The following is a 60,948-nucleotide window of genomic DNA, read 5'->3' as shown; positions in this document are numbered from 1 at the left end:
CAGTCAGTACTCCTCTGGTGGCAACTGAAAAATTGTGCAAAGATGATGGAAGTGATCCTGCAGATGAGAGTGAGTACAGACAGATTGTGGGCAGTCTATTGTATTTGACAGCTACAAGACCAGACATAATGTTTGCAGCTAGCCTATTAGCTAGATTCATGCATTGTCCAACAAAGAAACACTATGGAACGGCCAAGAGAGTGCTGAGGTATATTCAAGGCACCATTGATTTTGGTATTGAATATCAGAAAGGAAAAGAAGCCATCCTAATTGGATATTGTGATAGTGATTGGGGAGGAAGCCAAGATGACATGAGAAGCACCTCTGGCTATGCTTTCTCTTTTGGCAGTGGAGTATTTTCTTGGGCATCAGTCAAGCAACATAGTGTTGCTCTCTCCACAGCTGAGGCTAAGTATGTCAGTGCAAGTGAAGCTACTACACAAGCAATATGGTTGAGGTTTGTTCTAGAGGATTTTGGAGAATTGCAAACTGATGCAACTCCATTAATGGTGGACAACACTTCTGCCATTGCAATGACAAGAAATCCTGTTTTTCATCAGAAAACAAAACACATCAACCGCAGGTATCATTTCATCCGAGATGCTTTACAAGATGGAGTGGTGGACTTGAGATACTGCAGGTCTAAAGAACAAGTGGCTGACATTTTCACTAAAGCTCTGTCTAAAGATCGGTTTAACTATCTTAGAGGATTGCTTGGTGTTAAACCAGTTAACAATTTAGAAGGGAATGTTGAAATGTAAATTCTGTTACTGGTTTAAGTTTGTTAGTTGACAGGTGTAAGGCTTAGATTTGTTTCTAGAGTGTAGGTCTCATAGGTCCTAGCTCATGCCAAGTGTGCAGCTCATATTGCTGACACTAAATTGTATGGCTGAGATCATATTCTCTGTTGTACAAAAGGAATGTTCTGTTAGAAATGAATTCAGTGTGTGCATGATTACATTCTTTTTGCCTAACAGATTCTCTCCCTCTCCTTTCTCCCTAAAACCTTTTCTCATACACTTTCTGTACATGAACCTCTACTATCCTATAGAAACTTCAACACCCAGTCTTGACAAATTACTCGAACCCATAGACGATATTTTCTCGCCCCTAAACACAAAAAAGCTCTCATGCGGCAACAGCCCGATCTCGTCTTTATCCTATTCAATCCGAGAGACGACGACAGAATGGGAGAACAGTAAAACTTTAACACAATTAACAGCTTAAGTTCCAACCTGAAGAAACATAGTCAAGTAAAGGAAGTTCTATCTTTGAAAAGCTTTCTTTTGCATATTGCTCTTTGAGGTTGTAGATCTGTAACATCCCCATTTGAGAAAGAATGTTATCATCATTGTTAAAACTAGGCTCCATCTGCTTTGTTAAGCAACGCAATTCCTTACAGGCATCTAATTCCTCAAATATAGCCCGAGGGGGATTGGTTACTTACACGCTAAACTTATGTATATTATAACAAAAACCCAGAAATCTATGCATCACGTGGAGTAGTAGATAGATGGGTGTTGAAATTTATGAAGCATGAGATGAAGAAGCAGAAGTAAAATTTAAAAAAAATAAGGCAGTACGCTCGCGAGAGCAAACAAAAAGTTAAAACTAACCCTTAAAGACATTAAGGTTAGTGTTTACATCAGTTTTGAAAATAAAAGTAAATAAAAAAACTTAACTTAAAAGTTTGATGACATTTCGTGTGTTAAGTAGTTAGATTGTTTGAGTGGTTTAGATTTACTCAAATGCAAGTAAATGCACGGAACCTAAATGTGGAGGCTCGAGATCCGTGTATACGGTACTACCTCTTTAATAGTGGAGTCCACCTCTGTTAGAGAGAGAGTACACAAGGAGGTATGTAAATATTATATGGTTAGCATTTTTTGGCAAGATAATAATACATTCATCACACAGACATTTCACAATGGTTGGCTAACTTGGGTTATAGTTCAGGTTAGCCGAAAGAAAAGAAAAGAAAAGAAGGAATTCTTGAGTAAATTTTGCTGCGTAAAAATTTCAACCCACCCCAATAATAATCCTTCCTATGGTGAAAGAGCATTGATTCACTTCAGTTTCAGCTGGCGAAGCTCCTAACAAAAACCACATGAAATGATTCTTGTAATATTATATATCTTCACATAATGGTACACATTAAAATCACTCATAGGAGTCCATAGTTTTATAATTAAAAAAATGTACATTTTTTTTTATTGCCTTTCCAAATGGTTCATATTACTTTATGATTGATACATATGTTAACCCACCATCAAACAGTGTTTTAGGTCCTACTTCAAGATTGTTGCAGTAATTATAGAGAGAAAGTTGTCAAATTTATGGAGAGAAGTTTTCTTATATATGGGAATCTAATAAATTTTCGTTTCCATTGTGAATATAAAAGCAATTGTGCACATGGAAGTAGACAAATAGAATCTCTAGCATAATCAAAATGCGAAGAAAATAGCAAGAAAGCAGAACCAAGCAACAAGCAAAGAAAGAATAAAAACAAGATAAACAATAGCAACCTGAAGAAAAAGCACAAACAAAGTTTATTTCAGAAGATAAGAATAAAGTGATGATTAGAAAGAACACCGAATAATTTTATTTGAGTGATCTTACCACCCAAGAATTTCTCTCGGATGAGAAAGAACTGTGGAACACAACTTGCATTGATTCGAGTTTCTTATCTTTTCTGGAAAAGAAAAGAAAGATACGAAAATGACAAAGTGGTTTTGGCCAACTATTTATCGTTTGGTTTAGTTTATTGGCCACATTTCATACATATAGACGAAAGTTGAGAGAAGATTTCATCGATCAATCTGCAAACTAAATCTGAAGGTTTAGTTGTTGTTTTCGTTTTAACGAAACAGAGAGTAAGCAGTAGAGAGAATGGCTGAGGCAGTTGTTTCCCTTGTGCTCGAAAGTGTCAGAGAATTCACCATTCAGGAAGCCAAGTTCTTGTCTGGAGTCAGCCATCAAGTTGAGGTTGCACAAAATGAGCTGCAATTGATGCAGGGCTTCCTCAAAGATGCAGATGCAAGACAAGGACAAGATGAAACAGTCCGTATTTGGGTTGCCAAGATTAGAGATGCTGCTTATGATTTGGAGGATGTCATCCAAACTTACGGCTTGAAAGTGGTTTCCAAGAAGAAAAGAGGCCTCAAGAATGTTCTCAAAAGATTTGCCTGCATCTTCAAAGAAGGGGTTCATCTTCACCAGATTGGGGCAGAAATTGAGAATATCACTACCAAAATTTCGGCGTTGAGATCGAGTTTGCAGAGTTATAACATAAAGGAAATAAGGGACAGTAGTGGTGGTGAATCTTCCTTGCAATTGCATGAGAGGCTAAGGAGAAGTTATTCTCATGTTGTTGAACGTGATGTTGTTGGGTTAGAGTCCAATGTTGAAGATTTGGTTATGCATTTACTGAAAGATGAAAATCGTCATCCAGTAGTATCTATTTGGGGTATGGGCGGTTTAGGGAAGACCACCCTTGCAAGAAAGTTTTATCATCACAAAAAAGTAAGGCAGCATTTTCATAGTTTTGCTTGGGTCTGTGTATCTCAACGTTTTCAAGTAAGAAATGTTTGGGAGGGAATTTTAATTGAACTCATTTCCCCTACCAAGGAAAAAAGACAAGAAGTTAAGGACATGACAGATGTTGAAATAGCAAAGGAGCTTTTCCGTGTCTTGCAAAAAATGAAATGTTTGGTGATCCTTGATGACATATGGAGAATCGAGACATGGAATCTTTTGAAGGCTGCATTTCCAGATGTGGAAACAGAGAGCACAATATTGCTTACCACACGCAATCAAGCAGTAGCTTCGCTGGCAAAGAGAAATGCTTATCCACTCCAGCCACTCAATGAGATGGAGAGTTGGGAACTATTTGAGAAGAAAGCAATACATGCAAGGGCTGAAATCGGTATTTTCTCACCCTTCATCTTTTCTTTTCCAGTTCCTTAGTTATATAGCAAGCCACATAGAACTTATGTAGGGTTGGGATTACCCTTTACAATTTTTGAATATTGTCCAACTGTAGCAATTTTAAAGAACATGTAGCGATTTTATTGACTGCCTTACTTGGTTACACATTTGTTTTTTTTTTTTTTTTTGGGTCTTTCATTTGTTAGGTAGCAAGATGGATGGTAATTTATCTTATGCAATTGCAAATAATAATCAGGACAATTTTAGCTAATTCAAAATTTTCTCCCAGCCTTCTCTTCAATCCAACAATATCCCATACGTTTTCTGTGTTGGTGCAGATTTAATTTTTAAATGTTTTGCATTTGGCATGTATTATAAAATCCAAACTTATAATAAGATAAAGGATATTAGTAAATTTCGGAATTTCACAATTTTATTTTTAAATCATTCGAGCAAGGAATATCCACTACAACTGCTCACACTACAAGTCCGTATTTGAATTTTTTTTTTCTTCCTATTTTTCAGACTTGGGAATGTACGAAATATTAGGAAGGAATATGCTTCAACATTGTAAAGGTTTACCATTAGCCATCATTGTGCTTGCCGGAGTTTTAGCCAGAAAAAACTCCATTAGAGAATGGGAGAGAGTGTCTAAGAATGTTCATGAATACATAAGCAGAGGCATCAAACATGAAGAAGAATATGAAGGTGTATCAAGAGTGTTGGCATTGAGTTATGATGACCTACCGTATTACTTAAAACCATGTTTTTTATATTTAGGTCATTATCCTGAAGACTCTGAGTTTTTGGTGAGCGAATTGACTAAGTTATGGGTGGCAGAAGGTCTTATCTCCTTGGGACAACAAAGACATGGTTCAAGGGAAACAATTGAGGATATAGCACGTGATTACTTAAGTGAGTTGGTGGAAAGGTGTTTGGTTCAAGAGGGAAGAAGTGGTTCAACTAGGACAATTAAAAGTTGTCGAATCCATGATCTTGTACGAGACATGTGTTTGTTAAAGGCAAAAGATGAAAGCTTTCTCCAGATGAACTATTCTTTGCAAGAAAATACTTCTTCTATGGCAGCCGAGGCAACACAATTGGGGAAAATTCGAAGACTTGCAATTTACTTGGATAAGAACGCAAATATGTTGGTTTCTTCAAGAAATGAAACAAATAGTCACGTAAGGTCTCTATTATTCTTTGGCCTAATAGAATGGATTCCAAAAAGTGAAAAAGGATTACTATCTCCGTTGAAGGATTTCAAAGTGCTTAGAGTTTTGAAGGTTGAAGATCTTTGGACAAGAAGAGTAGAGTTGCCAAGTGAAATTGGAAATATGGTACACTTAAGGTTTCTAAGTGTGAGGAGGAGCAAAATAAAAACGTTTCCGCCATCCCTAGGTAGTTTAGTATGCTTGCAAACTCTTGATTTTCGTGTTCCAGCTTATATCAACATTGTCATCCCAAATGTGATAATGAAGATGAAACAATTAAGACATTTATATTTACCTCGGAATTACCGAGCAAAGGGTAAGTTGAAGCTGTCTACTCTTGGCCATCTACAGACCTTACATAACCTTTCAAGTGAGTATTGTGATTTGAAAGATGTTGGTAGATTAACCAATCTTAGAAAACTGAAAATAAGAGTGTTAGGCTCTTTGCAAAATCTGGAGGAAATCTTAAAATCAACAGGCAGCACGCTTAACCGTATCCGGTCTCTAATTGTGAAAAATGACACGAATAGCGGTGAAGAGCAAGCTATGCAAATAGTATCAAGCTATCGGGGTATATACAAATTGAAGTTGGATGGGCCAATCACAGAATTACCGAAAGAGCTCCACAACTATCCAAACCTCACCAAGTTAGTATTGTGGAGTTGTGGTCTCAAGGAGGACCAAATGGGAATACTAGAGAAGCTGCCAAACCTAACAACTCTGCGCCTTGGATATAAAACGTTCCGTAAGAATACAAAGATACTGGTTTTCTCCAAAGGAGGCTTTCCTTCTCTTGAATTTCTTCATGTTTATGGTATGTCCCAAATAACAGAGTGGAGAGTAGAGGAAGGAGCCATGCCTCGTCTCTGTCGATTGAACATCACGTATTGCTCGGGATTGACTACACTCCCAGATGGGCTGAGATATCTTACTAATCTCAGGAAATTAACCATCAGAGGGATGCGTAGAGAACTCCACCGTCGGATTGAGGAAGATGGAGAGGATTTCTATAAAATTCAACATGTACCTTCCCTTGTAATTGGAGAACCAGACGACTTCTAACCACCACCGATGCAATGATGGCAAGGTAATTTTTTATTTTTAAAAAAAAGGGTGCATTTTAAAGTGAAATGGGTGGTTTGGTTTGTGTTTATTAGTTAAAAAATGAAGCAGCGAGAGAATATTAAAGTAGAAAAGCCAACAGAATATGGGCTCCCTTGTTTAGCTATGTTTTCTTTCTCCATTTTTATTGCTTTTTGCTTCTGCTTGTGACTTGTGTTGTGAGTGATAATTCTATCGCATTCCAAATTCCAAATATCTTATAATAATATATGATTTGTTTTCTTTGTCCATTTTTATTATTTTTGCTTGTGAGTCCTGACTCCCGAGCCTTATCATTTCCCAATTTCCAAATATTTTTGCTTTTTTTTATTATAGTTTTTTTTGCACCATTACCTGTTTTCCTAGTTAAAATTAGTGTTTTTCCTTTCATACAATTTTACTACTATGTTCATATTGGAATGCAATTTTCACAAGTAAACTACTGAATTTGTGTAATGGTAGCTGCATGTAGACATTGAGAAAGTATCTCGAAGCTTTGAATTTGTGTTATGGTAACTGCATGTGCGAAGCTGAACTTAACAGGGAGAAGAAAGAAATGCTCTGTAAAAATCATTAGGAGCAAAGATGTGGTCAACTAGTTTAAAGTTCGATACAAGCTTTTGGGTCTAGTGGTTATCCAACGGTACATTTATATTATTATATTATATTCCTCTTTCGTGTCTGTTTTCAATTATGAATATTTGAGCCTGTGGGCATCATGCGTTTGTTCCCAACTTGATCCCATGTGACATATGATATGATTTTATCTTTGTGAGACCAAAGATTAAAATATCGGTCGATATTTCAATCCTTGTGTGAGACATATATTTATGAAATCGTCCTTGCTAGCTGCTGGGTAGAAGAGTTTAAAAGAATGGCTGGTGCTAGATACAATTCTTTTTTTTTTTTAATTTATTTATATATTGGGAGGAAAGAAATCCTTTGGGATTTTGAACCTGGGTGTAGAGTAGGGGGAAAGGGGGAGGCCACCCCTGTGGTTGTTGCACTCGACTATGGTGTGCGTTGCTTTAGCATGAAGCAAAACCCCTTGGCTCCGGTGTTGTTGAGAGTATTTATCCCACATTGAATTGTTAAGGGACCTAGCCTGGGTTTATAAGGAGTTGGGCTACACCTCCCATTGCCAATTGGTTTTGGGGTGGAACCTCACTTTCTTCGTGGTATTAGAGCAAGGCTTTAAGGGCTCGTTTGGTACGACGGACTGTTATGGACATGACTAAATCCTGGGACTATGTTGGATTAGCTCGGATTGGCCTAAGCTGGATTAAGTACTGACCTACGTTTGGTGCAGCGTCGGACTAAGAAGCTGGATTGTAAAAATAGTGAAGACTTATGTTTGGTACTCTGTCGGACTAAAAAATAAATATTTAATATTTAAATTTAATTAAATATTTTAACCTATAAATAAATAAATAAATAAAATTATAATATTTATTTTTTTGGTCAATTCATCATTTCATTAACCCGCGCTTGTTGTCATTTTCTGTATGTAAAGTGAGAGAGTGAAACGTTTTCTTCTTCTTTTCTCTATTCTTTATTTTTTTACTCTCTCTCCTCTCTCTCTTCTTTCTGATCTCATTTTCTTCTGTTCTTTTCTTCCTCTTTCTTTCCTTCTTTCTTCTCTTTGTTTCTGGTTTCTTTATTTTCAGCTTTTCTCTATTTGGAACTTCTACGAATTGGAACTGCTTTTCTCTTCTTTTTTTTGGGTTTCATTATTCTCTTTCTTTTCTCTTTTCTCTCCCTCTCTCTCTCTTCTTTCTGATCTCATTTTCTTCCTCTTTCTTTCCTTCTTTCTTCTCTCTGTTTCGAATTTCATTATTTTTAGCTTTTCTCTATTTGGAACTTCTACGAATTGGAACTGCTTTTCTCTTCTTTTTTTTGGGTTTCATTATTCTCTGTTTCTAGTTTCTTTATTTTCTGGTTCTTCTCTTTTATCAATTCCCTAAACCTTTTATGATTCGTGTTTTTCTCTTGTGTACAAACAGAGATGGCGAAGAGAGATGGTTCTGGGTTCTGCGGGTGGTTGGGGTGGCGAAGAGAGATGGGTCTGTGTGTGGCTTGCAGGTGGTGGTCATGAGGGAGAATAAATTCGGGGGAGAAGGGGAAGCGCTGGGCATTGGGTTTGGACAGAGTCTGTCGATTGGGTTTGTGTTTTGATTCAAGGCGTAAGGAAATCCATCCGGACTCATGTGTTCAAAATAGCGATGGTGCTATTTTGCGAACTGCATTTAGGGCTCACTGAATTAGACATGCGAGTCCGGTTGTTTTTTCACTGTTGGACTATGCAATCTCATTTAAGTTAATCCCATTCCTTGCCAAACATGGGTTTTAAGTGTTATTTAACACAATCCAATCCAGTGAGGCATAGTGAGGCCTACCAAACATGCCCTAAGTGTTGGGCCCAACGGCCACACGTGCTCCCACGTCACCCTATATATGTTGTCCACGTGTTAGGCTTGAAAGTTCGCCACACTTGCGGGGGCGTGTTGAGAGTATTTGTCCCACATTGAATTGTTAAGGAACCTAGCTTATATTTATAAGGAATTGGGCTACTCCCCCTATTGCCAATTGATTTTAGGGTAGAACCTCAACTTCCTTCAGGTGTGAGTGTAGATTTAGATGTCTATGACTGTTTCACATAAAACAAAAACCCTTTAATTTAAAACATTTAAAATCACTCGAGATATTCTCAAGAATTGATGCAGCAAATGATTTTAATAAAATATGTTTAAAAAATTTAAGAAACCCAAAATTAGAAGCATGTATGGTATTTAAATTTGTTTATGTATATGCGCGCTGTTTGAAGGCTTCCATCCTCTTGGTTTGAAGCAACACAAAGTTATCAAGAAACCATTCGAGGCCATGGACAAATTTTGCCATCAACGTAACAAACAGTGCAAACGTTGAAGGTCTTGTTTGGGACACTACATTGGCCATGCTCATGGCCATCAAAGCACTTGACACAAGTGAAATACGTTCCCTTTATAAAGCTTCCAGAGTGCCCATTGCAGAATGGTTTTCCACTGTAAATTATGTAGACGAGAATCACCACGTCCATGAAATCTAACCCTTCCTTTTCTTCCTTCTTGAGCTCATTGAAGAAGCTGCAAGTACTCAGATGCTTGCAATCTTCATGCATCTCCATGTATGCCAAGAACTCTTGCCAGCTCACTCGGTCATTCCCATCCACGTCCATCTCTATGAAACACTCATCCACGGACCGCTTTATGTGTTGTGGAGCATCCTTGTAATAAGCAAGCACCGTCTGCCGCAGCTCCTCCATTTTCCATTATCCAAACTGCTATATACGTACGTTTTTTTGTTAATAATTTAATTAGGTCGGGTATGCATGGTTATATATGTAGCAAGTGGGGTGATTGAATATTTGTACATTTTGATTTGTTTTCTTTAAAATTTCTCTGGAAGGACTTGAAAGGATCAACAAGGACCTCAAAAGATTCTCTAGAAGAAGGATATGGTCCTTGCCGACCACGGCCTTGGAAAGCAGTACATTAGTGTTACTTTGATGCTTAACCGTTCCCAATTAGTCTAATAATGAAGATTAGGATGATTGTGGGAGTGGTTGGGTCAATATTATTATTTTAGGACGTCCAAAGTGTTCAGAAAAGGGAGAAAAATAGAAAAGCACTCTGCTCTCTTTTTCTTTAACATGTCATCTACGGATAATTCATCTTATCTAATCAATGAACCAAAATCAAAATTCAATCTAATTATCTAACATCCTATTTCATGAAGGAAAAAAAAAAGGATTTTCTTAAATTAGGAAGAAAGCACGGGGGGGTGATGAGGTGGGCTAGAAATTATTCTAAAATTCTGAACACATTTCACACATGGAGATTAAGGCCGGGTTTATATATTGCGTGCGTAATCTAATGTATGGTAAAGACAATATGAACACAAGAATTGTGTGTGGATAGATGAAGAGGCTTTTCATTAAATTTTCCATGACTTGAATGATATGCTTACAGATCTGCAGTTCGTCCTATCTACTTGCTAGAATACAAAATAGTGTGGAAATCCTAGTGTAGTGCGATACATGTTTACTTTAATTTTGATCGATCTTCTTGCCGAGCTAGTTAGCTAGCTGGATGATATTCCCCTTCAATAAGTTGCATTCCGTCTTTTATTTACAGTTAAAACGTGAAAGCAATACGTTTCTCTTATAGTTAGCAAAAGAAAACTTGATGTCATTAGGACTCATATACTTTATCTTCCCTCTTGCTAAATGGGTGGTTTCGGATTTGGGTTTCAAAAGAGTAGGCAGTGCCTCTAATTTGAGCAACTATGGATGGTGGGGAACATGATTCTACAATACTCTAGGGTATGAAGGTATTATGGGAATAATGAGGAGTGAATTTGATTAGCATATTTTAAAATTCAATAAAGGGTGGGAAAATAGGACAGGCCAAAACACTAAAGAATTTACGAAATTACAATATAATTTCAATAGATAATACACGCTCAAACAAATCCAACATGCTCAAGCAGAAATCCTCTCCGTCCATTGAAGTAGTACTTCGGTTGGCTAACTAGCTCGAACTACATCATAAAAATAAAAAGGAAAAGAAGAAAAAAGGGAAACTCGTGGATAAATTTTGTAGGACACTGCTTTGGCTCCATATAAGGCGTCATTCCTCCTTACATATACAAATCATAGTCTGACACATATATAAAAATAAATTATATAAATATTTCAAAAAGAAATTTTTTTTGCACACATGTCAGACTGTGATTTATCCTAAGAAAGAGATAAGTAGTTTCCAATTTTGTATCCCCACTCCAGCATTTCCCAGCTCTGCCGCTGTGATTGGACTCTTTCTCTCCATTTTAGTTGAGAGTTAAAGAGCCTTGTTCAGCTTCAGCAGGTGAAGACTACAAATTATTTCACGAGTTTGATGCAAGTGATTAATTGGAAACAAGAACCTTTGAAATTATATAAAATATATATATACACACACACATGATTGCTCTAGCTAGCGCGCCTCAGTCTTGATCACATAATGGTACACTGAGTGGAAGCAAAGATATTCCCCAGGGCGAGAAGCACTTCTATCGTTTTCAACGCTTTCCTCCCTGCCCTCTGAAAATTAACATATTCAGCCAAGCAAGCAAGGTCTCTGAATGAGCAGGAATCGTCGACGATGAAGTACTAATTAATTAAGGACAAATAAATAGAACAAATATGCTAGGGTTTGTCCACTAATTTATTAGTCAGAAAGAGAGAAGAGATGAGAATTACTTACATTTTTAGGCCTTGAGTTCACGGGAACCACTTCAGTGGATGCACCAGAACTGCTTGGCTCATTGGTGAGTCTACGGGAAGAAGAATTATTGCTCGTCTCTGATGTCCTACCAGACTCAGGTGACTTCGACTAGCATTACATAAAGTCGATGGTTTATAAAGTTAATTAATTGCATAATTGGCATAGGCCGCCAAGGCCAGCTGTTCTTCAACAATTTTATAAAGCTGCAAATAAATTAAAATTGGCACGACCTGCACTATCTTCATGCATTAGGAGCAAGTTGTTTTCAAAAAAATATATAAGTAATTCACAAAATATAATCAACAACGGGATGGTGTTTGGTTTAACTTTAACGTCAGCCCCATTCAAGATTCAACCAACGGACAAAGATGGGGAACCCTTAATTTATAATATGAAAATTGTTTAACTCTACTAATTAATGATCACTCAGCATAAATAATTATTATCTCCATGAAAAACAAAAGAGGGAATTTGTCCCTAAACAAAAGAGGAAATCGGTGCTGAAGGAGGAAAATTTGGATGCAAAGCACCGTGCCTCTGTATCGTCTATTTGAAACATAACATGTTATATAGAATGTACACTATAAATAAAACTTGTTACAAAATGTGTTATGTTCTAACCGGAAAGCGGCGACATGCTAATCAGATTGTCACATAACAAGTCCGGGAATTTCAACATACAGTATTGGATATGATTGGATTTCCCTTGCCAATGCCCTAATAAAATTACTTTTTTGTTGATCAGGAATTGAAAAAACAAATAAAGAAAAGAAAACAAGCAAGTATTCCTCGACTTACCTCATGAATGCTTGATGCTGGCAGCTGGTTCAAAGCTTCCATCCTCTTGGTTTGAAGCAGTAGGAAGTTATCAAGGAATTTCTTGTGGCCATGGACATACTTTCCATCGACATAACAAGCAGTACAAACATTGAATGTGTTGGCGGCATCACTGGCATGATCAAAGCATTTTACACAAGTAAAATAAACTCCCTTTACGAATTTTTTGCAATCCCCATTACAGAAGGGTTTTCCACTATAAACGATGTAGAAGAGAGTCACCACGTCCAAGAAATCAAGCTCTTCACTCCCTTCCTTCTTCAGCTCATCGAAGAATCTAGGGTTACTCAGATGCGTACAATCTTCATGCATCTCCATGTATGTCAAGAACTCATGCAAGCTCACTTGGTCGTCCTCATCATGATCCATTTCCAGGAAAAACTCATCCACCCACCGCCGGATTTGCTCCGGGGCGTCCTTGTAATATGCAAATGCTGTTTGGCGCAACTCCTCCATTTTAAAAAAATTTATGTGAACTTCTTGGATTTGATCGATTGGCACAAGCTAGGGAAGTCACAGGTATTTATTTATATGTATGTGTATTATCATATGGTTAATTTCAAGGAAATTTCCGAAGTGACTAAGGTCGGCACCATTAGTCAGTGGTGGGGGTTTACACTTGAAGCTTCCTAGCTAATAATGAGGAGCTTAACTACGTGTTACTTTTAGGTAATGATAAGTAATCTCTGATCTAATGTAACAAATTGTTAGTATAAAGTTTGGTTGCCTTCGGAGCCTTGCATGACACGTAGTCAACATGTTTACTTAGTCTTTTCTACTAGCTTTATATTATTTAATTAATTACCTAAGCTGTCTTAAGTTCAATAATCGAAAATCAAATACTAATGTCCCTCCTCGGAGAAGTGATTGTCCATAAAAGAGGTATATTAACTGCTAGATCTCTCTAAATAACACGAAGGCTTTTTAAAATAAAATATAAATTTGCATAATATAATTTGGAAGAGTGGCGTGGTAAGTTGAACATATATCGAAGATATTTGAGTCAATATAAGAAATGAAGCTGTCAAGTATATGATTCAGGGTCATAAGACGAAGATGTGAAAGATACAGTGAGTTTTTATGTATACCCTCAAATAATAAGTTTGTTTAACGATAATCATGTAAAAAGTCTGTGTTATTTATTGGGCTAACTAAGTCGCGAAGTTAAATTATAGTTGTTGAGGAGAGCATGCAAAAGCTACTTTTTATGAAGATCATCAGGACTTAGAATTAGAAAAGTGTCACGAAATTGTTTGTGGATGTAACAATCAAATACTTGGCCATTCTCACATAATTACGTTCTGTGTGCCGGAGGAGGCTTCCAGGAAAGAGAACCCTTCTAGGAGGTTTTCATGGGGTCAAGCACTCGATGAAAAATAAAAATAAAAAATAAAGAAAAACACAAAATTGACACCGAATAAAATATGAAACCACTTCAATTTGATTTAATTTAGAAACTACCAAGTACAAAAGACAAAGGAGGGTAATTAATTAATTTCATAGTTTAGTTTAGATATCTAAATCGATTAATTATGTAAATTTATCTGCAACTTCTGAGTGAGAAGATTCCATGGAGAAAAGGTATATACAAGAAATTTCTTGAATATGGGGTGAGAGTTTGTTATTTCGATTCAATTTTGGACTGAATAGCTTCCTTATTAGTTGATGATTTGTTAGAATCTCTCGTATCGTATCGTATCGTGTGTTTGGAATTCTTCCCCTTATTTTATTTATTTAAAAAAGTAAGGACAAAATGGTTTAGTCACATAGCTCATTCAGACAAGGAAAATATATACTAAAAACCAAAAACAATATCCACAAACAATCTTCCCATTTAACTTTCTAAAAACCAAAAATAGAAAGAAAAAAGTAAATAATAATAAAAGACTCCATCGGCGTGATATATAGTTGGCCCCACTCTCCATTCACAAGTTTGACTGCTTGACTCAAGTTTGTATTTGCTGGATCAGTCTTCATCACATAATGGTACACTGACTGGAAGTAACAAAGATATTTCCCACTGCGAGCAGAATCTCTATCGCTTTTAACGCTTTCCTCCCGGCACTTGTCTGAAAACATAATATTAAATATTCTCTTGAGAGATTATCCCAAAATACAATGAATTTTTCACAGGAATCTCGACGATATAAAGGAAAATTTATTGAAAATTAACAGAAACACATTGAGACGAACAAATAACATGACCTCCCGATCAATCTCGTAAATTCAATTTGTTACATGTATATTTTTCCTTTTAATAACTATGTACAGGTGATCATGTTTCATTTTGGTTAAATATGTAAGTCTGCTAATGAAATATGACTTAGTTCAGAGGACTAACATGCCATTTACTCTCAGAACACCCACAACACAACCCCCAAAAAAAAAAAACGTGCAATTTACTTTATACACAATCACAAAAGTTTTAGGCATATGTAATATATTAGCAATAACAATAATAAAATGAGAATTAATTATCAATGCTAGGACAGGGGGTCCTATTGGACTAGGTTGTGAGTCCCACATTACTTCACATAATAGAGTCCACACAATCCTCATCCATATGAATGACTGAGAGTCGTTAACAACTAAATAATCACAATTAATTAGAGAATAATTGTGATCCTAATGGGGATGGCAAAAGGTTTGCATATGCTTGAGCTTATAGTTTTAGTGATTAAAGAGCATTTAGTCTCCAACATATCTGAGATCCTAAGTTTGAATTTCCATAGATAAAATTCCTCGTTGGGACAGATCAACCTATCAGTTGGGGAGAAAGAGGAACTTACATCATTACGCCTTGGATTCACGGGAACCAGTGCATTGGATGTAGTAGTGGAACTGCTTGTCCTTGGTGTGAGTGTACCAGAAGAAGTAGAGTCGTTTGTTGACTCTGCTGTAGTAGCAGTAGTAGTAGAAGAAGAAAAAGATAATGATGATGAAGAAGAGGAAGAAGAACGTGAAGAATTCATTGTCTCTGCTGGTGTACTGCCAGTGCCAGACTCTGGTGCCTTTGCCTGCATTATATATATGGTGGAAAATTAATTAATGAGCTGAATATATAGGAATACGTACACCGGAAAATTTTATGCAATCACACCATCTGAAAACGCGTATTTTCTCCATGTTCCATAAAATAAAATAGAATGTGTATGTTTAGAGTTTAGACTGTGAAATTTCATATGAGATTAAGATTCATAATCTCACAACATAATTCTGATACGAAAACATTAAAATTAGCTTACATATATATAATCAGTAACAAAAGTAGGCCATAGGTAGCTCATTCCGGCACTTATTATATGTATGAACTTAATTTAAGGAGCATACCTTACTAGTTATGCTTGATGCTTCTCCATGCTGGTTCAAATTATCTCCCACTGCCCTCTTGGTTTTTAGCACTAGGAAGTCATCAAGGAAGTTTTTGTGGCGATGGACATACTTGCCGTCAAGGTAACAAACGGCGCAAAGATCGAAGGTTTTTGGGGAATGATAAAAGCATTGGACGCAAGTGAAATACCCTCCCTTTATGAAGTTTTTGCAGTGGCCACTGCAGAATGGCCTTCCAGTGGAAACAATGTAGAAGAGAGCCAGCAAGTCTATGAACTCTAACTCTTCCCTGCCTTCCTGCTTTAGCTCATCGAAGAAACTTGGGGTACAGAGATGCTTCGAATCTTCATGCATGCCCATGTATGCCAAGAACTCTTGCAGGCTCACTTTTTCGTTCCCATCCCTGTCGATTTCCGACAAGAACTCTTGCACCCACATCTTCACGTGCTCCGGTACATCCTTGTAATATGCAAATGCAATTTGACGCAACTCCTCCATTTCTCTGGTGATGATCTATTCTATATAAACAAAACTTTTTTCTGTGTGTTCTTCTTGAATTTTATTGGAAAATTGAAACTATGGAAGTTAATTACTAGAGGCCTGTTTATATACACATATTTACTTGATGAGGTAGGAACCTCTCAGGAAAGCTCTCTCTCTCTCTGTGTGACCTTCTTAAGGAAGGCTTATGATCAATTTCCACTATTCCTGCTCAACAGGTGGAGCCCTTTTTGGCAATAGGGCGGCAACTTACCCTTGGCTTGTAGGAGACGAAGACTTAAATGTGTAGGACATCTCCAAGGTCCCATCATTCTAATTTCTAAGGACAAAATGATGTGGTTTTCGCACTTCACCTTTCTCTACCTGCGCACTGTTGTTATTTTTGTATATCAATCAATCTGAAAGGGGATGAACACACAGTAAATAATAGATGAGGAAGTAGATGCCAAAGAACACTCGAGGATTATGGGTAGACCTGTCAATGGATCGGATTTTGATCCAAATCTGGTGTAATTAATAAAAGATGGATTGGACTTCTCAATATAATAATCCGATTACAATTCGAATCCGATAATTCGATTATATATGAATCCGGATATGCATTATAGTTGATCCAATCCAACTTAGTATGAAGTATAATTTAGTTTTTTTATACTTTATATTAATATTTTATATTTGTAAATGAGTAATTTTAGTTTTTTATGCACTAAGAATACACTTAAAACTAATTATTATGATAAAATATCAAAAAATTGATATAAAAAGTAAATAAATACAATAAAAGAATGAGGCTAATAATGAAAAATTAATTTTTTTTGTACATCACAAAATAAATCCGATCTGAATTCGATGTGTAACTGATATGAATTGATAGTGCAATCTGATAGTCTAAATACGATATGAATCCAACAAACCGATTATAAATGGATTTGGATTTGGATTGAGGTATATTCGATCTGAATCTTACCCGTTTATAAGTCTAATTATGGGGCTCAGATTACTCACACTACCAACTTTTTGCGTAGATAAATAGGAAATATTTTTGCTCACCACTTTAACCCAATGTGTAAGCTCACCACTCTTCTTAATACTCAAGGACGGACCCACAGTGGGGTCAATGGGGTCAAACGACCCCATGGAGTCCATGGAAGCAAGCTACAAGGTAGCTTTGAAATGGGGTATGACCCCATGAGAGAGGGGATCTGCAGACAAGAGGAAGAAGAAGATGAACAGGGGGCTGTGTTCTGTTTCAAAGGAGCTGGCCAAAACGGCGTCGTTTTGGCCCAGCTTCTATTTTTTTTTTTAAAACAGACTGGCCAAAACGGCGTCGTTTTGGACTAAAACGCGCTGGCCAAAACGGCGTCGTTTTGGACCAGACGCGCGAATTTTTTTTTAAAACTCGCTGGCCAAAACGGCGTCGTTTTGGACCAGCGAAATTTTTTTTTAAAAGACCTGGCCAAAACGACGTCGTTTTGGCCCAGGTGTTATAAAAAAAAAACACAGATCAGTTTCTCTTCTTCTTCCTCCCGAATTTTCTTCCCAAAACACCTATTTTCTAAACCCTCATACCTAAATCCCCAATCTCCACCCCCCACAACCTTTTACACTATGACCCCACGACACAAAATTCCTGGGTCCGTCCCTGTTAATACTTAACACGTGTCTATAGACATAACTATGATTAATATTTTACTTTAATTTATGTAACTATAGTTATACTTATGAGCACGTATCAAATATTGAGAATAATAGTACCTTAAATTAAAATAGTGAACAAAAATATTCCCAAAATGAATAATAATTTGAACAAAAAGCCAGGCTACAAGTTGCAGTCCCAAAAAGAAACATGCCCCCACTGTAGTGGACTGATAGGTTAGAAAGGCAACGAAGGAAAAATACAATCCAACAACCACATCGCAGGGTCAAGATCCACTGCTTTTTATTATTCGGCCTTTTGAGACTTGTTGTCTTCTTCTGTCTATCATCTAAGGGTTAGGAATTTTTCTTAAGGGTTAGGAATTTTTCTTTTCCTTTTTTGGTATATGATCGCATGGTTATGATTGAAGCTTGGTTAGTACACGTATCTGCTTGAATGAATGCCTGGATTCTTCCGAGTTTAAAGCGAGCCTTCTTCACGAAGGCTTACTTGTTTGGACTAAGTCAAACCATAGGATATTAACAAAGAAGTATTATAATGACTCTTCGCAACCAGAATTTTTCCAACATATGGGAGGCCTTCACTTCATTCTTGGCATTATTTTGAATATCCCTTTTTCTTCCCTTCTCTTTTTGACTCATCAGTTGGTGCCCTTTATGTCTCTCCACTTCCATTGGCCCTTCCCACTTCCCTAGGATCTTGAGCATGCAAATCCACCGTCCATTTCTTTTTGGTTTTTTCTACTTATCCTCTTCTACGTGTAAGAGTTTATATTCTATTGGAACACTTTCTAATCATTTGAGGTTTCCTAGTCTTGTGTTGATTAGTTTAGAACATCCACGCCCATACGGATAAACTATTCATACTAAGGGATTATATCCATTAATAAATTATGAAGAGTTTAACCATGGATAATCTCTTAACAAGTTGTGCCAAACTTTAATGCTCAAGTGGATACAATATCTAATTAGATTGGCTTAAGGAGAGCTCAAGAGTTCCTTGACAAGCAAGACTCTTGAGTGAAGTCTATAAAGGAGGTTCCTGTGCTACCGGCCAAAAACACACTCACATAAGTATTCTCACTCTATTTAGGCCTCGTTTGGTTTATGGGAAAGGAGGTTTGGGAATGAGAATTCAATTGCTTTCTCATATTTGGTAAGTCTAGGAATGGGAAACGGTTGCTTGGCACATGGGAAAGTAGGAGGGAAAGTGAAGCCCTCTTCTTAATTTGGGTTTTGTTTTCCCTATGAACAATTTATAATTACAACATATCATTAAATGCATTCTTTTTTTATTTAATTTACTATGGGTATAATTGAAAAATTATACAAACTTTGTTTTCCATCCCTACTCAAAACAAACATGGGAAAGGAAACAAAGTGAAATCTCCCGATTACTTTCCCGACATTACCAAACGTGGGAAAGGAATCTTTCATTCTCATTCTTTGGGAAATGACATGGAAAATGGTTTCCCCTCAAATCCATTCTGTGAACCAAACGGGGCCTTAGAGATAGAGAGATGGAGCGATATAATAGAGAAGACTTCCTTCTTGCGCAAGCAAGAGTTTTATTCTTACACAAGTCATGTCATATCAAGGTTGGTATTGACTGCATCATATAGCCTATTAGGTCCCGTTTGGTTTGCAGAAAAGATTTGATAGGTAATAATTTCCCAATGATGGGAAATGGAAGATTTATTTCCCATGTTTGGTAATGTTGGGCAAGTAACTAGGAAATATCATTTTATTTCGTTTCCCATGTTTAGTTTGAGTAGGAATGTAAAACAAAGTTTGTTTAATTTTTCAATTATATCATATGAAATCAAATTTAAAAACATGCATTTAATGCTATATTGTAATTCTAAATTGTTAATGAGAACAAAATGGTCAAATGTGTATTGGCTCATTTTCCCAAAGTTTCTCATGAGAAGGGAAAATGAAACCCAGGGGGGGTTACATTTTTTCCCCCTGTTTTCTCATGTATTAGGCAACCATTTCCCATATCTGGACTTACCAAACATGGAAAAACAATTGATTTATCACCCCAGCCTCATTTCATATCAACCAAACGCAGTGCTTATATATTTTGTTTCTACTCAAGGCTCTTATTAAGGCTGTGGTTTTCTTCCTATAAATAGGAAGGAACTATTCAGAATCAAAGGACACAAAAAGAAAGAAAAAAACCAACAATCAAAATCCAAAGTCACACAACGCCTTTATCTTTTCTTTTATGTAGGATTCCACATAAATATATCAACTAAGTATTTATTTATTTATTTATTTTTTCTTGGAGCACCATCTTGACAATCATAACTCTGGGAGAGCCTCCTAGCTTAATCGCCGAACTTCTTTGGTTGATTAACAAGGAGAAAGCCTCATGTCGTGAGGAAGAGGAACCTACAGCCAAGATTTGTTCTTTCCTAGCGGCAATCGTTTTGATCAGAATTCATAATAAATATATATATATCGTTCTTGTTATTCATGTGAGTCGAACCTAAAACCTCCTCAAACGACAATGAGACAAATACCACTAGACCAGAAGCTAATTGATCTTATTAATATTATTAGTACTACAAAAGCCTAATAAAAAATGAATAATTGATAACTTGTGAAAGCTATAGCCTTGGTGGCTCGTGTTATGTATTTAATGTTCATTTATGTCTCTTATAAATAAAAAGTACTCCAAATGGAACATGGTCATATTGCTCTATGTTCATTATATTTAAGAGATCAAAGTTTGGCTCCTTAAAACTAAAGAGGATCTCCTCTTCAAAATTTAGATTTTGAAACTTGTTCCAAAACAAAGAAAGTTAAAAGAATTTCAAAAAATAAAATAAAAAGTTCAGTGAAATTGACAAAGTTTCAAAATCCCATTTGAGGAGAGGAGCTCCTCCTCAAGGATGGTCAAATGCAAGATTTTCAGTTGAAGAAATCTTCAATGTCAGTTATAATATTCCTTTTACAAATCTTCAATATCGGTTATGTGACAATTATGAACTCTTTTACGTTTTTTTGTCAAATTAATTCATATTGAGCCATTCCAATTTCAACTGTTGTTCTTTTTTCTTACTTATCTTTCCACATTATTATTCCCATCAAATTGTTACTAGGTTTTATCAACCACATCGGTTACCATAATCTTATTGTACTATAGCAACTATAAAAGCATGTTCCATCCAGTGTCATAAAATTAGTTTCTTCACAAGCCATAGCTGGCATGGCTCGGTTCAATTATGGAAGTGTAGCTCTGCTCACCATGTTCATTTTCTTCTTCACGTGGGCAGGGCTTGGTCGGAAGACAAGACATGTTAGAGTCACAAATGCATTGGAGGGAGGTTCGACCCTCACCGTTAACTGCCGATCCGAGGATGATGACATTGGTATCCAAGTGCTCCAACCTCAAGACTCATTTGAATTCCATTTTAAACCGACATTTATCGGAATAACACGATTCTACTGCGGTTTTCAGTTGCCGGATGCATCGATTCACTGGTTCGACGTGTATAATCACTGGAGAGATGGTAGAGATTGCAGTGAGTGTTATTGGGTTATACGTGATGGTGGCCCTTGCATGTTTAACTGGGACAACCAACAATATGACATTTGCTATAAGTGGTCGTAAAGGAAGTCCATTATTCAGTTAGTTTTTTGTTTGGTTTGGTTGTTATGTGAATTGTGAATGAAAATGAACTCGATCCGCATGAATTAATTTATATTTTGAAGAGATAATAAGAGTCTAATTCATTTCTATTGATTTAACTTTTATCAAAACAAAATATGTTAAGAACCATTCAGAAGCTCCTTTACAGAACTGGAAAGTTATTGATTTAGCTGCTGTATCCCCACAAATTACAAACCTTGTGCATCTGTGCCTATAATCTGGGTGTCAGGGCTTAATACTTGGATAAGAGTATGGGCTTCTGAATGGATGACTGCAAAGTTATTGATTTAGCTTCTGAATTGAGTGTAAGAGATTATCACTGAACTGGAAAGTGTTTTTACAAACTAGATAATAAACAGCATGTACAAGTTTTTATATAGGTCAATAACAACAATTACATACACCAGGTTAGTGCCAATTGCCAATTCTTAGCTATTTTACCCAAACAGATAGACACTCACTCTGTTTTTCAGAGAGCAAAAATTTAGAAGTTCTGAAGTTTCTGTGGACAAACTAGAAACACTATTAGTCTTATTGCTGATTTTGCTGTCTCTGTTGGCCAAAATTGGGATGATTCTGTGGTGTGCCCTGAAGTGCTACCATATTAGGCTGAAGATTCTGAGCATTTGGTGGAATGTTTCCGAATGCACCTTGCGAACCGTGCTGCTGTTGCTGCTGCTGCTGCTGCTGCTGCTGCTGTATAGGCATCATACCACTAGTATTTGCTGCTCCCATGTTAAACACTGCAAGCAAAGACCCAACTACTAAATCAAACCAGGAACAAGAAGAACCTGATTGCAATACTCATATATGAGGTTAATATTAGACCAAGAACGGGCGTATGTCGTACTCTGATCACTCAACATTTGGGAAGCATGGCTTCTCTGGGGATTGTTACCAGACAATTCAAACTGTGGAGCAAAAAGAGCAAAAGGGATTAAGTCATCACATTATCAGTCACATGATATCAAAACAATTCATATCATCAAAATACAGCATCCACCTTAGATAAGTTAGCCTTTGAGAATATAGAACTCCACAAGCAAAAAGGAAAAGGCACAAACTAATAAAATGAAGAAACTAATATAGGAAATGTACCTGCATTCGAGGCAGAAGTGATTGTGAGGGCATAGTGGCCGAAATGTTTGGTATCTGGAACAGGAAAAGAAATGAAGATGTAATGGCATAAATATCATCAAGAAGTGAAAAAAATGCAGCACTTTGAATTAAATGAAATAGAAGGGCATAAAGGTGGAGTTATGCAAAACTTACACAATATAAAAATACATGCATATCACAAACAATACAAGTTGATGTTCTGAATCATGCAATGAATAGAATCTTCCCACTCTTTGCAAATAATAAATTGATAATGAATAGACACAAAATCTAACCATTTGACTCGGTGTCGTCTGAGCAGCATTAAATAGTGCACTATTTGCAGCGCCAGAAAACTGGCCAAGATGACGATTCATTTGATTTCCTGGATTAAGTTGGTTTTGACCAATGCCATGTTGAACGTGTCCAGAAGGCAACTGCCTACCCTGAAATTGCTGGTGCCCCAGAGGCTGAGAAAATTGCATTTGATGTTGTCCGTGTAACTAGAGAAAGAATAATAATTACTAGTTAAGTAACCCCAAAAATGGGTCTATTTTGCATTGTTAATGCAAAAGCTCATATAGTTTTGCCAATAACATGAGAGAGGGAGAGAAAGAAAGAGTAACGCCTAAAATACTAGAGTTTTGCACAATTCTCTAATATGAAGATGAACTCCTCAAGGCTACAAACCACCCAACATAGCACAAGGGAAAAGCACACATTCATTCCCCATGACACTACAGTCATCCATTCAGAAGCCCAAACTCTTATCCAAGTATTAAGAACCAACACCCAGATTATAGGCGCAGATGCACAAGGCTTGTAATTTGTGGGGATATGCGGATGCAAATACTTCCACCGTATTAAACAAAAGGGCAACGCAAGTAAATAGGTTTTTCATTAATATCTTAAAGTACATATCTAATTCCTGAAAGTGTGAAAGATTCAATGAAAGCAGCGTCTAGAACCTTAGAAAAACATAAGAGAACTACTAAGAGATGATAATCAGAAAAAGAGACAAGAAAAAAGAAAAAAGGCAAAAAAGGAGTTAGCAACAAAGTTACCGACTGAAACTTCTGCGCGCCCTGCAAATCATGCAGCTGTTGCAGTTGGTTCTGCATAATGAATGAGAGAGTCAAAAGTTACATTCTCTAGATGACTGGCCATGGACTTAATCTAGAAAATAAATATTTGGAAACTCGCATTGAGTCTTTAATGAAATGGATGATGTGGCAACAATTCCTAAGCCATAAAATAGCATATAGATTGTTGGCATAAAACCTTACTTGCCCTAGTCCTTGCATTGCAGATTGCCTAAATTGTTGCTGAGCAAGGAGTTGCTGCTGCTGATGTTGAGGTAATTGCATCAATTTTTGCTGCTGTTGCTGCTGTTGTTGTTGCTTCTGTTGTTGGCTTTGTTGTTGAGGGGATGGTGTATTCATCATGTTTGTGCTCGACCTTGGTGAGTTGGCATACGGCAGTGGAGATGTCGTTGTGTTATCAAAGTTTGAAACACTGGTACCACCAGGAGATGCAGCCGGTCTTCCCATTAGTTGTGATCCAGAAACCTGCTTTTGACGTTGTTGAGTAAGAGGGCCAGAAGATGCATAGTACATCTATATCATTTAAACATTCATCAAAGTAAGGAAACTTGAAAAACAACTTTATGTTGTTGGCTAAGGTTGAACAAGGTTATGTGAGACCCTAACCAAACCCTATTCTCTTTCAAACAAAAAGTTCAAATCCAAATTACAGGCCAAAAAATCAGTCCACTAAATGGGTTTGAGGTGGATCCAACTCAACATTTTTACAAAATAAACTTATGAATAATAAAAGTAGAAGTTTAGATGAAGGAACTGATAAGGGGTAATGGTAAGGATGCCAAGAACATAGCCTTGCCAACATGATTACCAGACAATAGCGCAAGACAACTGGAAGAGATCCCTCACTACTTACCAAACAATAGCTCAAGACAACTGGAAGGGATCCCTCATTACTCAAACACTCATTTTGGTTAGGCCCAGAACCAAAAACCAAAGTGAATACAATAAAGCTACAGAAATAAGAAATTTTAAAACTGTATAATTGACCTCACAAATGCAGAGAATGAAGCAAAGAGTTTCAACAAGATGGAAAACGAAACGGTCCTTTTGTGGAGAGAGTATCTAAGCTGTGTAAACTTTGAGGATGTAGGTCTTGCAACTTCAGGTGATGTGATCAAAGTAGATGGGAATAAATGCAACAACAACAACAACAAAAGCGGCCAAAATGAGTGATGGCAGAGAAAATGCGAGGAAAGATTCAGAGATCCGTGTGCTTATATTCTGAAAAATGTGATTATGTATAGGGAGAGATGATGATGAAAACAGTACTTTCAATGGACAACAAAACGAAATAACTTTATCATCATAACTGGATTAGCAATTCCCCTCAATTAAGAATTCAAACTCACAAAGTGGCCCTTTAAGAAGTCTATCATCTAACCTGCATCAAAGGGCTCTGAGCAGTCAAGTTACTTGATGATACAGGGGTATTCTTTAAGTACATACCTGAAAAAACTTTAGTTAAAGTCACCTGAAAAGCAATGGGGTACAACCTAGTACATCAACTCAAGGTTAAATCATGGTTGAACAACAAGTAACTGATTATTACCAGAAGTTTCGGCAAAAGGCTGAGCTCCATCACCTACAGTGAGCACATCTACCAGATGCATTGGAAGTGCAGTTGTATTCTGTCTTTGGTCTACAGGTAACCTCAATCCTGCATGCATGCATTTACAAACCCATATGAAACCATTCACATATATCCATACTCGGTTTGAATGACAAGTACTAGATCATAAACAAATAGAGACGCTACATTTGAAAGTTAAAGCAATAACCCGATTGCAATACTAAGAAAAAAGAACCTAAAGCTGAGCAAGGACCTAAAAAGTAGAGTTTATGAATGAAGAGATCACCAAAATCAATCAAGCAAGTCGTTAACAAAAACTGCAACATTGAGAAGCAGAAAGTGTTTCAGAAAGGCAATGAATAGTTGTTACCCTCGCCAAAATTAACAGCAGCACGGAGAAGATTTTCTTGCTCTTGAATTTTGGCAGCCTGAGCCTTGTCCAGAGTAGGAACAATAGGTATGCCTTGACGAGTTCCAAAGCAGTAAGCTTTACGAGTATCAGCCAATACTTTCTCAGCACTTTCACAAGCTGCTCCAATCATATCAATCCTTGCCTGCATACAATAATCTGAAGCTTCTGAAATTGAATAGACATACAAAATTGGAACAAAACCCAGATGCTAAAATGAACCCTAAATCACCTTCAGCTTCTCAATTTGCGAACCTATGGGGAGGCTCTGCAAACCATGAAGCAATTGCTCTCTCTTGGCATTGTCTTCAACCTCCATCTCAGGCAATAGCTTCGAGGACAGCATCACGGGTAACACTGTAGAGTTTTCAGCGTTCACATTCTTGGGATGAACCACGAAGGCCTTGGAGACCTTCTTGATTTCATCGACGATATTGAAGAGCTCGAGATTGACCATGGAGTATTGGCTCAAAATGTCTTGCCATTTGGGAGTTGTGTTGGCGTAAGCGTAGGCGTTGAGGTCGTCGAGAATGCGAGAGATAGCTTTGAAGAGACTGATGGCTCGGGTCTTGACGGACTCTAGGTTCAGCTGTTGCTGCACGGCGTCGTTTAGCCTCTCTACCGCCATGGGTTGCGGTGGTTGTTGCTGTTGGGGCTGAGGAGGTTGGTTCTGTACCACGCCTTCCATGGCTGCCATTGTTGCTTGAGAATCATGAGCGAGTGAGAGAGATTGAAAGACGCTATTTGCTTTGCTCCATGAAGCATTTTTCATTTCGGTGGGCAATTGGGCCATTCAGGCCCAATGTAACATACAAAGTTTGCATTCCTAGAATGCCACCCACATCCTTAAAAATAGTGGGTGGAGTTCTAGGAATGAAACACAATGTAAAACACAATAATGGGTGGGCCTATTTATATCATCGGGATGTTATTTCGAACCAATTACTTATTATTGGGTTTTAACTTTCCGACATAATAATGAGTGACAGGCTTAGAATACCGCTACGATAGCATCCCTGTTCATGCAAGTTCTTCTCATAATTAAGGATTAATTAGATTGACACCCCTCTCATATTTTGTGTTTTTGTAAAAATTTCTCCAAAAATAAATTTAACAATAAAAATTAAATTGTGCATACATCCCTTGAAATTTATTCATATTTTCACATACCTCCCTCAAACTTTACCAATATTCCACATCATTTTTAATAGTTTTATAATTATAAAAATTTGAAAATTTTCACCTAATTTTCCCCTCCCCCGATTCCATTTTGCAAAACCACCCTTTTGCCATCAAACTGTTCACCCGTTTTCGTGTTTAACTCCTGATGTGGAAGGGCGAAGTTCCCCACTGGCTTGAAGACCACTTGCTGGTCGACAAGTCAGCTTTCTTTGGTGTGTGAGCGTGCCACTGCTAGCAATGTAGATTCTAGCAGACTTATTTTTAGATTGGATAACTTGCGCCTCAAGTTACTGACCCCTAAAACAAACGATTGTGAATTTGGGTGAGGAATATCTCCCAAGTAAGTTCTTTTCTTGCCTCAGACTGGTGAGGACTTTCACAATTTATCTCAGTATCAAATGGTTGTTCTGGCCAGAATAGATAATAATAAAGTACTGTTTTCAGGCAGAACTCCCTTTTACAAAATTAAGCAGGGAGGAACCGACTCTAGAAAGGCAAAAAGATGGCTGAAACCCCATTTCTACCTGGGTGGAAACTTCTGATCCGGGCTGGACTGGGCATGCCTATGCTGGACTGTACTGTCAACAACTTTAGCTGCTTGGCTTTAGCTGTAAATCGATACCAAAGTTCAATTTTGGCAGAGCTTCAATCTACTTCAAGCCTTGGAAGACTTTTGAGCGGGCAGAACTGCGATTTCTTCAGTTTGAAGGGACAGAAGTGGCTATTCTCGAGTATTTAGCAAGCTGGAACTATGCTATAAAATTTGTTGAGGTTTTCATATTTGTGAAAACTCAAACTGTGTTTGTCTTGGCTTTTGCTGAACCAAACTTGTAACGAGAGGGATCTCGCTTTCAGAGGACTTATTTTCTAAGTCTGAATTTTGGAATTCTGATCTAGAGATGTTTTCTCGTTTGTTTTTTTTGTTTGATGAGTTTTGTGTGTCCTTTGTTCCTTTGCCTACTTTCGTTTTTATAAGAGACCCTCCTAGGGAGGTGATTTTTAATCCTAAATAATGGGCGGCAAAAAGATCTCTTATAATATAAAGTAAGAAGGATTTCTTATCAATCAAAGCAGATAGGTTCTGAGCAGTCACCTCCTAAAGCAGTCCCTTCCCTGGTTTCCTGGGTGGCAGTTTTCTAATTCAACCACCGCCATCATCTGTGTGGGCTTTCTATGGCGGTTTGGCTCTTTTTCTTTTGTATTTTCTGAATGGTTCCCTGTTTCCCGTTCTAATTTAGAAAGCGTGATCCGTGAATTCCTTGGGGGGTGGTGCATCGATTTGGAGCAAAATCTTGAACATAGATGGGTTTTTGATCTTCAATTGGCAGTATTTCAGAGACGTCCCTTTCATATTTTTTTTTAAATTTTAGTCGATATTGCTGACTTTTCCAAAGCTGAGGCAATCACGTGGGTGTGTCTTCGAAGGTTTCCACATCTGGACTTCCTTTGGGCTGAGGCTTTTATTTCCGACGTTTTTGGTGCGAAGCCCAAACTGTTTGGATTTTATTTTTCTCAAACCTCTGGGCTGGGCAGGCAATTTTATAATGGGCCTGCCCTCTGGTTTTGGGCGTGCCGAATTTGGGTCCAAACACAAACACATGTATTCAGAGGTGCAATATAATACTAGTTTAGTGTTATGTTCCATTAAAATCATGCCAAACAAAAGGGTATTTACATGTTGCATATTTTATGGTTCGGAGTAGAGATAGAGCTACAGTGGGGTCAGTAGGGTCAGTGGGGTCAAACAACCATATGAAAGCCATGGAAATAGGTTTGGAGGTCCACCTGAACCGATTGTGTGACCCCATAGGAAACCCTCCAAACCCTAACACCCCTCCTCCTCCTCCTCTAAAAAAAAAAACCCTTAACCCCCATCTCCTTTCCTCCATTACATGCTTGCCGGCCGTCGTGTCCACCACCTGTTGTGTGTGTGCCTTCCCTTAAATTGAAATTGAATTTATGACTTGATTATATTGTTTTACACTATAACCCCAAGAGACAAGATTCCTAGATCCGTCACAAATTCGGAGCATGTAACAATTTAATCTCTATCTTCAAATGATAAGCGTGAGAGATACTCTATTAAGACAAGATATTAGTTAAGTAACAAATTAATCTTCTGCTAAGACTGAAAAACATATTTGGATTATCAAACTCTTAGCAAAAGAGATAAGCAAAAATGTTATTTAAAGAAGATAATAAATCTTAACAGACATTCAAATCAATATATAAGGCTTTTTATCACAAAACGTCATTGACGTTTACGAAACTATCAGATTGCATCCTTGAAGTTTTTTTGTATCACTCATGGTCCCTAACGTTAATATGGGTGCTCTTAAATAGTCCATCTGTCAAAAAAACTGTTAAATTCAGGGATATAATCGTCAAATCAATCTAAAATTATAAAATATATATATAAGTCTAGAAACCTGTAACCATAATCAGGATCGGGGAAATACAAAAAATCAGGAATTTTGGAACATTCGTCGTAATTGGCCAGAGCCCAAGGCATATATAAGTATGAAGTTGATCGGAAAATTTGACTTTTAGTGACGAAAAATTGAAGAACACCGTCGCAGAAAATGTTTAGCCACGAAAAATCAGATGAACATATGTCGCTAAAAACTTTTGGTGATGAAAAATCTTTAAATTTCTTGGCAAAACAGCAGTTGTCACCCCCAAAAAGAATCAAGGAAGCTATGGTAATTAAGAGATCCACCTTCCTTATATTAATTACCTTCTTAACTCCTCCATATTCTTTACTAAGTATTGATGTTTTTGTTTTTGTATTATATATGTAGGCTGTTGCTAGGCATTTTCTGCAGTGGCAGCAGTGGAAGGGATTATCCAAATCAAAATTGGGAAACTGATCTCACTGTCCGAGCAACAACTTCTGGACTGTACCAGAGGCAATGGCAACCAAGGCTGTAATGGTGGTTTCCTAATTTTTTGTATTTCCCCCATCCTGGTTATGGTTACAGGTTTTTAGATTTATATATATATATATATATATTATAATTTTGAATTGATTTGACGATTATATTCTTGGATTTAATAATTTTTTTGACATATGGACTATTTAAGATCACCCATATTAACGTTAAGGACCATGAGTGATACAAAAAAACTTTAAGGATACAATCTGATAGTTTCACAAACATCAAGGACATTTTGTGATAAAAAAAAACCTATATAAAAAGTAAAATTTATTACATATAGGACCATGAAAAGAGTTTTGCTAGCTTCACCCGAAAACAAAAAATTCATACGCAAAAACAACCTAGCTAGCAGCAAAACCACCATAATGTCAATAAGGTTGTTTTCATTGAAAGATGAAAACTGCTCTGCTGTCAGTCACATAATGCTGCACTAACCATTCTCTCATCAACAGCTTGTCCGAGGGAAACACCAACATTTAGTCCGATGAAAATTGCTCTGCTGTTAATCACATAATGCTGCGTAGGCATGTGTGCAAAGTGTGACAGAAATTAGAAAGAAAATTGCAAGCAGGGCACTTCTTCTTGGAAGAGAGTTTGTACGTACTCGGTTAAAGTGAGAGTTGCCATTATTATATTATCTTTTTCGGTTATATATTATTATACTTTCTTTAATGCTTAATATAGAAATAATAACGATTAATTAATGAACAAATTGTGTCATAGAATTATAAGAAAAATTGCTTACAAACCACACTATAGTAGGAAGGAGCTAGCTGCCATTGACAAAGACTCTATAAACAGCTTCGTTATTGAATTACTAGCCTCTCAGCACGTGCTTCCGCATCTGCGAGAGACTTTTTCTACAAAAATTTAAATTTATCTGATTTTTCTTTTAATTTTAATTTTTTTAAATATAAAAAAGTGTGAATTTGCTATATTATCCTCATCTAATTAATAATTTCAATTCTTAATATTTGGATTAACCAATGGCATTTTCTGATATTTTGAATGTTTTACCATTGGAGATGCTCTCACTATTAAATTTATTTCAGTTGTTGTTTGCTTAATATTTGAATTTCTCTTTTAACCTAATTCTACTATCGAAACCCTTATAAATTCCATGGTAGTCTTTACCGTGCAAATTTTGATTGTGATGAATAAATTTAATTAAGTTTCTCATCTTATTTTCTTAATTATCTGAATTTTATTAATTTACTCTCATCTGGATATAGTAAATGACTACCTTATAAGTCATAAGAGCCTTTGCTTTTTATATCTAAATTCTAGATCAGCAAATAGCCTAATTTTATATCTACATACAGTATCTACTCTTAAGTGTAGTATTAACCACATTCTGTGTGGCTACCAGAATGAGTCTACATTAATTCTTTGAGAATTTCAAAATCGAAACCACAACTCATTGTTGATCCAGAACAAAATCCTCCAACGATACCTTGAGTTGAAGCCAAAATTGTGGCAACATGGTATTACTGCTGAGTGATTATGAAGGCAAAAAAGATTTGCATTTGTAAAAAAGAAATAAGATAACTTACATCAGAATCTTGATCATGGGACGAGCTTGGCTGCATGCGTATCAACAAATAGCGTCAGTGCAACACAAGATAATTATTTGATGGAAAAAAAAAAAGAATTTATATTCTCAAAACTATATTGTACTGTGAGATCATATATGTACACACATATTATATATAACTTAACTTATTAAGAGGGATCGTTTTGATTATTATACTTTGTTTAAGGGAGAATTTGGCCCTCAAATGCCACGTCCGAAAATAAAAAGAAATTATAAAATTACGTTAATATAGTCACATACGTCTTGTACACGTGTTATAAGTAATTTTTTCCATTTATAGAATCACATTTTTCATATGAATAATTAGTGTTAATTACCTGATTTTGTGTCATGGTGGATAGAGCAGCCTTGTTGCTCAGTAAGAGCATCTCCAGCGCTCACCCAAAACCGGGGAAAAGGCTCCCCTAGCAAGCTCAAAAGCGCTCCAGCGCGAGAGAAGAAGCTCGGGCAACTGCTGGGTCCCACCACCCCGGGCAGGCCCAAAGGCAAGTTCTGCCTGGGCTTCAGCTTGAGTTTTGTGACGTCAGTGTATGGTAAATTAAATTTTTTTTACCGTTGGCGCGTGAATTACATGCGCCAACGGTAAAAAAAAAATTTGATTTCCACGCGATGACGTCAGCCCTGACAGAATCCAACGGGCATGTGCCACATGAATTTTAAATTATTTAAAAATATATGTTGTATTTTAAATACACATGACACTATATTATTGGAGATGAAAAAATAATTTTTAAAAATAATTCAAAATTCATAAAATTTAAAAAAGAAAACCAAAATTTTAAATGAAAAAAATTAAGAAATTTCGCATGAATTATTTGTGATAGGTGGGTGAATCTCATGAATATTTTGTGAGATATATACATGTCACGTCAACAAATTAACGGAGTTTTTTACAAAACCTAATGGCAGAGACCTTTTGTGATCACATATACTAACTTTAAGGATCACGAATGACAAAAAAAAAAATATTAAGGACGTAATCTAATAATTTCATAAACCTTAAGAATGTTTTGTGATATTAAGCCTCTCCAAAATAGAACGAACAAAAGTGATAATCCGGATGGATAGACAGAGTGAATTTTTTTACAACGCAAAACTTAATTTTACCCCTTGAATAAGATTAAAAAGAACAAACAAAACCAATTAAAATAAAATAGATAAATAAAAGAAAGAAAAATCCGGGAATGTAGCCTGCTTTTTCCACATATTCACTTTTAACAGGTTAAAATTTTGTAGCTAATTTTAAAAAAAGCACACACGCCTCCACTTGTCATCTGTACTGTGCCCCAGTTCACGCCCTCAGCCGCCGCCCCTCAGTTTCAATAACACAAACAAACACAAAACCAAAACCCCAACTTGCTTTTCATTAGGAAAACTGTGTTTTGCCGAATAACCACACATTTCACACCCATGGCGGCTTGCTCCACTGTTGCTCCACCATCCACCTCTTTCATCAGCAACAAGGTGTTCTCTTTTTGTTCAATACCCGTATAAAGTTCTCACATTTAAGTCTTAACTCTTTTTTTTCCTTTTGTTTTCCTGTTTCACTAAACCATGTCTTCTGAAATTTGATTTGAACCGCAGAAAGATTTGGGTCTCTCTGCTTTCTCTTCCGCATCGCCGCTTTCCAGTCAGAAATGCAAGAGAACATCCAAGACAATCTGTTCGGTCACTGCACCAAAACAATCAGAGCGCAAACCTGCCACTACTGGCTCGGTTAGGATCTTTATTTCCCTTTTTCTTCATTGTTTTGTGCGGTTATAATTCATGGGAATCTCCAGCTCATGGTTTTTTACATTGGGTTTTGATTCATTCTCAGGTCAAGACGGGAATGACGATGACTGAGAAGATATTTGCTAGAGCTTCTGAGAAAACCCAGTTGAGCCCTGGTGAGAATGTTTGGGTTAACGTCGATGTTTTGATGACACATGATGTTTGTGGCCCTGGTTCCTTTGGGATCTTCAAGAAAGAGTTCGGCCAGAACGCCAAGGTACTTCATTTTTTGCCAAAAACATCAGTGTATTAAACACCCACCAGCCCAACTCCCTCTTAAACTTTAAGAGCTGAACTAGGGAGAGGAAATCGGGATGGCCCCTGAAGCAGCACAATCGAAGCCATATTCTTAGGTTATCTAAACATGCTTTACAAACCAAAAACGAAAAGGAGTTGGCATAAATTTTAAGTGAGACGTAATAGGTTCATTGATCAAGTCAGGGTGACTCTCTTTATCTAGCAATGGTAATGATCACATTCAGAAATGCATAGGATAGGTTTTGGCAGGAAGTGGGTGCTGTGAATTATTCATTGCCCGAGCTTCTTTAGCTTTTCAATGATTATAGATGGGAGGTCGAAAGGAAGATTTAGAGCTTCTTCGGCGCTACAACAGGTGGGAGTTGCTCTACCCCGTTTTATTTATATTATTTGTTGAGATCTTTAGGAGGTTGTTGTTGAGAGCTAGAAATTGTTATTTCATAGAGGGTTTCACAGTGGGGAAGGAGTGAAAACAAGTGTCTCACCTTCAATTTGCGAATGACATTTCTTTTCTTGACAGTTAGGGTGGAGAAATTTGCCAATTTTGTTCAGATTATCACTCTTTTAAGTTATGTCAGGCCGAAAGATTAACACACCCAAGGTTGTGCTGGTAGCAATCAATGTGAAGGATAGATCCAGAGGTCTCTAGCAAAGGGAGTGGCATGTGACATAGGTAGTGGAAGAAGGCTGTGTTGCTAGATGTGGAGACTTATCTTGACTCAACCTATACTGAGTAGTCTCCCTATGTATTTCATGTCCCTTTTAAGATTGTCCAATAGGGTGGCTAGGAAAGTTGATAAATTAAGGAGTTTCCTGTGGGAGGCGTGGAGGGAAAAAAAATTGATGATTAATAAGTTCGGATATTATTCAAACATCAAAAGAAAGGGGAGGGTGAACTATTGGAAACTATATACAAAGAGATAGAGTAGAGTTGGCTAAATCCTTGTGGTGCTTCCCTCAGGAGCAGAATTGAGTGTTAGGGATCCAAATGCCCCGATAATTGGTTGATGGATTTTATTTGCCTGACTCATAGCTTGATGGCGTATATTTGGTTTTTTTAAGCTTACATCTTCAGCTCTGTCTTGCTGTGTGTATTTTTACGGTTAAAAATGTCTATTTTCCATATCTGAACTTTGTAATCGCTGCATTGTTTATGTTTTCTTGGGGGATAAATATTGCATCATCGTTTTGACATTACAGGTTTGGGACCGTGAAAAGATTGTAATTATACCTGACCATTATATATTTACAAGTGATGAACGTGCGAATCGTAATGTGGATATTTTGAGGGATTTCTGCACAGAACAAAACATCAAGTACTTCTATGATATCAAGGATCTGAGTAATTTTAAGGTTTGGCTCTGAAGTCGTATTGTTTCTTATGGTTTATTTGCTTTTATTTTCAGATATTGAGTTTAACTCTCATTTTTGCAGGCTAACCCAGATTATAAGGGTGTGTGCCATGTTGCTCTTGCTCAAGAAGGCCATTGCAGGCCTGGAGAGGTACTTTCATTTTGCAGAGTTCACTACTATTTTATGGCTTTAGAATCCAAAAAACAGCAATCAAACACTTTATATTGCCTTCAGGTCCTACTGGGTACAGATTCTCACACCTGTACTGCGGGAGCTTTTGGACAATTTGCTACTGGAATCGGGAACACTGATGCAGGTTTTGTGTTGGGCACTGGGAAGCTCCTGCTCAAGGTTTGCAGATGTTTCAGATTTGTTTTCATTTCTACTTTCCCAATCACATATAATTATCACTGACCAAAAGATGTCATGCAAATGGTGTAATTCCACGGATATTTTGACTTCCATTAATATAATATTGGTTAATACGGCTCCCATTCTCCCTGTTTAGCTTTCATATTGTGTTTCACACCTATCAAAATTTTCTGAGGCATTGATATTATTTGCTGATCTTGTGACACTAATGGTTTGGGAGTTATTTCTTACCTTCTGTGCAATTGGTGATGATTTTAGAGTAATTTATAATTAGTGTCTGAGTTTGTGTAATAAATGAAGGGATAATGAATCATCAACATTGTTATAATGGTACAGATATTTCGGCTTGTACGTTGGATTATGTCTTTGGTTTTGGTATGAATAATGACATGTACAAATTGTTTGAGGGGGTAGTGATTCAGTTAATGATCGACATTGGTATATGCATAAACATTTCTGTTCTGGATATGAACATGTCATCTAGGTGATGCCCCATGTGTTAATGTTACATGTATTGATAGAAACATCAATTTTTGACAACTAGTATTTGACTTGAAACATCAGGTACAATGTATGTAGTTGTACAAATTCGTAATTTTACTAAATTATGTCATAATAAGTGATAAGAAAGCAATATAAAATGTGCTTCCGATAGTAGGTGGTGACAAACAATAGGATTGAATAAGCTGCATGTTATTTAAATGAATGGTGTCTGGGCTGACGTCCAAAGGTGTGTATCTATAAGTTTTCAGAACTATTATGCCATCATTCTGCTTTTTTTTATTTGTGGCCATGAAGGTGATGATAGGGCACTTGAAAGGATTTGATTTAGACATTTTTGGATGGTTGTGTTTGGCTAGAAGTAACTAAAATTGCCTGAGCCGGGTACATACATGCAGTATCAAAGAACTGACTCTAGTAGCATGTGTTTGTTATGCTAAATTCATGTCAAGTAAGCACTAGTACCACACTTGTGCCATAAACCCTAGATTAAATAGTCTAGGTGGACTTCTTAGAATATTATTTCTGTTATCGTAGGCATGTTCAGTTTCTAATATTTGAGAATGGGGTATACTCATTGCTTGGGTTTCTCAATTTTCAAAAATTCAAAAGCACACAATAGAAGTTGTTAGACATGTAAAAAACAGGTCAGGAATCCACAAACTATGGAGAGCAAAAAGAAAATGGTGCTTTTCTAGAAGCTAAATGTGTTTGTCATTCCTGTATGTGCTGTGTGTGATCTAGGTAGTTAAATCTTTAAACTCATAATTTCTGTTGTGGTCAATAAATTGTGTTGTGTTTTTTTACTTTTCTGATTGCCTTCTTTAAATTGCAGGTACCTCCAACATTGAGATTTGTGATGGATGGTGAAATGCCTGACTATTTGCTTGCCAAAGATTTGATTCTGCAAGTAAGTTTAACCAAGTCTAAAGGCATTTGTTTCTGTTCATTGTTCATGACATACTGAAAAGTTATAATATATCAGTTCGATAGAGCTTATGATTTTCAGTTGTTTGATCTATATAACTTGATGAACACAACCAGTCTTCCTGTTGTTGCCCTGATAAATGATTTTCATCTGGCAGATTATTGGTGAAATATCTGTTTCTGGTGCAACATATAAAGCTATGGAGTTTGTTGGCAGCACTGTTGAAAGCTTATCTGTAAGTGAAATTTAAAGGTCTCACTGAATGCATGTATGATGACATGATTCATCTGGTTGCAGTTAATTACTCTTTAAACCTGTGCTGGACAGATGGAAGAAAGGATGACATTATGCAACATGGTTGTTGAGGCTGGGGGTAAAAATGGTATTGTTCCTGCTGATAGCACCACATATAAGTACCTTGAGGTTAGTGCTACAAATCATCAAATGCTATGATAGCTCTCTCTCTCTCTCTCTCATGCACACAATGGTATGCCTTATGGCAGCAGGCCCAAGGCTGAGTTTAGAATCAGTAGAATGGGGTGCTACAAATCATCAAATGCTATGATAGCTCTCTCTCTCTCTCTCTCTCTCTCTCTCTCTCTCTCATGCACACAATGGTATGCCTTATGGCAGCAGGCCCAAGGCTGAGTTTAGAATCAGTAGAATGGGGTTGGGAGCAAGCCTTACCTTAGAGCCATGCATAGGGTTTTGCTTTTATCTTGGTACAGACGTTACTTTTTCGTGGTAGTTTTGCAATAGATCTTGTTCTTTTTTTACCTGTCGCATACATTTGTGTTGTCTAGCACCACCTGTATAATATTATATGTTGAATTGCAGGATAAGACTTCTGTGCCCTATGAACCTGTATACAGTGATGACAAAGCAAGGTAGTTTTAACTTTGAAATCTGAAGCATGTATTTGCATTCAATGTAAACATGCACTCTAAAATTTTCTGTTTAGTTTTATGGTTAATGCATTTTTAAGTACCTTCAAGATTTACCAGTATTATGAAGTCAGCTTTTCAGAATATGATTTTACTGGGATTTTGAGGTTCTAATTCTAAGCTAGAATAACCAGATATCATTCTGCAGTCTTCTTTTTGAAAATATACAAATTTAAGTACTATGTGGTCATTTACCATTGTAGCTTAGTTCAGATTGTATCACTGGCTAGTAACCTTATCATTTGTAAATTTTTGTCAGATTTAAGAGAATTGAATGTTAAAATGAATAATTCATGCTGGCCTTTTGTATCCCTTGTATTGACCTACTTTATTTTGGTCCTTAATAATCATGATATTTGGAAATTCATTTGTATTAATAAGTTTGTCTTGTTTGCATCTAGATTTCTGTCTGAGTACAGATTTGATATCTCAAAACTAGAGCCATTGGTGGCAAAGGTGAGTAGCACATAGATTAATCTCATAATGTTTAGTCTCTGTTTTACATCTTCAAAGGTTGCTAATTTTTCCTCTCTTGTCCTACTAATGTTGTTTTTAATTATTTTGCAGCCTCATTCTCCTGATAATCGTGCTTTGGCAAGAGAATGCAAAGATGTGAAAATTGACAGAGTATATATTGGTTCTTGTACTGGGGGAAAAACAGAGGATTTTATGGCTGCAGCTAAAGTTTTTCTAGCATCAGTAAGGAGTCAAATCTCTATGGCTCAAGAATTTTAATATTGTTAGCATGTGCTGACTTTGATAAGCATCCGAATGTTTTGTTATCAAATGCATGCATATAAGTGTAGTTATGTATTGATGATGATTTGCAATTTGTAAATCACATGCGTTTTCCTAATCAAAATTAATGCAGTCAACCTGTATTTTCTTTATCATTATTAAATTTCACAATTATGTGGGTTATGGTATGCTGGTACAGTTTGGATTTTTTTTATTCAATGTTTTTATTTGTCGTTTTTAGCACTTGCTTTTGGTAGTGAGTGCATGTTTGTATTGTAGATCCTTCTACTGTTTCACATCCGGGTTTATATTTGATTTTCTGGGAAATTTTCTCGTTTCTTGGTTTTAGCTTTAAAGATCTAATTGCTTTACTGCAGGGCAAAAAGGTCAAAGTGCCAACATTTCTTGTGCCTGCTACCCAAAAGGTTTGTCATGCTACAGAATTAAGTGCTTAGGCGACAACATCTGTAGTATAAATTTATGAAGGAATCTATGAAATACATGATGATACTTATATTTTGCATATGCTAAAATCTGTAGGTTTGGATGGACGTGTATAGTCTTCCAGTACCAGGATCTGGTGGCAAGACTTGCTCACAGATATTTGAGGAAGCTGGATGTGACACGCCTGCGAGTCCCAGTTGCGGTGCTTGCTTAGGTGGTCCTAAAGACACCTATGCTCGCTTGAATGAACCTAAGGCAAGTCTATTCCTTAACCTGCAACACATTCGCAATGGTCATGCCCTCATGTTTAAGGAAAAATGAATTTGGATTAAGCAACTCTAAAAAATATGTTTTTGGATATTGGAACATCCACTTCTCAGTGCTACTAGCCTACTATTATTGGGTGCCACTTTATATGAACAAGGAAAATATCTTCGTTTTGATAACTATTTTTTTTCTTTATTTCTGTGGTACATTATACCATTTTGTCTTTGCAGGTATGTGTCTCAACAACAAACAGGAACTTCCCTGGCAGAATGGGCCACAAGGAAGGCGAGATATATCTTGCTTCCCCCTACACAGCTGCTGCATCTGCTTTGACCGGCTATGTCACCGACCCAAGAGAGTTTTTGCAGTAGGCAATTGATATCATCATAAATTTGATCAGTGTGTTTGCTTTGTATTCTTGCCACTATAAGTTATTAGGTAGCGGAGATTAAGGAATAATGGGAAACCATTCCCAAAGGTTTTGTATGCTGTGTGATTAACAGGTCAGTGCCATATGTATTTATGTGTGTAATTGTTAGTAAGAATGCTAGAATGTTTTATGACCAGAAAATAAAGGGGGTGTCTCAGTGAACATCACTGGACAACTTTTGGTGACCTCTGCTTGCATGAAATTTGTTCTAATTTGACCTTATCCTGATTTTAGAAGTTAAAACTAAGTTGTAAGGAAAATGCTCACATACAACGAATGTATACAACATCCATCTCACATCCATCCCTCGTGTGCTGGTTGGACCAGTTATTGTAAGAGAGGCATTGTATATATCTGTTCTATTCAAGAATTTATTGTATGTTACATAGAAGTGCAAGATACAACATAATAGTGAAAGTTTCTCAATTCGAAGACCGAAATCATGTGGGTTTTTTTTCTTCGTTCAAGTTCTTAACTTTCAGCAAAAGAAGGGTGCTTAACAGGTTGAGTGTGATTGCGCGGGTTCAACCCGTCTTAATAAGCAATTTGCTATTTCTTCGTGCTGTAACATAAAAATTGCAAAACCAGATCCAATGTGGGGGGTTTCTGCCCGTGGGGATTTCCGATTGCTTGGTTCAGCTGGGAAATCGTAATTTTTCAGCTAAAATCAATGATTATGAGGCTTGGCTTAAAAGCTTAGGGGAATGCTAGCAACTTTCTCCCTGCACTTTCTTGAAGGGTATCTGCACTTGAATAATACAGGTTGAACTTGAACCATGGACCTCTGTTTTCTAAATTAGGAGAAATAACACTTACTTAAAAGCTTATTGTTGCACCCAAAAAAAAAAAACTTAAAAGCTTATTGCCGCATTTAATCTGTTTGTTTCAACATTAAATGTTAAAAGCTTATTGCAGCATTTAATCTATTTGTTTCAACATTAAATGTTTTCATTCAAATTCAGAGGATAGAAATTTTGGTTTGAAGACACTCTTTTGTGCATTTTGCTGTTGAGCATAGAAGTTGGTGTCTCAGCTGTCATAAAAGAATGCTACACTTTATTTTTGTGGTCTGCATTATATATTTACACTGGTTTAAGAGTTTTCAGACAAATTGGTATGACAATGTCCACAATTTTCTCCAGGAAAACAAAAAGAAACCTGAAAAATAGAACTCCAACTTGGGTAACCCCCATCACTTTTGACATATATATTACTTATAACTTGGTAGACCAAACTTTTGTCTGTTCCTTTGTTCTTCTTATGTTACTCTTGGAAAGGGATTGTCGTTGCAGGTCTGTGTCTCAACAACAGACAGCAACTTCAATTCCCAGGTCGAATCTTGCTTCTCCATATACTTCAGAGGACTTGGAAAGCGTCATAAATCTGAACTTTGGTTGCGTATGCTTTTCATTTCTCAAAGTTATTTTGTTTTCTTCATAATCTAAACTAGAGAGGAGGCGGATTTCTCACACACACATACACAATTATGATGTTGTGAGGATTCGAACCTGAGACCTGTGGTATGCAAGTCAAGGCAAGACCCTCTTTCACTGAGCTAGATCCCGTTGACTTTGTTCTGTTTTCTTTTATTAAAACTATTTATCTTGAACTTGTTTTTACTAGACCAAAACGTTTATTCTCTCATTGAATTTTGAAATGCACCAAACAAACACTGTTGTTGCTATTTCTATTTTCAGTAACTTTTATGCATCATGGTGAAGATCACTTCCTGCATAATAAACGTACAATACTTGGGGGAGGGTCCTGAGGAAATACCAAGTTTAAAACATCTCTCTCAAATATAATTGAAAAAAATGAAGAACATTTTATAAAAGTTAAAAGTTTTTTTAATTTTTTGCCTAATTCCACAACACAGTAATCAATTAGCAGAACACATGCCAAAATGTCTGCTCAAATGAATCCAAAAACCAAACAATTGTCATAATCAAACAGAAGTCTCTCAGCCATAATCAATATACCAAACCCCACCACAAACTCTTGCTGGGTCATAGTCTTGATCTAAAATTGGCCACTGTGTGCCCTGTATGGCATTAAAGCTCATCACTTGTGACTGTCTTTTTTCTCCACCCATTAAGGGCTTCCTAGGATCACTTTACAGTGCAACCCAGAAAGGGGAAATGGTAATAACTTAAAGCTTTCCAGCTGTTGGGTTCCAAAGCAATTATAAGTGTTTTTCTTGAGGCTGCATGCTCTGCAAGTTTTGGTGAAAGTGAAGAAGAGCTTTAAATTCAGACCCAAACAAAAAATAAAAATTCAAGAAGAGCTTTAATGATGGCTCAGTCATTCAATTACTGTTCAAATTGAGAAAAGGTTGAAATTGGCAGAGTCAATTAGCCATTTTCAGTTGTAACTTTCTGCCAATGAAGTCTTTGAGTTTTTCCTTCATCAAAGATATGGAATGGAAACCAGCAAGAAAAAGCATGCAAGTCAGATCAGAAAGTTGAACAGAGACTAGCATGACTGTGAGCATTAATAAGATACAGTTGTCCCACAAATTAATTAAAAGAAGGTAATTATGGTAGAGTAGGACCGCCACTGTCCAGTATCCATCAACTCACTGGGTAGTAATCTGAGGTCAAAAACTAAATGATTACATAATTTTTACCCTCTACAAAGAACAACTTGGTTGAGAAAAATACAGAACAAAACAAATAAAAGTTTGGAGGCTTATCTAGAGAAATTTTGTTTCCGACGATAACACCACATGACATCACAGTGTACACCAATTATAACAAGACATGACAGTGTACACCCATTATAACAAGTTTAGCGCATCTTCACCACTTGGGACTTTGGAGAATTGTTTAGTTATAAACTTATTATCAATTGTACAAGTCTTGAGAGTTTCTGCCAAGTAATATCTGATTTTACCATCATGACGTTAGATAAAAGTTTCATAGCAGTCACAACAAGGTATGGAGACGCAAGCTTTTATCCAATTGACTAAGGTAAGAGCAGAAAGAGGAAACAAAGAAATCAGACCATCAAAATGACGACAATTTCTTCTACAGGCTAGAGCTCTTAGAATTATGACAGTTTGGACCCAAAAGAAAAAATTATTATGAAGACGCAGAAGATTGGGGTCCCCTTCATTGTTGTCAGTTGTACCAGTTAGCAAGAGCAGGCAATTGTTGTGAATACAAAACCACAGCTACCACCAATAGGAAATGCATACATATTTTCAGAATTGAATTATTATGCTACCAATTCAGTATAATTGTTGTACCATGATTCAAAAGTCAAGTTAAAACGAGGCTGAAGTATAAATAAATAAATAAATTGCTAATCAACACAACCAAAATAATTAATAAATAACAAAAACCATACAAGCTTTTCTTCTATCACCAAGAAAAACGAGTCCACTAGATTGAAGCAAACTCAACACTCTAGATATGAAGTGCTCCCATATTTACAGTATGAGAAAGCAGCATATGTAGCCGAGTATGCAGGCCTGTATGCTAGCACTATGTAAGAGGCTGTAAAACCTAAAAAACAATATGGCCTACCAGAAGAAAAAAATAAAAAAAACCAGCAAGAACCAGAGAATGGTTTTGAAAGAAAAGCAAGCAAAGCCCAGTGGAAGCCGATCTTCACACTCTGTCTCATCAAATTTCTACTTCCTTCTGTTGTCAAACTGTAGGTTTCCTTCATCTTACCAGACTTAAAAATAATCGGGCAGCAGCACCTATTCTAGATAGGTTTGTTTCTTCGTCTCTCACTGCTTTCTTGAAATCTTGGAGCTGTAAATAAATGATTAATCGGGATTAGACAGAGGTCCTCATAATCTCGTACAAATGCGATAAACTAACAAACTGAAATTGGAAAGGTATAAATAGGCTTGAAGATTTTAAACGCATACCAAGTCCATTAGCCTCAGAGGTCCTCATGATACGAAGCCTTTTCACTGAGCTGATGAACATCCTATATACCATAAAAATAGCAAATACACTGTCAGCATTATTTACTAGAAAGTAACAGAAGGAAACTCCGGGAATGTCAAATTAGATGTTACTAAGTACATTGCTCTCTTTATTTTTTTAGGTTCACCATCCCATTTTCATTTTTTAACAAAAGTAATAATTAGAGATAGAAGCATACCCCCAAGGAACATCTCCTACAAGCATCCAATCTCCTTCTTTATCTTCATAAGTGAGTACAAACTCAGAGGATCCATCCAGAAGCTTAGAGGGTTTTGTTGCTTGTTCCTTGTCTCCACCTGACATGAGCACAAAACCATTGTCATACAATAGTAGTAACATCACATACACAGTGCATCAAAACTGACCAATTGATGATCATAACATGAACCAAAACAAAGAGCCTCCATTCTTTTGAGTTGAAGTCCTCGTTTCGATTGTGCCAAAGTACCAAAAGCAAAGAAAGAGAACTAACCAATAGCTGTAGTGGGGCTGAAAAACATGTCCTCCAGTGTTTGAGCTAAAGTCTCATAGCAAGAGTGAGCATTCATATCCACTTTCCTCCCTATAGGAATTCCATCCATGTTCACCTTCACAAATCCGAGACGCCCTTTGTCTTTAGCAGTAGTCTTATTACCCATGTTAATCTTCTTCTTAGAAGTGTCCTTAGATTTTTCCCCGTCTTCCTTGTCATCTTCAGCCCTTGCAGTCTTTGCTTGGTTAACCAAGCTATTCAACCTTGCAGCACTAATAGGTGGCCATCCCACAACTTGACTGCTTTCATAACACAAAATACAACCATCAATGATCCAAAATACAAAACCAGAGATACAGAGCATTCATAACCTTAATTGTCAGAATAAACAACACATTCTCTGTTTTTTTTCCAGAACTTTTTGATAAAATACATAGCGGGCATTCAACAGAGTATAATACTACAATTTAATGACATATAAAACACAATAAATTTAAATAAAATATTTAGGACTAGATAAAGAGAGTGAAAGATTATAGTTCTTTTTTCTATAATTCAATAGTCAAAAACAGATTAAGTACTAGATGCAATATGAAAAAGATTACAGACTGACCAATATTAATCAAGAAAAAAGAAAATAAATATATGAAACAGAAAATTGTTATTAAAAAAAATTCTTTTAAATTTTTCTTAAGAGGGCATAAAATAAGCCAAGCGAACACAGCTACTTGGTTTTTCTTAAGTTTTCTATTTTCCTGGACTGGACACAAAAACAAGAAGAGAACGTGCAATTTCTCAGTTTTCTCAGCAGTCAAACACAAGAATATAAGAGTAAAAATTTATACTTTTTTATGAATAAATATATATATAAAAAGAGCTTGCTTTCCATGAATAGCCTCACCTTACAGCAGTGGGAGAGCCACCGTCTTGAGAAACAGAGTCAGCAGCTCTCTTAGTCCCAGAAACAGCAACAGCAGAAGAAGCATTGGGTCTGTGAGAGAACCTAGAAGAAGGAACTGCAGAGCCCACCATGGAAGGGAAGTCTTTAGCAGTCAAGATTCTACCACGCTCACCCCATGCACATGGCTTTGGCTGCTTCCCTGCACCACCACCTCCACCACCACCAAGGCTCAGGCCAAGGCCCAGGCCCAGCTCAAGCTCTGCCTCAGCTGGGTATGAGGTTGCCTCAGATGACATCCCCACGTAGTCTTGCTCCACCACCTCCACCTTTGACATTGCTGACTCATTTGATGAGCCCCCGGAAGACCCACCACCACCACCAAGTAACCCAAGTGTGCCTTCCATGAATTGATCAAGAGAGAGACAGGAGAAAAGGTTGAAGATTTTGAAGAGGTCAAAGAAATTAAGGTTGAAGAAATTGTGGGTTTGAGAGAGAAAAGACTGGGAGTTTGAGAGTTGTGGGAATTTGTTTGTTTGTTTGAGAGTTGTGTATAATAGATGGACCACAAAGGAAGAAGGGGAAGAATGCAAAGGCAAAAGCAGAGCAAAGACGGAAGGGAGGGAGGGGTAGGTTGAAGAGGTGGTGGAGAGAGTGATGATGATGGGGCCCATATGTCTGCTAGTGCGCCTTGCACTCTCACCACCCACCCTCATTTTTCCTTGACATGATTCATATCTTTCGAGAATCTGTTTCTCTCTGTTGGGTCTTCGTGTTGTACTAAAAGAAACAAAATTGATTGTTTTCTAATTTGGGCTTTTTAATTATATTTTATAAAGAGCCAACCAGTCTAGTCCTTTAAAAAACAAGACTTGACTTACAAATCAATAATATTATTTTCGAATTTCATGACATTTTAGTAGTGTATGTGAGGAAATTTTTTTTGTACAAGCTCAATGTGATATGTATGCAAAAAAAATTTCTTTTTATGTTTTTGATGAATTATTTTTACATATGTATCAAACTGTGATTCGTATAAACGAGGGATATAAAGAGGAAAGTAGTATAAAAAAAATTATAAAGACTACCTTTTTTTATAATACAAAAAGCATAGATAGAGAGAATCATATTATAAAATTTTATGTTGAAGCATATACAAATTGGAGCTGTTACGATGCTGTGTTCCTCTAATTACAAAGATTATCTTTTGGTTTGATGGTAATTTGTGTGGGCATGATAAGGTTTAGAAGAAAGAATTAATGGGAATAATTAAAATAATAGTGTGGTGGTATGATGAGAGGTTGGAAATGATACAAGTTCCTAGCAAGTATGATGGTATTTTTAACTTTTTGGTCTTGGTATGATGGTTAATGATAATATTAAACTTTGGCTTGTCGGGCCTTTTAATTTGGACAATGAGCAAAATTGGGATTCTAGTTGCATATACAGAAAAATTATGCTAGTTCTTGGGATGTCAATTGCTTTTACTGATTAAGTATTATTATAGGCAGCATAGGGCTCATAAGTAGGTACTCCCTTTTTTTTTAATCTAATCAAACAAATTATTTACTCAATTTTTTTTTTGTTTTTGAGCTGTTATTCACAATCCTAGTTTTTCATTATGCAATTTAAATTTAATAACTTGTAATTTTAAATAATACATATATAACGTAAGATGACAGATTAGAAATGAGAATAACATTTTTCTTCTCTCTTTTCATTAATTTTAGGTTATATGGTTTTTAACGCGACATTTCCTTTTTTCATTAAGAAAATGCAGTTTGAGTAAAGAAAGTAAGATTGAGAAATACCATTCTCAGAGTGTCTGTTTAGGTAATGGGCAAAGATTCAAATCTGTGGTTAGCAAATACCACTTCTTCTTCTTTAATTGAAATTGCCGCACAATCCTAGACCTAAATTACAATAATTCTGCTCAAACTAAGGAGTAGGGATCACTATTAATTTGAGCTTAGGTGTCTCTTAGCTTTGCTTAAAGTATAAAAAGCAAAGGTTAAAAACTAAAGGTTGAGTCTTTTTACAAGCAAAAAGCATTATTCTGTTCTTATTTCTCCTTATGTGCTGTCTACTATTGGGAAGACAAAGGGCACAAAACCTTGTTTTAGAAAGGTGAGACCTAAAGAGAGATGCACTGACAGTGGATGGTGGGCCTTCCCAGTAAAGCTGAGAAAAATAACAAGAAAGGGAAAGCATATTGATTATTATAATAGAACAACTTAATTATCATTAAAAATTATGGAATTAGGGGGACCACTTCTCAAGAATTTGTTTTTGGTAGAGATGGTCTAATCAATTGATTGTTTAGGAAAGAAAGGTACAAATAAGTCAATGTTGCAATTTATAGTTTGCCCCTATGTGTAATTTTCTTACAATTAACTAACAATTGTTGGGTTACTTACTTTGCACTGTAAAAAGTTAAAAACCAAGTTTATTTACCATCTAAATAACCTTTCTGGCTTATTCATTATTTATTATTTTATTTTTAAATAAGTATTTTATGTTAAAGATTGGTTACATATTTCTAATATTAGTCGTTGAATTGCATTGTCTTTTTCTTCTAAATTAGTTTTTTTTTTTTGTCAGGAAGAGTGAGATCTGAAATTGGTTTCAATTTCTTATAGAGTTCATAGTAAACACTTCAAGGAGGAAAAATGAAAAGAATATGCTCTTAGATTTAGAGAGGTGTGCACAAAACAATTAAACACATATGCGCTAGTGGATTTAAAACTCCAATACCTTGTGTGAAATCAATATTTCTATAAGATTTTCCAAGAAAAAATGTTTGTCTTATGTGAAAATGGAGGAATTATTTATTCCATGCATGACAAAAATTCTCCTATACTTGTTTCGACTCTAACAATTTCGATAATAGGAAGGAATAACATTTCCCAATTTTAAATTGCAGCATTCTATTATAGAAGGATTTAATATTGTTTGTTTGTTTTTTCTAACAAAAGAATACTTCACTTACTACAAGAAAAGGTCACACTGCTCATCAAAAGGAAAACGAAGAGTCATTGTAACTCACAAGAAGGTTTTTTTTTTTTTTTTTTTAAATTTAAATTATAGAAATTCTAAAATTATATTCATAACAAAAATGCACTAATTATAAATAGTCATTATAATTACGAAGAAATTGAACATCAATATTAAAATAATCTAGTGCTCTTCTACTAACGATCACGCATGATTGAAGAAACTCATGCATAAGATTGTATACTCATAATAATAAAAATAAAAAATTAGAAAAACCAAGCCAGAACAAGAGAGGTGAAAAACTCTCACACAAGAGAGGTGAAAACTAGACACACACAAAATCCAAAGATAGTTTATGGGAATTATTTCAAAAATAAAGAAACTAAATCAGTCGGATTGCAACCCCTGTTGTCACAAAGCCAATTCATTGTCTGAAAGCACCCAGAGAGAAAAGATATGCACTAATTAACTTTCCTCCTCTTCAAATAGAGAAGATACACCCAAAAATGATAAATTTGCATATATCTATTATAGAATTATGCCCTAAACGAGCTAACGAAACAAAGAGGGAGACGATGCGGGAGAGGAAAGCAAAGAGGATGGGAAGGGGAGGATATGGAAAGGGAAGGAAAAAGAGAAGAAGAAAGGACAAAAAGCATGGGGGTGGTAGCTAGGGATTCTCTCTTAGGTTTCTCTCTCTATGAATTCAATTAACTCACAACAAGGTTTAGTGGGAGCTGTTTTCATTTGGTTGGAATAAGTCTCTCATTTCGACTCATGTGAATGCAAAGACAATGCAATTTTGTAATGGGTTCGACACATGATTATGGTTATCTCATTAATTGGTGGTGTAGTTTTTTGGGTGATAAATCAGTAATAGCATATATTCTTGATCAGTACCATAAATCACAACTTAACTGATTATGGTCATGGTCATGGGGTTCATATTGATCAAACTAACAGAGAAAGTTACATTTAGTTTCTGTAGTTGGCCGGTTTTACTATTTTGATATTCGTAGTTTTAATTTTATCCCCATAATTTTAAATTTGAGCATTTCAATGACACATTACAAATTATGTCAAATTCCTTCCAATTCCATTACGTTTTGAGTATAGGATTTGACATAATTTATAACGAAATTGGAATAATTTTGACAAAGTTTGTAACTTGTTCTTAAATTGTTCTGATTCAAAACTACATAGATAAAATTGACAAAATTAAACAACGCGGACTAAAATAGTAAAACCGCCATATTACAGGAACAAAAAATAACTTTTTACCTATAAAAGTGCGCATACACTTATTTTAATATATACATCAACATAGAAATTTAACGTGAAAAAAAAAAATAGGAAGGGAAGACTATTTCTTCTAGACTAACAACTCACCTATGGATCGCTTTACACACATATATCTTGATTCATTTGATATTAACTAGCCCCTTGGCACATGCGTGAGCATGTGCCAATTGGTTTTATTTTTTATTTTTTATTCTATTTTTAGAATTAAGAAAAAATAAGATGGGTAGTTATGTTCCATAAAAGCAGGACCTATTATTTGATTATTTATTTATTTATTTTTTAATATAAAAAATATGAATTTACCATATTATCCATATTTATTTAATAATTTCAATTCTTAATGTTTGAATTAACTAAGGTATTTTATGGTATTTTGAATGTTTCACCATTCTCTGCCTTTTGCTTTATATATATAGATTATTAAGTATGTATGTAATTTATGTTTATAGAAATTTCTCAATTTCCCTAGAGAAAATTGTGAACTTCATCATCTTGCATCTTGGATTGAGTTTTATAGCTCTACTCAAATATTATATTTTAAAATATATTCTCCATGCCGAAAGCCAAACTGTATATATATATATATATATATATATATATATATATATTCTAATGAGAAAGGAGAAAGCAGAAATAGCAGGGTATAAAAAGAAAAAGAAAATATAAAACAGACAAATAGCAAGTTTTAAAGCCTGTGGCGAAAAAAATAATAATAATAATAAAAAAGAAGTGGGACTATCCAAAGGTAAGAAGAGGTTGTGGGTTGAAGGGACAAGTCGACAAAGTGGGAGCCAAGTCACGTGCCTCGGCTACTCTAGAGCATTTTGGCTCACCGCCACGTAAGCCGACAGAGTCCGCGGCTGACCGGAGGACCTGTGGGGACCACTAGACAATAAACATACATTTTTAGTCTGAGACAGCTCCACACTTTCTGTACGTTTACTTTCTTGCCCACGCGCTACAGCCTCTTTTCTTCTAGACAAATATATTTATTTTTCTTTATTTTTCTTTTGTTTGATGACAAATTCGAATTTATAATTTCTTTCGAGTTTAAATTTCCTCCTCATATATTTGAGTAATTTAAAATCTCGTCATTGTCAGAGAGAAATATCATTAGATTGTTAGTGAGTAAATTTCATTTGATAAGTGTTTTTTAAAAAAACAAAACATTTATAAAGAACGAAATATTTACGACTAAAGCCCATATAACCTTATAAACTAATGCAATTCACACTATGGTGATATTCAAATTGTAGTTGTCTAGCACTCTTAACCAAGGGACGCTAAGTAAGAGGCCACATACATAATTAACTTCTTTAAAAATGTGTGTAATACAAACATTAATTTTTTAAAAGTTGAATACGGATTGCTTGTAAAACAGTTTCAAATTTCTTAAGTGCTGAATATAACTCTAGTTGTAAACATATGTTCGTTCAATATACATGCGTGATGTAATAAGTTGACGCAATGAGAACAAATTAAAAAAACTATTGCTACTTGTCTTGATGGAGAAAAACTTAGATAACGGGGTGAAAAAATGAGTGGCATGTGATCTAAAACACAACATGTATTTCCACTTAAATTTTAAGAACATAAGCATTATAAATAATTTTCGCCCAATTTATTGTTGGAAATTTGGCGCGTATGGTGGAGGAAACTTCTTGGTTGTCTGGTGAAAGTTAGTACAGAAGTGTATATTGGTGTGGCCCCCAAAAGATTGGGTGTATATTCCTCCATAATCAGATTTAGATCTTAGACAGGTGAAATGTGGCTTTTAGGATACGGTTTGGTATCATTTTGTGTCTCCACACACCCTTTTGGCCGCCAAACTTTTCCCTCTTCATTTCTTCCTCTTTTCTTGGTCAAGTATACTTCTTCTATGATCTTCCCCTTTCTACCTCCTCAGGTGTATGTACATTGATATAAGAGTTAGATAGATGAGAGGAAACGATCTGTTTGATAGGTGTTCATCTGAACTACTGATTAAAAGTAATTTTTTTTTTTTTTTTTGAATATGTAAGTTCAAATTAACCATTTGATAAGAGAATAAGCATAACTAAATTGTAACGACCATTATACTGATCACTAATACCAAATTGTATATCTCTAATCTAAAACATCTTTAAAAGGATCGACAACAAGGATTATAAATACCCAAAATGAGATATTTTGATGCTATTAATTAACACACCAACTAGATCGTGTAATCAATTTATGTATGTATAAATATAATTCCTTAATTTAATTAATATGGTTCTGTTGAGGCCTAAAAAATTCACGGTTGGGCCCAAATAAATTCATGGCCCAAAGCGATATATGATTGAGAAATGGTCCAATTTGAAGCACACAAAGATCTGCCATGCATGAGTCACACTCCGCGTGCCATGCCAAATAAATAATCCTTCATGCTAGGAATCGAGATTAAGATTATAAAATATGTTAGCTCTACAAATCCATGCTAATTATCCCGTCAAGCATCATAATTAAAAAAACATGTCAAGCAATATGCCATGCCAAGCCGAGAAATGGTAATAAGTTATCATGAGGGCCATTAACGGGCCGAGAAATGAAAGTTCCGGATTGCTTGGGAGCCTCGGAACCCAAGCCCATTTCTTAGGTCCAAACATGTGGGTGAGCACAAAAGGAAAAATATCTCAACCAAAATAACCCAACCAAAATGGTCCATTAAAATTAACCAATATTGCCCCAAAACTTGATGAGATCAGCCCATTTGTTTGATAGGTTGACTTGCCATCCTAAAAAGCCCATACAATTAGAGGTAAGAAGCAGCAAAGGCTCCAGCATTTGGTTGAAAGAAAAAGCCATGGGAGGAGCTTGGAAGACCATGCTGGCTGCTATGAGGGAAGGAACAAGTTGCCAAGTGAAACATCTAAGGGACCAAAAGATATTGGCGGGAAAGGAGCCACCCTTCGAACTAGCATGCAGGAGGAAAAGAAAGAGAGAAAAGGAGATATCTGAAAATAGGAATTCTTCCCTTGGGCAGCTACAGGAAAGGGGCCTTGAGCTCCCAAAATCCCTGATTTTGTGCAAAAAAGTAGAGTAGATTTCACCAAAATAGGATGATTGAAGGGATGAGGGGAGAAAGGAAGGGAAAGACCTGGCAAAATGGGATAGAAGCCATTAAGGTTTCTTGGAAAAAGATGGCTTCCAAGCAGCTATAAATAGGGCCTCTTCTACCCAACAAAATCCACGACCAGAGAGCAAGCTTCCTCTCTTACTTTCAAAACCAGCAAAATTTGTGCTCTGTTCATCTTTTTCCCCATTTTTCCTCTTCTGGTAGATTGATAGAGCCTTTGTCAAGTTGTCGGAAATACACGCAAACCACCCATTCTCTCTCTTTCCCTCGTTCTCAATCAAACCTTTCTGCAAAACCCTATCTTCTCCCACCTTAATACCCCATCTTTCCCCTAGGAACACTTAATTTTCTCTTTAGTGCTAAACTCATGGAAGCTTTGCTCCCATGCCACAAGCTTCTCATGCCAAGCTAAGATTCTACCTGTAAGCACTAAGAATTTATCTGTAAACAGCCATTATTTTTGTTGGTGAAGATAACCAAGGTGATTCCTAAGGCTTTACTATCCTTTCGAAACATTTTAGGGTCTAATCTTTGAACTCAGACACAAGAGATATTTTCTTCAGTTTGCTCCTTACGGTGGTCCAGCCTATTTGTAGCTGCCAGAAGAAAAAGGCCCCTACAGGTTCTAAAATATAATCTCTCTACACATTACTTTTGCATGTTTCGGGTACATCAATATACATAGGACATGTGGTTTGGACTCTCCAATTTACTACACTGTTTTTTTAAAATAAAAATAAAATATTTCCACATATCTTATGTATATTGGATGGTTTATCCAAAACATGCAAAAATTTCTACTGAGCACATTAGCCTTGAAACACAGATGTCAAACTCCATTCACCTTCACTGTCAGAACCATCAAACTCCTTCCCCCACTTCTTCGCTCTCAAATCCCATTATATTCGACGCTTTTTTTTCTTCTTATATATATATATATATATATATTTTTGAATGCTTTTTTAATTACAGAGATGAGGAACCAATATCTTATTCGACAAAAACAAATTTTAAAAAAACAAACAAACAAAAGATATAATATCCCACGCCACATTACTGATTATTCGATACATGAAAAAAGTGTTCATATAAGATTTATATTCTACATCAACAATAATATAAATAAACACAAATTTGAATTTGGACGGTCCTTTGTATTTTGTTTTTCTGTTTTTTGGGGAAACAATAAATTACACAGCAGAAATTCGATAAATACAAAATTAAAAAATTGGGAAGAGGAAGAGAATGGCCTAACCAAGTGCAATTCACTATCATCAACCCCCTTGTGTGCACTTGCTAATCCTGCGCCCATGCCCTGCCCTTACGTTTCGCTTGTTCTTTCTTCGTTAATAGAATCACCCTTGGCGCAAGTTAGCACGAGCTAAGCAGTTGATTTCAACTTCCATCTTCTTTCACGACCGTTGCCTGCCAAATTATGGAAAACAAAAAAACCCTGCCCATTTACCCATCTCCATCCGGGTCCTTTCACATGTAGCTTAGATTTCCGGCTGAGGGGCTCCGTGGGACCTTTCCGCCACTCTTGCTACCATTCTTCTTCCGGGTCTTACTATCCGAATCGCCCGACCCGCATACAATGGAGCACTCGATTCCACAAATATTACTAAAGCACGAGAAGAGCCCGCTTCCGCCGTCGCTGTGCCGCCGCTCGTGGCGCTCGTCGCTGGAAGGAAAGCTCGAGAACTCTCCGCGATCATAAACTGGCGGCAGCTCCGTGCGCCACCGCTCGAGCTTGGACTGCAAGCCCTCCACGCTGTCTTCCTCGTTCCACGCGCCCACCACCACCGAGCTCTCCGCGTCCTGATCCAAGCGCTCCTTCGCGATCGCCGCCGCCACCTCCGACGGCGACGGCCCCAGCTCCGACTCCGTTATGAACGGCACCGGCATGATGTTCGATTTCCTCGGCGTCGCGTACTGCTCGTACGGTGACTGCAGCTTGTAGAACGGCGATTTGCCAGCTCGCGGCGCCGACTTCCGTCCGGGGGTAGAACCGTAATTTTCTGCCAGGTTGAATTTCGGCGATGGTTTGTGACTGGCGGGTTTTCTTCTGGGCCTGTCTTCCGGTTCGGATGCGCTGGGCATGGAGCTTGCGGGTTTACCGTTACTACTATTACCCTTTTTCGGTGGGTCCTGCACGCTGACTTCGGAGGCGCTGAGAACGGAGCTCGGCTTCCCTTTTCTGTCTTTTCCGTACTTTGGTGGGGCCACCGAGCTGTTCACGTCTGAGGCGCCGAGTAGGGAGCTCGGCTTCCCTTTTTTGTAGCTCATATCTGAGGCGCTAAGCAGGGAGCTTGATTTTCCTTTTTTGTCCTTGCTCTTCCTGATAATTATTTCTGAACCACCAATGATCGAGCTGGCTTTGGACAGACGACCTTTTTTGTTCTTTTTTATGCTGACTTCTGACCCGTTGACCATTGAGCCCGCTTTTCCATTTTTGCCTTTGTTTTTAAATTCTGTGGCTCTCAGCTCCGACCCGAACATGGAGCTGGAGTCGCTCTTGCTGCGCCGTAGCTCCGGCTTCGAATACGTCGTCGCTTGACTGCCTGCATGATGGGTTTGACTACTGCGATGTGGGTCTTCCTCGCCCATCAAGGTTTTGTATCCGACGGCTGATGTGCTGAGTTGGGAATACAAGGGCATGCTCCTCATGGAGCTGTGAAGTAGCGCCACGCCGATGTTTAGAATCCCCTGCGGCCGGCCCGAGGGGCGGCGCACCTGGAGAGCTACGAACCGCATGCCTAGATGAGGGTTGTGGTGGTGGGGCTTTGCCGGGGTGGGGATAAGGTTACCCACCAGGACACGAACCGTGCCCACATGGACGTCCTTGAACCAATGGAGAGCGTAGATCTCAATCATCACGGCGGAGGTGTCCTCGTGTAAAAAATCCTCGTCCACCCGGAACACAAACTTGTCGTTCCATGTCGGATTGTTGTGGCCCTGAGTGTCCACCCGCGTCGATAGCTTTCGATCTGGGTGCACCCATGCAATGGCGTACGTGCGCATGGAGCGTGATATCGGCGCAAGGTCCTGGGCTGATATGACGTTGAGTTCCAGGAGTTGGAACGGAGCTAAGATTGATTGAGACATTGTCGCCACGATTGAATAATAAATTCAAATCGCGCCTTCCTTAAGGTTTTACAATCGATGGATATTCAATAGAGGCTAGCTAAGGATCAAAGAGATGGAAGTAAACGTGTTTTTAAAAAAGTGATGGTGGTAGTGGCGAAGATGGAGATGGTTCCGCTCGTCGTCCTCTTCTTGGACGACGAGAGGCAAGGGCATGCATCAAGAGGGAAGGGAGGTATGGTTGAAAAAAGGGAGGAGGGGAGAGAGAGAATGAGGGCACCTGCAAGGTGGAATTGTGCGAAAACAGCGTAGAATAATGGAGGGTTGGTTATGTGAGGAAGACAAATGTCAATGTGGGAGAGTTTGACCCCACGGTTTTTGGTTACACTGAGGTTTAATTTTGGAAGGTGTGGGGGAGGTGAAGGAGGAGGTTGTTGATTTGGCTTAATTACATGCACAGTCCCTGAGCTAAAATTAGGGTAATTTCAGGGTGAGATTTATGGTCCTTTCAAATTTTCAATCATATCATTGACTTAAGCAGCTAACATAACAGTAATTTCTAATTTGGTCAGCCAGAGGGGTTTACAGTATCACCTTAACTCCTTAACTAATAACTATATTTGGTTAGCATCAAACTGTGAAATTCTGATGCTTGGTTTTGGCTTTGGCTTTGGCTTTGGCTTTGGCTGGCACACTGTATATTCCAAGTACCATTTTCACTTGCAAAATCAAAAGTGGTTCTACCTATCTTGTATTTAGTAAAAACAAGCCTGGCTAACAACAATTTGATGTACATGTACCCTACTCATAGATATACAACTGAAGAAGATCCTAAATCAAACTAACTTGTTATGCTTGATTGATATCACATCTGAAACTTTTTTTAAACAATACAAACAATTAAGGAAAATGCTTAATAGCAAACTGCTTTTGTTTTAGTTTTCGTGTATTAATTTACATGCTATTTGACGTGTACACTACATCATTGCATTAAAACAACCACCTATTTTAATGTGGCAGATAGAGTCATGTTGGTTTTAATTTTTTATTTTAAGTATAACAGTATCTATCGATTAGTTAGGTGAACACAATCAAACTTATATGACAATGACATGACACAAAAAAGTGTGACCTATTCATCAGTAATGCAAATAAAGTCATTACTCTATCTTAAGTGCCTCTGCTATGTATCAGAAATCTATGGTGAGCGAGGGACTTATATATGACTTTTAAGTGAGGTCTTATATCTTGATCGTTATATCAAATTAATTAGTCTAATTTAATAATTAAGAGATAAGATTTCACCTAAAGACTATATATAAGACGCTCACTATAGAATGACTCATATTATGTAACCCAATTGAAACACGGTCTTTGTTCAAATTCTAACCAAGTAGTCCATCAGTCCAAAACAGCTATTCCACTGAAAGACATACAGGCCCTTAAGTCATGACTCATATAGGCCTTTTGAAATGGGCAAAATTTGTGTAAGCCCATGCCACTTTTCTTGACCTCTGAATCAAAATGAAGTGTTGTAACTCAGCCTCAAGTGTTATCCTTATCCCTGCACTCCGAATTCCTAGGTTGGACTCCCCAACCCTAATATCGCTTATATAAAATTAGAAAAAATCAAAAATCAAGTGGTGTTGTTTTGGAATGTTGCTTAAAAAAACTGTACCCAAAAGATCAAGAAAGAATGCATGACACCTTTCAATGAAAGTTACACGTGTGCCAGAGGTTGCTGTCTCTCCGAGCAGCCAATAAAGAAAATTCAGAATAAAAATACTACTTTATGGCCGAGCTTACATATCTCTCACATTAATGACAAATTCAACTTTGTCTAAATAAATAAAACAACAACAAAAAAACAAAAAAGTACTCTGCCACTGCAATAGAATAGATGCCTTAAACCACATCAAGTTCCCTTCACCTTCTCATTTCTTCCTTACAATACAATTAGCACAAACCTTCTTTCCTTACAATAAGAAAGGGAAGAAGGGTTTGCTGCATAGAGCAAAAGTGAAGGGAGAGAGGTATGCCTTCGAATACTACTCTTATACTATTCGTGGTTCTTGATGAATACATAAACACTCACCTAAACTAAACCTTGTGTGAATTAATTAGATCCCAATGCTCATAACCCACAAATTATTTTTACCAGAAAAGATTAATTTGGTCACAAGCTTCCTCACATTCTTTCTTGTGATTTTCGTGTCGTATTTTTCTTTATTCATGGAATTTCGTGCATCTTGTTACTTATTTGGCTTTGATTAATATTGCAACCAAACCAACATGTTATCGCTTTCTATATACCTAAAGATACATGTTCTTCTTTCTTTCTTTGGATGAATGAATGAATGGCAGTTCTTCCATGTGTTGTACATTTAAAGCCATGTGCATAATTGATAAGTTTTTAGCTAAATTTCCAACTTACCTACTATCTGTGATGCAACTTGAGCCTACATATTCCTTTGGTTTGGCAACATGAACATGATCTGGTACTGAAATGAGAGGTTCTGATTCAATCTGATTTTTTTTTTCTATATATAAAAAAAATTCAATATTGTTTCCATTTACAGGCAAGCCAAAGACTAGTAGTTGTATAAAAAGCTTTATTAAAATGCTGCTCAGAAGCTCATCAACCCCAGTCATTGGAACACTCCTCTCATCCTTCTCAGACAGTCCCAATGGTGCTCATCATCGCCATTTCAACTTGACATCTTTTTCATGCAACTCTTCTTCTCCAAACTCTCATTCTGCTTCTGGGTTCATAGAGTTCAATCCAGAATCCAAAAGTTTAGGCCTCAAAGCGATTCGGCGAGCTTGGTCTGATGGAAACTTGGAAGGGTTAGTTAATAGTTCTTGTGACATGGAAGAGTTTCGAAATTCGGTTGCACCAAGAACGTCTTCTTCCTATCAAGATAACAATTCAATGCTGGAAACAGCTCCGTCTTTTTCGATATTTCACTCGGGCATTGTTGACTTTCAAGGTTCAGATCAAGAACCACTGGAGAGGGCCATTACAATAGGAGAGAACATAGAATCGGTGATGGGAGGTGGGGACTTCTGTTTTGGGAAGAAGAGTATGGGATTGATTGAGGAGAAGGGTGAAGAGGAAGAAGGTTTGGATGGGATCCAGAGTTTGCGTGTTGAAGAACAAGTACGTCCTGCAAGTCCTCCCATGTATCTTGCAGCGGGGCTTGGGGTTCAGGCTGCTGGTTTTGGTTGGGATGCTTGGGATGATGAATTATCTATGGCGAATATCGATGAGAGCGGCAATGGAGAGGAGTATTATAAGAGGATGGTTGATGAATATCCCTGCCACCCTTTGTTCCTTAGAAATTATGCTCAAGCTTTACAAGTAAGATTTTTTGTTGAAGCATGTGTTTTTTTTGCTAGTATCTTCTTTTTTTCCCCAATTTTGGTTGTTCAATTTATAATGATTATCACATAAAACTGAAAGAGCTATATAGTTAAGAAACTGATGCAGATATCCAATTTTCGATTCTTGATTCTGGAATATAAAGAGTTTATGTTTTGTGTCCAATGAATGAGCAATCCCAACAATTTTTTGTGCCTGATTTTCTAATCTCCATTATTCCAGAGCTAAACTGTGAGTTCAAATCTGCATCACAATAGTGGTTGTGTAAGGCAAGGTGTAAGCCTTTTCTAGTTTCTGTTTCTGCTATCCAATCTTTTTGTCGACCATTGGCTGGGCTGCAGACAAATACCCTGCCTAAGACTCAAAGAGTGTGCTTGCAACTGTTGCTGCTATTGTTCTTTTCATTTTTGTGGACTTGTAGCTCTAGTTGCTTCGGCTACAGATTTTGTTCCGGTCCTGCTATTAGGCTTAATTATTATGAAGGTTGTTATTCGCATTGAACAAGTCTTCTTCTCGTCTCTATCAGGGAGAACAAAATGTTGCCTTTTAACCTTAGTTATATGTGACTTGAGTTAAAACAACTGAATAGCCTGATCGTTCTGACTAAACTTCTTCCCGATTAAGTGACTTGGGAAGAAGCTAAATTCATACCTCCCTTCTATACAGAATAAATCTTGATTTCTAATTTTTGTGCAATGTACTTCTATCCTTTCATGGTAGTCCAAGGGAGATTTCCATGGAGCTGAAGATTACTATTTGCGTGCTACACTAGCGAATCCTCAAGATGGTGAGTCTTTACTTGAGTATGCTAAGCTGGTTTGGCAGCTCCATCATGACCAAGATAGAGCCTTGAGTTACTTTGAACGTGCAGCTCAAGCTACTCCTGAAGACAGGTGATTAATTTCCTGAATAAATCCATCTCCAAAGAAAATTTGAAATCTAATTTCACAGCAGAAAATTTAGATTATCGTACATATTAAGTTGGGTTAAGTTCCAGGTTGGTTTGTTTACAAAAAATCACGTAGTCTAAAAGTTGATGCCCAGTACAAACAACATGGCAGATTGCATTTAGCGCATTTGGAAGTTAATTATTTGTCTTCTTGTTGCAGCCGTGTTCTTGGGGCATATGCTAGTTTTCTATGGGAAATAGAGGATGACCAGGAAGAAGCTGACAAGGGAGATAGTATGAATGAACTTGAAAACACTAATTCCAAAGAAGAAACTAAAAAATTTAGTCCATCCTCGCACATTGCAGCAGCAAATGGGATTGACATGCTCGATACTGCCGAAGCTGGCTCCAGAAGAGGTGATAATGCTGAGGAGAATTACAAGATGATGATTGAAGAGAATCCCAACAATGCTTTGTTGCTAAGAAATTATGCTCAGTTCTTGTGTCAGGTGAGAGATGCACATTTTGATCTCTATTTTCTCTATACATCTGACTTCTTTTTATTATAGAACACCCATTTTTTTATATAAATATATTAAGTTGGATTTCTAGTCACACTTGTGTAACTTATTGTGATTGCCTACAGTCCAAGGGAGACCTTCAAGGAGCAGAACAATACTATTTGCGGGCCATGCAAGCTGATCCTGGGGACAGTGAAATCATGGCGCAATATGCTAAACTGGTTTGGGAACTTCGTCATGACAGTGAGAAGGCATTGTCTTACTTTCAGAGAGCCGTTCAAGCAAATCCTGAGGACAGGTACATACTCTTACATGATCTCAGAATTTCTACTTGAACATGTTCATGAATATTTTCTATATTATCTTCAATCTGGAACATAGACAATGATATGCAGGACCTTGAATTGGTTATTGAACTTTCTTACTTTGAACAAATCCTGTTTCCCAATCCTCTAGATCACCATTTGTTGGTCCGAATGATTGGAGATGTTTCAAAATATTTGACTAGTAGTAAAGATCTAATCATAGAAAAGATAATATAACTGATTAAAATGACCTCTTAAACATTTTGTTCCTTTGTGTTTAGCCATGTTCTTGCAGCATATGCTCGTTTCCTTTGGGAAGCTGAAGACGAGGAAGATACGGTAATGCAAGGCCACATTCAAGTGCCTCTCGTACAAGGAGGAACCATGAGCGCTGTGAATGCCTGAATTCCTGACACAGCAGATTGCGAACTACTAAATCAGGTTCTAATGCTGCATGGGGTCTGAAGCTGTACATAGAGACACCATCACTATCAAAGTTTTAAATTGAGAAACTTGGTGGCCTTAGAAGTTAGTTAAGTGAACATTTTCTAGGGAAAATTGTTGTACTTTTAATCTGTTATAGATGCCATGCCACCAGGTTTATGTTCTATATGTTTCTGCTACAATGTT

At 36.9% G+C, this 60,948-nt stretch overlaps 9 protein-coding genes across 11 annotated transcripts in view; 3 read left to right on the top strand and 6 right to left on the bottom strand.

Annotated features, from left to right (window-relative positions):
- On the top strand, nt 2,795–8,566 carry LOC18792700 (putative disease resistance protein At1g50180). Of its 3 annotated transcripts, none has more exons than XM_007226236.2 (3): nt 2,795–3,925; nt 4,453–6,228; nt 8,246–8,566. In XM_007226236.2, the coding sequence occupies exons 1-2, from the start codon at nt 2,890–2,892 to the stop codon at nt 6,201–6,203; spliced, it is 2,787 nt and encodes a 928-aa protein (XP_007226298.1). In that variant the 5' UTR covers nt 2,795–2,889; the 3' UTR covers nt 6,204–6,228; nt 8,246–8,566. The 3 variants fall into 3 exon arrangements, with proteins under 3 accessions (XP_007226298.1, XP_020415607.1, XP_020415612.1); XM_020560018.1 differs by lacking the exon at nt 8,246–8,566 and adding an exon at nt 6,715–7,543; XM_020560023.1 differs by lacking the exon at nt 8,246–8,566 and having other exon boundaries at nt 4,708–6,700.
- On the bottom strand, nt 9,103–9,543 carry LOC18792779. The gene has a single exon (XM_007226290.2). The coding sequence runs from the start codon at nt 9,541–9,543 to the stop codon at nt 9,103–9,105; it is 441 nt and encodes a 146-aa protein (XP_007226352.2).
- On the bottom strand, nt 10,672–12,858 carry LOC18790386. The gene is made up of 3 exons (XM_007226369.2): nt 12,344–12,858; nt 11,525–11,653; nt 10,672–11,361 (listed from the first exon to the last, which is right to left on the bottom strand). Exons 1-3 carry the CDS (start codon nt 12,836–12,838, stop codon nt 11,275–11,277), a joined length of 711 nt encoding a protein of 236 aa, XP_007226431.1. The 5' UTR covers nt 12,839–12,858; the 3' UTR covers nt 10,672–11,274.
- Nucleotides 14,086–16,445, bottom strand: LOC18790519 (bypass of stop codon protein 1). Its single transcript, XM_020562246.1, has 3 exons — nt 15,713–16,445; nt 15,172–15,399; nt 14,086–14,451 (listed from the first exon to the last, which is right to left on the bottom strand). The coding sequence occupies exons 1-3, from the start codon at nt 16,208–16,210 to the stop codon at nt 14,359–14,361; spliced, it is 819 nt and encodes a 272-aa protein (XP_020417835.1). The 5' UTR covers nt 16,211–16,445; the 3' UTR covers nt 14,086–14,358.
- LOC18794055 (mediator of RNA polymerase II transcription subunit 8) lies at nt 21,830–26,521 on the bottom strand. The gene is made up of 10 exons (XM_007221970.2): nt 25,943–26,521; nt 25,672–25,855; nt 25,281–25,388; nt 25,113–25,177; nt 23,915–24,196; nt 23,693–23,743; nt 22,925–23,131; nt 22,629–22,682; nt 22,381–22,441; nt 21,830–22,273 (listed from the first exon to the last, which is right to left on the bottom strand). The coding sequence occupies exons 1-10, from the start codon at nt 26,501–26,503 to the stop codon at nt 22,062–22,064; spliced, it is 1,785 nt and encodes a 594-aa protein (XP_007222032.1). The 5' UTR covers nt 26,504–26,521; the 3' UTR covers nt 21,830–22,061.
- On the top strand, nt 32,689–39,620 carry LOC18789787 (3-isopropylmalate dehydratase large subunit, chloroplastic). Its single transcript, XM_007227663.2, has 15 exons — nt 32,689–32,889; nt 33,010–33,141; nt 33,245–33,415; nt 34,657–34,809; nt 34,891–34,959; nt 35,044–35,160; nt 36,518–36,592; nt 36,768–36,845; nt 36,938–37,033; nt 37,448–37,497; nt 37,956–38,010; nt 38,122–38,253; nt 38,670–38,717; nt 38,833–38,991; nt 39,234–39,620. The coding sequence occupies exons 1-15, from the start codon at nt 32,836–32,838 to the stop codon at nt 39,372–39,374; spliced, it is 1,530 nt and encodes a 509-aa protein (XP_007227725.1). The 5' UTR covers nt 32,689–32,835; the 3' UTR covers nt 39,375–39,620.
- Nucleotides 42,734–45,502, bottom strand: LOC18792834 (auxin-responsive protein IAA13). The gene is made up of 5 exons (XM_007223283.2): nt 44,748–45,502; nt 43,847–44,145; nt 43,553–43,670; nt 43,314–43,375; nt 42,734–43,194 (listed from the first exon to the last, which is right to left on the bottom strand). The coding sequence occupies exons 1-5, from the start codon at nt 45,458–45,460 to the stop codon at nt 43,145–43,147; spliced, it is 1,242 nt and encodes a 413-aa protein (XP_007223345.2). The 5' UTR covers nt 45,461–45,502; the 3' UTR covers nt 42,734–43,144.
- LOC18788632 lies at nt 53,255–55,242 on the bottom strand. Its single transcript, XM_020555072.1, has one exon. The coding sequence runs from the start codon at nt 55,240–55,242 to the stop codon at nt 53,623–53,625; it is 1,620 nt and encodes a 539-aa protein (XP_020410661.1). The 3' UTR covers nt 53,255–53,622.
- The window catches only part of LOC18794044, a 4,035-nt gene continuing 124 nt past the window's right edge, over nt 57,038–60,948 (top strand). The window contains exons 1-6 of the mRNA XM_007222056.2: nt 57,038–57,254; nt 57,801–58,582; nt 59,324–59,496; nt 59,713–60,001; nt 60,139–60,311; nt 60,600–60,948. The exon at nt 60,600–60,948 is cut by the window's right edge and continues 124 nt beyond it. Of these exons, the coding sequence (XP_007222118.1) occupies nt 57,842–58,582; nt 59,324–59,496; nt 59,713–60,001; nt 60,139–60,311; nt 60,600–60,723 (1,500 nt within the window). The 5' untranslated portion in view covers nt 57,038–57,254; nt 57,801–57,841 and the 3' untranslated portion in view covers nt 60,724–60,948. The remainder of the gene's footprint in view (nt 57,255–57,800; nt 58,583–59,323; nt 59,497–59,712; nt 60,002–60,138; nt 60,312–60,599) is intronic.

This window comes from Prunus persica, chromosome G1 (genome assembly GCF_000346465.2).
Source record: "Prunus persica cultivar Lovell chromosome G1, Prunus_persica_NCBIv2, whole genome shotgun sequence".
In the NCBI taxonomy this organism is placed as follows: Eukaryota; Viridiplantae; Streptophyta; class Magnoliopsida; order Rosales; family Rosaceae; genus Prunus; species Prunus persica.
This window is presented reverse-complemented; position numbering and strand designations above follow the sequence as displayed.

What these genes read in the sequence shown, in the direction of transcription:
- LOC18792700 (XM_007226236.2), top strand. Translation starts at nt 2,890, where the DNA reads ATGGCTGAGGCAGTTGTTTCCCTTGTGCTCGAAAGTGTCAGAGAATTC. An exon ending in ACATGCAAGGGCTGAAATCG is followed by an intron (nt 3,926 to 4,452) that starts GTATTTTCTCAC and finishes CCTATTTTTCAG; the next exon opens with ACTTGGGAATGTACGAAATA.
- LOC18792779 (XM_007226290.2), bottom strand. Translation starts at nt 9,543, where the DNA reads ATGGAGGAGCTGCGGCAGACGGTGCTTGCTTATTACAAGGATGCTCCA.
- LOC18790386 (XM_007226369.2), bottom strand. Translation starts at nt 12,838, where the DNA reads ATGGAGGAGTTGCGCCAAACAGCATTTGCATATTACAAGGACGCCCCG. An exon ending in CAGCATCAAGCATTCATGAG is followed by an intron (nt 11,654 to 12,343) that starts GTAAGTCGAGGA and finishes ATGTAATGCTAG; the next exon opens with TCGAAGTCACCTGAGTCTGG. An exon ending in TGAACTCAAGGCCTAAAAAT is followed by an intron (nt 11,362 to 11,524) that starts GTAAGTAATTCT and finishes GTTAATTTTCAG; the next exon opens with AGGGCAGGGAGGAAAGCGTT.
- LOC18790519 (XM_020562246.1), bottom strand. Translation starts at nt 16,210, where the DNA reads ATGGAGGAGTTGCGTCAAATTGCATTTGCATATTACAAGGATGTACCG. An exon ending in CATCAAGCATAACTAGTAAG is followed by an intron (nt 15,400 to 15,712) that starts GTATGCTCCTTA and finishes TATATAATGCAG; the next exon opens with GCAAAGGCACCAGAGTCTGG. An exon ending in TGAATCCAAGGCGTAATGAT is followed by an intron (nt 14,452 to 15,171) that starts GTAAGTTCCTCT and finishes TTATGTTTTCAG; the next exon opens with ACAAGTGCCGGGAGGAAAGC.
- LOC18794055 (XM_007221970.2), bottom strand. Translation starts at nt 26,503, where the DNA reads ATGGCCCAATTGCCCACCGAAATGAAAAATGCTTCATGGAGCAAAGCA. An exon ending in CGCAAATTGAGAAGCTGAAG is followed by an intron (nt 25,856 to 25,942) that starts GTGATTTAGGGT and finishes TATTGTATGCAG; the next exon opens with GCAAGGATTGATATGATTGG. An exon ending in CCAAATGTTGAGTGATCAGA is followed by an intron (nt 22,274 to 22,380) that starts GTACGACATACG and finishes CTTTGCTTGCAG; the next exon opens with TGTTTAACATGGGAGCAGCA.
- LOC18789787 (XM_007227663.2), top strand. Translation starts at nt 32,836, where the DNA reads ATGGCGGCTTGCTCCACTGTTGCTCCACCATCCACCTCTTTCATCAGC. An exon ending in CCTCTTTCATCAGCAACAAG is followed by an intron (nt 32,890 to 33,009) that starts GTGTTCTCTTTT and finishes TTTGAACCGCAG; the next exon opens with AAAGATTTGGGTCTCTCTGC. An exon ending in CTGGGAAGCTCCTGCTCAAG is followed by an intron (nt 35,161 to 36,517) that starts GTTTGCAGATGT and finishes TTTAAATTGCAG; the next exon opens with GTACCTCCAACATTGAGATT.
- LOC18792834 (XM_007223283.2), bottom strand. Translation starts at nt 45,460, where the DNA reads ATGAGGGTGGGTGGTGAGAGTGCAAGGCGCACTAGCAGACATATGGGC. An exon ending in CAGCCCCACTACAGCTATTG is followed by an intron (nt 43,671 to 43,846) that starts GTTAGTTCTCTT and finishes TGCTCATGTCAG; the next exon opens with GTGGAGACAAGGAACAAGCA. An exon ending in GTAGGAGATGTTCCTTGGGG is followed by an intron (nt 43,376 to 43,552) that starts GTATGCTTCTAT and finishes TATGGTATATAG; the next exon opens with GATGTTCATCAGCTCAGTGA.
- LOC18788632 (XM_020555072.1), bottom strand. Translation starts at nt 55,242, where the DNA reads ATGTCTCAATCAATCTTAGCTCCGTTCCAACTCCTGGAACTCAACGTC.